The sequence below is a fragment of the Vipera berus genome, assembly GCF_964194415.1.
Source record: "Vipera berus genome assembly, chromosome: 6".
Taxonomy (NCBI): domain Eukaryota; kingdom Metazoa; phylum Chordata; class Lepidosauria; order Squamata; family Viperidae; genus Vipera; species Vipera berus.
In genome coordinates, this window is record NC_138208.1 from 55,255,774 (window position 1) to 55,316,584 (window position 60,811).

The window sequence follows — 60,811 nt, forward strand, 5'->3', positions numbered from 1 at the left end:
ACTTCGTTATCAGCCCTTCTCAATCTGCTGTCTTGCAGATTTAAAGGAACTAGTGTTACTTTGTAGGAATATTGGCATGCTTACTTGGAATTCACCAGCTTCAAGAAAGTTATCCTATGTCATAGTGCCTAGTCTTGCCTGTATTTTCAGTTGGTTAGGAAACTTTGAAAAATACTACCTATAGTGTATAGTACAGAATAGTACAGTATAGTATATAGTATAATATACTATATCTAAAAGAAAAAATAGATTAAAAAATAAAAAATAAAAACTTAATTTTTAAAAATAAAAATGTAATAAATAGATTGACATTTTATTCCTTTTTTTGAAGCTTTGCAGTTGTTTGGCTAAGATTCATGCAATATTTTATTGTGCCTCAAAAATACAAAATGAATTGTAGTCAATCTCTACATAATGGGGGGAAAATGTTTGCAAAACAGCATTATTTTGAACAGGCATATATCAGTAACATATCAAGCATATAAGCCAAAAGGTACCTGTGACAACTACAGTTGTTTCACTGAGCAATAGCTAAACTATAATTCATCAAGATGTCCAGAGAAAATATATTTTTATCTCAAGCTTCATTCACTTAGGACTAGGTCAATTCATCAAAGACTGTGCCATCTACTGTTACATGAAGAGCTACTATGCATATTGTAATAATCTTTCTTCATTACATACCGTAATTCTTTTCTTGCCTAATCTCTCCTCCTGTCATCATTCATATAAACTCTTATCTCACTATAATGCTTCCTGAATCTAATAAAAAAGGAACATCGGCTATAAAAGCTCACACTAATGTATATAGAACTGATCTAAAACTTGGGTTATGGGATTATTATGTATTATGGGATTATTCAAAAATCAGTGGCTTATGCAATGATGATATAATCTGCCAAAATTGCTTTGCTCAGATAATTGTTTTTCCTGTTTGAAACCTTTTAGCAATTTTTCCCTTCACCCATATTCATAGATCACATGTAACATAGTTTTTAAATTTAAGACAAAGCAAATCTATACTTGTTTATCCAAACAGCCTCAGATAAAAGTTTGTAATTCTAAGCTATTTGGAAAATGCTTAGAGTCTATGCATTCTCTTTGGAAGCTTTTTTTGAAATTATCTGGAATTTAACTACTTGAAAAAGTAACATTTATTCAAAAGCAAAACTAATGCAACTAGGCTTACTTCCTGATAAATGTATTATTTATAATTTTACTTACCTTATGTTGAAAACATTTCCTCCTATTATCGCACAATCAGACTTCCTATTATTTGATTAAATCAAATGATATTGAATTAAACATCATCCATCAATCAATCAATCCACAGCACAGTTCTTAAAAGGCTGGCTGAGTCTGCTTGTTCTTTAGTAAATAAGATTAGTCAAGAAGGCCCATAGAGATGACAGACTGATACATCTTTTAATGTTTATTGCAAAGATTTACTTCCTAATGTCACTTTAATAGGAGAGAATAACAGGTTTGTCAAAACTCCAACATATATTATCTCCTTTTTGTTTTGATGGCTGTGAGAAACCAGTTGAAAAACATGGCTCATTTCCATGTTGTTGAGATTTTGGAGATGAAAAGCACAGAAATGAAAACACAGCCATGACGTCTCTGCTCTTCTGCAATACTGTACAGCAATATATTTAATCATTTAAACAATTTAAATTTAATCAATTTACACAATTGAACAATATTTCAGGGGCTGTCACAGAGAGGAGGGCGTCAACCTATTTTCCAAAGCACTCGAAGGCCAGACAAGGACCAATGGCTGGGAACTGATCAAGGAGAAATTCAACCTAGAAATAAGGAGAAATTTTCTGACAGTAACAACAACCAAACAATGGAACAGCTTGCCTCCAGAAGTTGTGGGTGCTTCATCACTGGAAGCTTTCAAGAAGAGACTGGACAGCCACTTGCCCAAAATGGTATAGCGTCTCCTGCTTGAGCAGGGGGTTGGACTAGATGACCTACAAGGTCCCTTCCAACTCTGTTATTCTGTAAATTCTGTATAAATCATTTTAATGGCTAAAATCCCAGGATAACAAATAGTCAGAACATTCACTTTTGTTTCATTTTTGAAATATTCTGAGTACAGACATACTGTAATTAGTTTTTTCTCACTCTGAAAATTGAGTGTTCTTTGATGATTAGTTTGGAACTTTCATTTATTTATTTATTTGTATCCTTCCTTTATTATTTTTACAAATAACTCAAGGCATTGAACATATCCAACATAAATATCCAGTTTGCCTAGTTTTCCAGTTTTATTTTAGGTGGTTATGTTGTTGTTTTTGTCAAACTGTGAGTCTGTATGAACGATAAAAACTTCTTGCAAACAAATAACTGTGGTAACTTTAGAACCATTTCTTTTTTCTGTAAATGTTTTCCTCAACCTGGTGCCTTTCTGTTACGTGCCATTTCATCTCTCAGTAATTACATTAGCTGAATATTCTGACAGTTTTAGCCCCAGCATGTTTGAAGGGCATCAAGATATATTATACTATAGATTTTCTGCAACAAATTCTTGCAAATAGAAGTCTTAAGTACTACCCCATTGCCTTTTTGATTAAAAAACAAAAAAAATTAAAAATGGTAATTAGCTCCTACAAGACAATATTCTTCTATTCATATGAGTCTAAAATAGTTTTATGAAACCCTATCTGTTTTATAATAATATTGTTGGGTAACCAATACATTGAAAGAAATAAATATTAAGTCAATAATTGCTTCCTAAAAGAATTCACCCATCATTGTCAATGACAGAGTACTTAAGAATACTGCAACAGCTGTACAAAGAGCTTCCTAACAGACAATTGAAAGGATAAAGGGGGAAGGGAGTGCAGCAATGGAAATAATTTCATTCAAGGTCACAACTTTTGACTAGTATCTATATAAGCCACTACGCATGCCATTTCAGTTAAGACAGATATACAGGAATGGTTTATTTCAACTTGTAAGACACCATATTTAGTGGAAAAATATGGCATATTGCAACTTTATTTCAATGCCCTCTGAATTTCTTTTAGTCTATATTTATTTAAAAGACTAAAATGGGTGCCAGTCACCTTAAAACACAACTCAGGGCAGCTGTTACACATTAAATAATAAAATTAATCAAAGTAAAACATGCAGGCTATTAACCATACACCAAAATGTAGCAAGAAATCATTCTAGATGCCTACAGTATTTAAGTGAAGGAAATTTAAGGAGTTAAGAAAGTTAAGGAAATTTGCTCTGATAGCAAGCCATTATGACTTAAGTACACAGGACACCTTTTTGCTGACCAAATTAAAACAGGCACTTAATAACACTGACTCAAGCTCAATAGGGTTGGCAAAGAAACTTGGCAATAATCAGTCAAATACATTAGAAAATGAAGATCAGGATTTTAGTGCCAGGTATATGTGCCAACTGAGGTGATAAGTTTTTTTAAAAACTCCCTTTTCCCTTCGAACCCAAAGTACTTCACTCTCTTATTATATGACTTAATAACAGAGTCAAGCACATTAACATTAGCATAGTTGTGGTTGAAGTAAAATTTGCCCTTGAGAATCCTCAATCAAGTATATTATTTCTCAGCCTTGTTTCTTCATCTTCCAAGATTACAGGCTGAGACACTGGGTGCAAACAGGATCATTTTAAGAGTTTCCCAGCTCTAACAACTGGAAAACAAAAGCCCTATTTACATTGTGATATGGAATAAGAAAGCAGTTCTTCAGTCATTACCTTGGATGCAGCATATCTTGTGCAATTATAGCTAGTTTGGGAACATGATGTATGCAATGCACACATCTGCTATAAACAATAGCAAATAAAAAGTGTATAATGGTTGACATTCAAATAGTTGATAATCAAATTCAGATAATTTGACACAAATATAACAAATGTGTCTATTGTACATGCTGTGCAGGGCAAATATACACACATTCACCTCCAAATACTTAAAACGTTTCCAGTGTTGGAGCATTTACAACTTCTGGAGGCAAGTTGTTCCACTGATTAATTGTTCTGTCAGGAAATTTCTCTTTAGTTCTAGGTTGTTTTCTCCTTGATTAGTTTCCATTCATTGCTTCTTGTCCTGCCTTTAGGTGCTTTGATGAATGGGTTGACTCCCTCTTCTTTCTGCAACCCCTTAGATATTGGAACACTTCTATCATGTCACCCCTAGTCCTTCTCTTCATTAAACTAGACATTCTCAGTTCCAGCAACTATTATTTATGTTTTAGCCACCAGTCCCCTAATCATCTTTGCTGCTCTTCTCTGCACTATTTCTAGAATCTCAATATCTCTTTTACATTGTGGCAACCAAAACTGGATGTGGTATTCTAAGTGTGGTCTTACCAAGGTTATCATTTATCTTTCATATTTTCTTTTTCATGAACATATGTTGTAACATACTAGAATAAAATGGGCTATACAATGTTTTATCTCCCCAATAGCCTTAGTTCTGATCTAAAATTTAAACTGATAACCCCAAGCATATACTATCTCTTTGTCTTTGTTTTGATGGCAATGAAAAACCAACTGTAAAATGTGCATTATTTTCATATTGCCAAGAAATTGGTAGATAAAGAACATAGAAATGAAAATACATAGTTCATAAAAAATCTTCAAAAAGGGCAAAAAAGTGGATCCAGGAAACTACAGACCAATCAGTATGACATCAATACTTGGGTTGCATAAACAAAGGGATAAGAATCACAGGAAGTGATAGTACCATTTTATACCAGACTGGTGAGACCACAGTTGGAATACTGTGTCCAGTTCTGGTCATCACGATCAAAAAAAATGCTGAGGCTCTAGAGAGTGCAAAGAAGAGCAACAAAGATGATAAAGGAATCTCAAGGTTAAATGATACAATGAAAGGTTAAGGGAAGTAGGTGTCAGGACCCACCCCAATCCACATCTTAGGAAAATAAAGAACTCTTGGAGCCAGGTCTTGTCCAAAAGGAGTTTTTACTAGGACATGATCGGTTGTGGAAATACAAGACAGGATCTGGCATTGTGTTACACTTTGATACTTTATAAAGAGTTCCCGGTTCAACCCCCTCCCCTCAAACCCATTTGGTCAGACCCACATCAATTTAACTTAGGTGTCAAACCCTTTCATGGGAAAGAGGGATCTTCCCGTATCTTTATGACTATTGCCTCCTTCCTTTTCAGATTCAAATGGAGATACAAACCTGATTTCCTTCTCTCTTCTCTCCCTTTGTTGTCCTCAATTCAAAAGGTTTTCCCTGGTCTTTGAAGGCAGCCTACAGGCAGGTTGAATAACCATCTTCTCTTCTCCCCTCGGGAAACTGGCAGAATCCAGGGAGGGGTGTAATATTTTAGACATACATTTATGAATGGGATTTAAATGGATTCTGACAGTAGGTATGTTTAGCCTAATGAAGAGAAGGCTCGAGGAAGACATAATAGCAGTCTTTCAATACTTGAAGGGCTGTTACAGGGAAGAAGGTGTCAATGTATTCTCCATAGCATGTGAAGGCAGGACAAAGAAGCAATGGGTGGATGCTCATCAGAGGGAAAGTCAACCTGAAAATAATGAGGAATTTCCTGACCCTATCTCAATCTAGACCCAAACTACAAGGGGGGGCTCTCCTTCATTCCAGATAAAAATGTAATGGTCCCAACACTGCTTGAGCATCAGCCACTTGACCTTCCCATTACTATCTTGCTTGCTTGATGAAGAATTCTTACATATTCTCATCCATTCATCCATGCATGCATCCATCCATCCAAAAAAGCCAACACAGTGCTAGGCAGTATTAACCGAGGGATAGAATCAAGATCACATGAAGTACTAATACCACTTTACAATGCCTTGGTAAGGCCACACCTGGAATACTGCATCCAGTTTTGGTCACCACGATGTAAAAAAGATGTTGAGACTCTAGAAAGGGTACAGAGAAGAGCAACAAAGATGATTAGGGGACTGGAGGCTAAAACATATAAGGAACGGTTGCTGAAATTGGGTATGTGTAGTTTAATGAAGAGAAGGGTGAGGGGTGACATGATAGCACTGTTCCAATATCTCAGGGGCTGCCACAAAGAAGAGGGAGTCAAGCTATTCTCCAAAGCACCTGAAAGCAGGACAAGAAGCAATGGATGGAAACTAGTCAAGGAGAGAAGCAACCTAGAACTAAGGAGAAACTTCCTGACAGTTAGAACAATTAACCAGTGGAACAACCTGCCTCCAGAAGTGGTAAATGCTCCAACACTGGAAGTTTTTAAGAGGAAACTGGACAGCCGTTTGCCTGAAATGGTATAGGGTTTCCTGCCTGAGCAGGGGGTTGGACTAGATGACCTCCAAGGTCCCTTCCAACATTATTATTATTATTATTATTATTATTATTATTATTATTATATTATTATTATTATTATTATTATTATTATTATTATTATTATTATTATTATTATTATTATTATTATTATTATTAGCCTAGATTCAGCACACTCACTCTAGTCGGTATCTGTGGTAAATACCAAAATTCCCTCACAGAAATGACTTTGCCCCCTGGACTCTCACCATAGAGGATGTTTTTTTGAAATTTGTGTTTGAAACTGCATGATGTATTAATTCAGCTGCTCATAAAGGAATTCCCAAAAAAACCCCATAAGCAACGGTACATCTCCAGTCTTTTAGCAGAACGTAAAAGTACAATTACCCATAACATTGCCAAATTTTGCCTCGCTGCTTAAGAGTGAGGCAATGAATACAGTCCATAATGTTGCATTTTTTGATACCTTTAACATTTTTTCCTTTCGTTCCTTTTCATATAACTTACTTGCCATTTAATGTATATTTTATGTAGTGTGTGTGTGTGTGTGTGTGTGTGTGTGTGTGTGTTTGTGTTGGTCAAAGATTATAATAAAGATTGCTGTTGCTAACTTTTATCCAGTGGTGGGATGCAAATAATTTAACAACCGGTTCTCTATTAATGACCGTTTTAACTATGTTTAAAAAAAGATTTATTATTTCATGCATTTAATATTTAAATAAGAACAATAAAAGAGGTACATAAAAAAGATGTTATGTTTTAAAGTATTAATGAAAAAATAATACCTGATGCACGTGTAAAATCAATCTAGGGCGGTGTGTGTGTGTGCGAAGATGCCCCAGGCATCCCCTTACCTTAGGACTGCTACAGCCAGACCTCCCACGCCCCAACACCTGTCGCGCCGCTGCCCGAGTTCTGAGGCCGCATGCTACATGGTGCATCACACCACTGCCACTGCTCATGGCTGCAGACCTCGAGGTTCACCACACCATCCTAACCACCAAAGTCCTGCCACCAAGGAGACAACGACGTGCGGAGCATAATGGTGAGGGCCATGGTAGCCTCTATAGCACCCCCAACCCAGGGACTCAAAGCTGCAAACTTCTCCCTGCGGAGAAGCAGAGCCTGCAGAAGCCCCTCTCTGGGCAGAGGACTGCAGTCTTCTCGGTGGTGGGACTTTGGCGGTTAGGATGGCAGGCTGATGGTGGCACAGGGAGCCCGAGTGAGGCCTTTCCCCTGTCCTGCCCCTGCGGGTTTAGGCAAGAGACGCTCTGGTGGGAAGAAGGTGAGACAAAGGTTGAGCGACAGCTGGCCGCAGATGGCGCTCCCTGGAACTGGGACGCGGGGGCTGCACGTCAAAAGAGGAACTGGTCACGCCAGCGTGAACATTGCAGTTCCTGAAAGAGAGACTAAGAACTTGGGGTTGGGGGGGGAGAAATGAAGTCATTTCCAAGAAAAGGGGAAAACTTACAAACCAGTCAGGCCTTTTAAACCAATTTGCAAATTCAACAAAAAAAATTGGGTAACGGTTCTGCCGAACTGGCTGAATCCCACCACTTTTATCTCTGAAACGTCTATCTCCACTAAATCCAAGCACTCTATTAGTAGAAAACAATACTACTTGATTTTCATATAAGTCCATGCACATTAATAGTTTTGAGCCACTATTAGAACTCCATCATCATCATGCTGCTTAAATTATCTTTTCAGTGTTCAGTGAAATATAAACTGCCTGAATTTTTTTCATTTAATATTCTGAATAGAAAAAATATTATAGAAAAAATAGAAAAAAAATATTCTGCTTCATCCTCCAAACCATATTTCTTGCCCCAATTTTCTAGGGTCACAGGCCCTCCCTCTGTGCTATTTGTTTCTCTGGCTGTGAAAGCATTAATTCCCTTGACTGCTGGGCACATAACATTTTCTTGGCTTGAGAAAAGCTTGGTAGGTACTTGGCACATATATTTTACTTTTATTCAAATTAAATTACATTAAAATCATTTTGTAACTTAAATAAGTCCTCTGTTGCATCCTACGTCTAACTTCTATTCATAGAAAAAGCCATGCACATTTATTAAGTTTACTGCATTTTAGATGTGCATCTATAGCTATTCTTTATTGGATTGGAAAATCAATGTATAAAATATAAACATTGCTTTTTGCACAAAATAACGGCTCCTTTTTCTTGCCTTCCTCCATATATTACTCATGGTCATACATCACATTAAACGTTTTGCACTTTTTTTTACAAAAATTGGATGCAAACCCAATTGGTTTTAGTTACAAAACAATAGGTTATCATTTTATATGTGTTAACTCATGCTTTACAACTTATTCAACAGACCAGGGTCAAAACAGAATGTAGCTTAGAACAATGAGGATCTAGCTTACACTTGTTCACATTTCTTCTTTCTATATTCTTAGGGAGTAAAAAATGAATCTAGACTGTTTTTCAAGACATTGTAAATTTTATTTCTCAGGAATATGTTGAACTGTGAGAGGTTATATACAGGCATGAGATCCAATTTCATATTTCTTTTAAATGCTTTAAACAAAGTCACAGAATTCTGTACCACTGTATAGTGTAGTACTATAGATGGCTTTTTTCTTCCTTTCTCTTGTGGTAGTTTTTCAGAACTGGTTTGCCATTTTATTTATTTATTCAACCTCTATGCCACCTATTTTGCCAAGACGATGCTAGGTAGCCTACAGTCATTCAATAAAAATGCCATATAAAGCATTTAAACAGTAAATGAAGACCACACATTTAAAATTCAGTTAAAATTCAACTAATCAAGGTGGAGAGGAAGGGAACAAAGTGCACACAGGGAGGTGTCTAATCCACTAACCACCTTCAAGATGCTACTTCTCCAATGGGCCCCCAGGCCATTTGGCAGAGCCAGGTCTTCAAGCTCTTTCAGAAAGCCAAAAAGGTGAGTGCAGCTCTCATTTTAGGAGGCATGATGTTCCAGAGGATGGGTGCCATAGTAGAAAGTTCTCTTGGACTCTGCCAGCTGAAATTCCTTGACCAACAGGATCCTCAGCATGCCTCTTCTATTGTCATGGATGGGGAAGGGGCTAATCCCATTGGAGTGAGATATTTCCGCAGATAACATGGACCCATGTCATAGAGATGGGGCCCCCAATCCCTGGGCCGTAGATCGGCACCAAGCCCTGACATGCCAGAAACCGGGCCACAAAACAAGCAAAGCCCCATTCATGGGATGCAGGCAGTATGCGTAATCATACCTTCTCCAGTCCGTGGAAAAACCTCTCTATGGAACCAGTCCCTGGTACCCAAAAGGTTGGGGGCTGCTGTCACAGAGGGCTTTAAAGGCAATAACCTACCCAGGGGTCTTCAAACTCGGCCCTTTTATGACTCATGGACTTCAACTCCCAGAATTCCTCAGCCAGCATGCCTGGCTGAGAAATTCTGGGAGTTGAAGTCCATGAGTCATAAAAGGGCCGAGTTTGAAGACCTCTGCGGCCTACACCTTCAGTTGGAACCAAAGCAAACTGGCAACCAGTGTAGTTCATGGAACAGCAGTGTATCCACTCTTGAGATCTCAACAACTGTTCAGGAGGCTGTATTCTGTACCAGCGCCTCCTTCCTAAGGCTGAGAGGTGACTATCCCAAGATCACCCCAGTGACTTTGTGTCTAAGACAGGAAACTAGAAACTCCTTACTTCTAGGAAACTAGAAACTCCTTACTTCTAGGAAACTAGAAACTCCTTACTTCTAGCTTGGTAAGTGCTACACCAAACTGGCTCTGTAGATAACTACATCAAAGAAAATCTCTTTGAATTGTCCAAATCTCTTTTTTTCCCCTTCTAGGTTGTAATCGTAAACCTTTAAGCACACAAGATTCAAAGTTTTCATGAGTTTTCATCTGGCTACTGGATGAAGCACACAGAGTAGGAAACCGTATGCTACAGTAATTGGCCTCGTGATTCCGCTGCTGGAATCAGCGGAACTGGAAACTAGTTTCATTGAGTTCAGTGGGGCTTATTTCCAACTGTAGTTGGCTTTAATCACTCGTCGTCTTCTTTCTCTGCAAGATAAATCTGTAAAAAACAGAACCATATCAGAGTTTAGTGGGAAAGCCGGAGCCCTAGTAAATCTATACAACCGACAATTACATTCCCACGAACAGCCACAGAGAAGTTCGCATCTCCAGCCTCGCGGCACCTTCCAGACGCACGTGCGTACAACCGCCCCTTTCCTTCTCGCCGCCTTCTCGCCGCTTTCCCGGCGTGCCTCAGTTCCTGAACCATAGAGTGGCTGGAGTACGAGCGGCAGCCCTTTCTGAAGTCCTCCCCCTTCTCTGCCTCTGTTTAGTGGCAGTCTTGGGAACGTCGGCGAGCGCTCAACATGGCGGGCGTGGAGCAAGAGGCCATCCCCGTGGAGGAGAAACACCTGAACGGAGAGCTGCTTTTGGAGCCCGAGGAAAGAGAAAGCGCCGGTGGGCCTGCCGCCGATGAAAACGCCAAGAAGAAACGCAAGAAGAAAAAGAAAAGCAAAGCAGGCGCAGTCGGTACGAGCGGACCTGGGCCGGGCAAGGCAAGCTAGGCTGGGGAGGCCCGGCCGCGACGGGGTAGGGAAAGGTTGGGAGTGGCCGAGGAAGCAACTTTTTCCGAAAGCAAGCGACTAGTCGCCTGAATAGGGGATCTGAGTACTGGAAAGCGTGAGAAGGGAACGAAGGTGTTGCCCGTATCAAGTTTGGATTCGAGCGCAGCAACAGTGGGCATGGCTGGCCAGGAGCCAGCCCTTGGTTCCCATGGAAAGGCGTTTGGATGATACCGGACGATCTCCCTTGTTCGTTATTCCCCGGTGCCGTACCCGCTGCTGTTAGAGAATTTAGAAAATGTTTTCAGAAAGTGGTGGCGGGGAAGATAAAAGTCATTGCGTTATTAATGGTGGGCTACTATAATATATGAAAGTTAAATTTAGTGCGTGGTATTAAGGAGGATTTCTTGCATAAGAAATCTTGTCTTAAATGGCATCTTTCTGCTGCTCGGTAAAGAAACAGGGTTTGTGAACTGCAGTGACAGATATATTTAAAGGTAATAAATTAAGCATAGTCTTTCCAGAGATGAGGAGGAATTGTATTTAAGTTAAAAGAGTTCAAAATACATTATTTAATATGATGTTTTCAAAGAGGTCACTTAACTGATGACCTTATAGATGAGAGAAAGTCTAAATAGGTTGAGCAGTAAGGATAAAAGAAATTAACTATTGCAAAATGGCACCAACCTGATTGTCATAGTTTGGAAAAAATAAGATATAGGAACATAACCTGATTGTGGAGTTAGAAAGTGTAAACGTATCTTAAGAGTGAATAGATTTGAAATTATAGCTAACTTTCTAAAATGTATAGTTTTTTTTTAATTTATCGTGAAGAATTATAGACCTGAGAAAAAGACATAAGATCACTGATATGTGGGAGTTTGACATTGGTGTTAATTTATCTGTTTATTTTGCAAGTAGGACAACAAGAGCCTGAAAGAGAGTTAGAAGCAACACTTGATGAGGTAGCAAACCAATTAGATAAACAAACACTGGAAGAAAAGGAAAAAGATGATGATGATGAAGGTAAATATCATTTATGTGACTTTGTGCTAGAAGTATTTCTAAAATAAGAAAGAATGAGAATGGAGAATTGAAATTCATATTGAAACTTATATAGATTATTGTAAAAATGGTTTGGCTCATATAGTATTTAGCCATGGGATATTTAAATATGTTTACTGATTAAATAATAAGTTGCCAAAGATCTTTAGATTACAGTAGGTTAGAAATGCCAAAAATAAATAGGTCCATGTGTCACACTAACCCTGATTTACACACCTTGTAGGTTGATAGAAGAGTTTCAAAAGCAAACAAGCCATGTTTTGGCTTAGGGCATATAAATTGTGGTATCTGCTCTTTGATTAAAAAACTATGTATGTAATATATATAATATTATAGCATATATAATTAGAAAAAAGACTAATATACATATCACATTTGTTTTCAGCCTGATACATGGGGCATATCAATAATATATGAAACCTACATGCTACCAATGACTGTGGGTGGTGCACAACAATTAATTTGTTAACTAGTTTAAAGTACAATGTAAACACTATCTGAAAAAGTGGATGACATGTAAATTTAAATAGTTTCATTGATACAAATACAGTGGTATCCACAGTAAGCTTGCATACACATAGTTAATGTTATTTTATGGAGTTCTTTGTGCTGCCTGAACTTGGTTGTTTGCACATATTTCATTATTCAACTAGCTGCCCAGAGTCATTTAGGAGCAGTGGCGTAGCGTGGGGGGTGCAGGGGGGGCGGGCCGCACCGGGCGCAACATCTGGGGGGGGCGCGCTCGCACTGAGCTGCTCAGGGAGCCCCAAGGGCTGCACAGAGTCAGCTTGGCTCCGCTCTCGAGCTGCTCTTTCTTGCAAAGCGAAACGAGTCCGGCAGGTGAGATGGGCGGCCACATAAACTGAATAAAATAAATAGAAGCGCCCAACTCTCCGCCCAGGCTCAGGCCAACCGCAAGCGCCCCGCAGGCGCCCCGGCAGGCTTGGCCGAGCGAAGACGGACCCGCCAGCCGGCTGGCCTAGCTTCGTGCGCATGCGTGGCTTTATTTAGCGGGGCTCACGTGCGAGCTTGAATGCAGCGGCTCTTGCAGGTCGGAGCCCCGCCCAGCCGCCCTCGAGAGGGACCCGGAAGCATCCCGCATGCGCGCGACTCTTCTTGGAAAGTCTACGCCGCTGCGGGGCGCGTCTTTTCGGCGGTGCCATGACGTCACCGGGTTAGGGGGCGCAAATTGCCCCAGGTGCTGAAAACCCACGCTACGCCACTGTTTAGGAGAGATGGGTAGTATAGCAGTGCAATGAATAAATAAGTAAATAAACTAGGTAACATAATCAGTGCAATTGGCTGGGATTTGCTGTTTATATGTGCAGTATCTTGTTCTGCCAATTTTGTTCAGAATGTGGTTTCCTTCTTGGTAGTTCCTCCTTGTTTAGAACATTGTTTTCTGCTTGATTGTTTTTCTGGTGTTGATCCTTGCTTATTGGAGCATTGGCTGCTGGAGATGATGTCTGTGTCTAATCTTAAACTAAGCCAAATCTAAAAATGCTAGGGAATTTCTGGAAGCTTGGCATTTAGCCAAATCAGCCATGGGTAGACGTGAGCATAAACCACATTTACACAACTTTCAAAGAAATGATAAAAAATATAGGAACGAAACAAAGGTTAAAATGGGCAAAATTAATCAAAATTTACTAATCCTTGTTCTTATGGGAAAAAATGGGAATTGGGAACTCGGTGTGCCTTTTTTGAGTTAGTTCAAAGAAAGCTAGGATATAAATAAAATAAACTATGATTGTGTGTGATCTAGTGCACAATATCAGCAGTATTTGTGATATAACATTGACATGACTTTTTCAATATTTAATATTTTATTTGTTTTGTGTAGATGGTGAAGGAGATGGTGACAATGCAGCAGGAAAGAAAAAGAAGAAAAAGAAGAAAAAGAAAGGACGTAGGTGTTGGTTAAATATTGGTCAATATTCTATTTGTCTTCCATGAAATGTCCATGAAATACTACCATATTCTGAATAAAAGCAATGGTTCATTGCTTAGTTGGTTGCCTTATAGCATTGGCAAGCTCTTGAGCAACATTCTTACGTATTGGATTTGCCTTGTTGATTGGTGAAAAAAAGCTGATCTTCCATCTTGATTAAACTGTAGTATGAAGACAATTTAATATCTTGATTTCATCTTCTATGGATGCTTGCACAAATTTGGATTCTGAAATTAAACGTACTATCAAGTAATAAATTGTTTCTTTAAAATTTTAGCAGCAAAAGACTATCAGTGAGGCAAAGGATCTAATAAATGCTTTAAAATATTTATAAAATGAGTTTATGTATAGATAGAAAATGACTACAGGTAGTCCTCATTCAGTAACCATTTAAAGTTATGAAGGTACTGAAAGAGGGGATTTACAATTGTTTCTAGTAGTTGTAATTGTTGCAGCATCCTGTGGTCACTTGATTACAATTCGTGTGCTTGGCCACCAGTTCACATGGTCCCACTATCACGTGGTTGCATGGTCCCACCGTCACATGATTTCCATTTGCGACCTTCACTTTGGCAAGCAAGTCAATCAGAAGCCAAGAGGAAGTTAAAAATGCTGATCATGTGACTATTCAGTGCTTCAACTGTGGGATTCGCCTGCTGCAACTACCGTCATAGATCAGTGTGGTCATGTGATATCACACTTTGTGACTTCACTTAGTGTTGTCCCAAAGGTGTTTTTTCAAAAGGTAACTGGACTTTCTTTGTTTTGCTTGAAGACATTTTGCTTCTCATCCAAGAAGCTTCTTCAGTTCTGACTAAATGGTGGAAGATGGAAGGATTTATATTCCTTGCAGAAATCTTTCCATTCTACACCATTCAGTTACAACGGAAGAAACCTCTTGGATAAGAAGTGAAACATTTTCAAGCAAAACAAAGTCCAGTTGCCTTTTGAAAAAGCACCTTTGGGACAACCAGGACCTGGATGACTGAGAATCTCCATAGACATTCACTTAGTGATGGAGTCTCTTGTCCAGATTACTGTTATTGAATGAGTTCTACCTCTATGGCATTATGCAGCATGCAGGTATGTTGTGGAAAAGTGTTCTCCAAACAATGATCTTTACAAAGATAAGCCAGTTTTTCTCTGTGAAATACAAATGTAAGACTAAACGGATTAAAACCTAAGGAACTGTAGTGTCTCTGTGTACATACATGAATACACAGACATACACTATTTTATTTTTAACAAAAGATATTCTTAATGCTTTATGAGCTGTATCGATTCTATCCTAGAGGCATGTGAAATATATGTTAATATGGTTGTAAAGAAACTCACATGGTATCCATAAGACTAGCAGTTTATCTAAAATTGGCCAAGAAAAACTTTGGGGGGGGGGAATTCTGAACAATTCTGAATTGTTTATTTAATATGTATTGTGTTTTTGACTAAAACTCAGACAATAAGCAAGGATTATTTTAAAAAGAAGTATTTGTTGACAATGATTTTTTTTATTCTGAGACAGACTCAAAGTCTCTTTCTGCCAACAGCAAAGCTGCAGACAGATCCACCATCTATTCCAATATGTGATTTGTTTCCCAGTGGGATATTTCCAAAAGGTGAGGAATGCGAGTATCCAGCAACACAAGATGGGTATGTATCTTGATTTGTCTTTTTCAGCGTAGGGTTCAAGATAGTGATAATTTAATTCATAAGATATTACTTTCAAAAATTCATCTATACTTCAAATATTTTATTTTGCACTTTATAATATATCTGGGCAAGGAATAGGTTTGGCATGCAATTGTATGATCTGTGGTATATCAAAGTGTTTCTAATAATGGCAGCAGCATGTATGTATGCATGTGTGTATCAATATTGGCCTCAAAAAATGTATAACCAAAGAAAACCTATCCACAGGGCCTTACGTTTTGCACCACCCCAAAGATTGAGAAAATGGCCAGGTCTTTAATAGTGTCCTGAGCATCTACAGACTGGGAACCATCCACATGTCTGAAGAGATTCAATCTAGAGGATAGTCACCGAAACAGAGAGAGCACTTCCTAGATCCAAAAAGGTGATACTGCTTAATTGATGGGAGCAGGAATATACCTATTCTCCCAATCTAACTGACAGATGGAACCAACCAAAGACAAGTGGTCTCTCAAGTAAACAGATCCTATGCTATGAAAGGCTTTGTGGATGATAACCAGCATCATATTTTAAAAATTAGTTGCTGAAAAGTAGGTATGTTCGCAGCCTTAAGTTATTTATAAAAATAGTAAAGGCAGAATCCAAATGTATTATTTGCCTTCCAAATATGAGAAAATGGAATATGGTCATTGCAGTGTATGGCTGATAATTAGGAATAATGTGTGCTGGAACCCAAAAATCTATTTTTATCTCAGCAGATAATTTGTCAGAGCTATGTAGCTGATTATTACATTCTCAGAGTCAGAGTTGGTAGACTTCATAGAATTCTTCAAATTCTTCCTTTATACATGTAAAACTTCCAAGATTTGATTCCAATATTTTTTCTTGTATAAATAAACAGGGTTCACATACTATGCAAAGCATAGTTTGTTGGATAGTACATAACTTGTTTATGAGTCCAAGAACTATAAATACATGGCTTGGCCTATGTGAATATAGCCTAGTCATGATATAGTCAATAAACCATGATTCAGCATGTTCTGTAAACCCAGTCATAATGTAAATACAGTATTTTCATGTTTAAAGAGATAACTCTAATTACTTAACAGCTTAAAGAAACTTTAGGCATTTTTTGTAGTCATATGTCAAAAAGTGTTAATGTCAATTTTGAGTTGGATGAAAATTAGTATTTTGAAATGTTACATATTAGTGAATTCCGCTATCCCCCTCTGCACCCTCCCACCCCAAATTGAAATTCATCTGATACTTGGTTTGTATTTCACTTTATGGTGACAAATATCTGACTTTTCAATATTAAAGGAGAACTGCTGCTTGGAGGACTACAAGTGATGAAAAGAGAGCACTAGATCAAGCAAATGAAGAGATCTGGAATGATTTCAGAGAAGCTGCTGAAGCCCATAGACAAGTGAGGAAATATGTTATGAGCTGGATCAAGCCTGGAATGACAATGATCGAAATTTGGTAATAATAATAAAAATATAGTAACATTTTTAAAAAATAGTGTAACATTTTAATGTAAAGATAGATGGCATAGTAGCTGACATTTTTGGTGGGTTTAACTTTTAATTATTTGTTGGTGTACAAGCCTTGATGAATGCAGAAGCTTGGCATAATGATTCTGTAAAGCATTAAAAACGGTTCATTTGTTTTGAATAATTATATCTAGAGTTATAAGGTTATCAGTAGTTTCCCAGTATTATGCAAAACTATTTAAAATACTATGAAATATCTATAGGTTTGCATACCACATCAAAGCTTGCATAGCATTTATACTTCTGAAACAGAAAATATTAGTCTTTATACAGTACTGTATAACGTCAATGGTATGCCTAGAAATAATGGACTACTAGAAACAACTGAAACATGGCTTCTATAAAGGTAAGTAAATATATGGAAACAAACCCTTTTATGCAATATAGGTGTTTGCTTTTCAGTGAAAAACTAGAAGATTGTTCACGGAAATTGATACGAGAAAATGGCTTAAATGCTGGGCTTGCATTTCCCACGGGGTGCTCTCTGAATAATTGTGCAGCCCACTATACCCCCAATGCTGGAGACCCAACTGTATTGCAATATGATGACATCTGCAAGATAGATTTTGGAACACATATTAGTGGTGAGTTCCTCTTTCTTAAAGTATAATTATATAATTTAATTGAAGGCAAATTACTTTATTTCCTTTGTATCTAATTTCAGGTCGTATAATTGACTGTGCTTTTACTGTCACATTCAATCCAAAATATGACAGGCTCTTACAAGCTGTAAAAGATGCAACTAATACTGGAATAAAGGTATACTCTTTGAGAAATAGTACAGTTCTGTCCTTATCCATATACTGTAAAACTGAAGATAAAAATAATTTTCATTTCCTCTTGTATATGAACAGTGTGCTGGGATAGATGTTCGCCTTTGTGATGTTGGTGAGGCTATCCAGGAAGTCATGGAATCTTATGAAGTTGAAATTGACGGCAAAACCTATCAAGGTGATTTATTTTCCAGCTAATATATACGGTTATCCTGATGAAAACTGAAGTTTGCTTATCTATATATTATTTCTACAATAAAAAATATTTTGAAGTTGATTTTTAAACATCAATATAGTCTTCTAAATTCTGAATACTGAGTTTTTAAAATTGTTTATTTCAGAAAGTGTAATTTGTCTAGTTTATATATATATGTAAATCAGCCAAAGCTTATGAAAAGGCGCAGTGTCCATTAAATCTCACATTTCCTGTGATATTTTACACTGTCCTCTTAATTACATACATATATTTATCTTCGTATTTTACATTTTATGTAGTGAAACCTATTCGGAATCTGAATGGACACTCTATTGGGCCATACAGGATACACGCAGGCAAAACTGTGCCCATTGTGAAAGGAGGAGAAGCAACAAGAATGGAAGTAAGTATAGATACAATCTGATCCTACTCATGCTTACTTGGAGGTCCCATTGATTTCAATGCTTTGAACTTCCACTAAATGTTTTGCTCATCAAAATTAAGAGTTTAAGATGTCATGAGGTGTGTTAAAAATCAAATATACAACACCATATTAGTACAGTGTATTGATGCTTGCCATTTTGCTGATGGATAGTCTTCACTGGTAGCTTCATGTAATCATTGAATAAAAAGGGTCCCTATGGTCTTCACAAGAAAAGATCTGTCACCACTGAATGGATTGCTCCATTAGGAACTTTGTAAAATATTAGAACAAAAATATGCATTCACTTTGAAAACTGCTAATTTGCAGGAAGTAAATATGTTGACTCTAAAGTGTATTTTGCACATGTACTGTTTTGCAGATAATATGTACAATTTTCAGAAATTCTACTATAGTTAAACAATAGCTTTTTTAAAAATAGATAGAGTAGAGCCATAGTAGAGCCATAATGCTAAATTAGAATTCCATAGAATCTAAATCTTATAGCTGTATACAGTATTTAAAACGAATGAGATTTAGATAATGCGAAACAAACTATGAATTAACTTATTAGTTAATTCAGCCACTCTTCCTGACATGGGGAATAAAATGATTTAAGTTTCTTCTTGATAAAAAAATGGCATATGTTATGTGTAAACAGGATTATGGCTAGATTGATTTTGGAGGGGGTAGCCCAGCTCAGATAAATAATTTTGAAGATATTATATACTCTATAAACCTATGTTTGTTTTTTAATAGGAGGGAGAAGTTTATGCTATAGAAACCTTTGGTAGCACAGGAAAGGGGGTTGTTCACGATGATATGGAATGTTCTCATTATATGAAGAACTTTGATGTTGGACATGTGCCAATAAGGTTAGTGCTGATTTTACTGCATTATATGAAAATGTAACTCTGCTTATATTTGGGGGGGAAAAGATACCATCAAATTCAAAACTTGAAAATGGTGGTAAGAACGTAGTGCTTATATGAAACATAGTTCTCTTGTGATACATACAAAAATAGAAGTTGTTTATTTCTCTGAGCAGATGGGAATGTCTTTACTAATATACAACATAACAATGCACTTTCAAATGAGTAATAAAAAGTAGGTGAACTATCACCAAAAAGTGCTTTATTGGCATATTAGAAGCAGGCATCTCTGCCAAATGAAAAGTTCATAGGATAAGCAAAAAAAAATATGGTATAAGCAATCCTTGAAGATGAATTTGGAGGTCATATTTCAAAGTTACACTTAGCTTCTTTGGCATGGTTTAGGCCTTTCTAGCTCTGAAAATGGTGAGTTCATGTGGCATGTTACCATTTTGGGGTTTGGATCTATTGATGGATAAAGCAAGAGGAAAAATTAGATTTGGACAAATTAGAAATTGGTATATCAGTGTAATATCTGCACTTCAAATAAATTGGTATCCTAATTTTGTTCCTTCAAGTTACCACAAATGACTTCAGTTATTTATTTGCTTGCATTTTTATTATGCTTGACCTGACAGCTCATAGTAATAAAACGCTGGTAAAAACACGTGTGAAGTGTAAAGACTATTCATGTTGTGGGCAATATCGATTTCAGTGATTGCATATTAAGGATTGAATGGTTATTGAAAAGAACCCATCCCCAATCATAAGGAATGTGTGCGATCACTAAAGAATGAAAATTCACAATGATTAATAGATGTTTTCCTGAAAGGAAATAAAGCCAATAAACCAAATAAAGCTGCACTGCACTTCTTAAATTTGCTCATTATCATGTTCTTTGATCACGATCCTGTAAAACACTTTTCCAGGCAGTTTTAACAGGCTAATCTTGTAGCTTTTGCATCCACTCTTACTACCTTTCCCTTTGTATAAGTGAACAGTATTGGTATTTCCAGTATTTCTAGTTGTCAAGCAAGTTTTCACATACAAAGAATTTGCCCAGTCACTCTAAAAGCAAACCACCTCTACATAATTTCTCATCTTAATTTTTGCAGGATTCCTTATATGATTGTTCTTATCCGTAGACATCCTTATCATTCCCCTAAGCATCCTTGTTCATAACTTCCCATTTGTGTAGTTCCACATGATTCTGTAAATCAATTATTTTAATTATTCCAAGCATGTTTTATGTCTTTCATTACATCTATTTTTATTCTACTGGGACATTTTTTTTCATTCATTCTACTTTCGCTCTCATTTCTTTCATTTTTTTAAAATAGATTACTCTCTATCCCTGTTATTGAAAGCCATGTACTAATAAGCTGCCCAGAGGAGCTGATCATGTTGAATGTCTGATCTGATTCTGTATAATTATTTCAATTTTCATTAATACCTGCTTTATTAAACTTATGCATTTATTATTCTCTTTCTTTTAGGCTTCCAAGAGCAAAACACTTGCTGAACGTTATCAATGAAAATTTTGGTACTCTTGCCTTTTGCCGTAGATGGTTAGATCGTCTGGGAGAAAGTAAATACCTAATGGCACTGAAGAACCTATGTGACTTGGGTATAGTGGACCCATATCCTCCTCTGTGCGATATTAAAGGCTCATACACAGCACAGTTTGAGCACACCATATTATTGCGTCCAATGTGCAAAGAAGTTGTCAGCAGAGGAGATGACTATTGAAATTTCAAAGCCATTACCTCACTTATGTACTCTGTTGGAACATGTTATAACAGAATAAATTTGCAGTCTGTTTTAACAGTCAACTCAATGTGATAACTTTCCATGGTCCGAAGAAAAGAATTTAATCAAAGGCAAGTTCTCTAATGTAACTAAGAAAAAAAAACCAGCTACTGGGGCTTCTAGAATATTTCAGATTACTTCTATATTTTTCTTTGGTGAGAAATATGCTACAGAGTGTTATTTTTAGTTTGGAATGGGTTATACATATTGTTTGAAATAATTCTGAAAAAATGCTTTTCAGGTATTTATATTACCACACTCTTACTTGAATGCTTTGAATGATCATAAATAATTTCTGCACCTAAGCTGTCTTTGCTGTTGCCTTTTAAACTGCCTGGAATGCATTTTGTAAATAAATCAATAAATCACAAATTCAAATAGTTTTAGTGTCACAATCCAAGGCAGTTAACACACTGGAAAGTCTCTCCCACTAACCCACCTGCTGTTAAGAAAAAGTTTCCAGTGTAAGCACAGCAAGCAAATACAAAGCATGATTTAGTTTTCAATTACATTGTGTACATGTTTATTTTGCTTCCTTATTTTGCTTTGAATTTATTGGGTTTTCTTTCTGATATGCTTTATATAATAGAGTGGGCTAGGACTGGCCATTTTTCTTGCAGTGAAATGCTATACTTTTTAAACCTTACAAGGGCTTTAAGAGAAAAAAATGGTGAATCATGATGGGCTGGCATAGAATTTGAGCGAATTTTGCAGCTGCTTGACCTGGTTGCAAAATTAATTAAGCAGCACTGAAGGGGCAACATATGGTAAATCCAAGGCTTAGACTTGGAATTTTTTAAAAAACCAGTGTAAATACTTCTATAGTATTTTTAGAAAACTGCAGTGGTGTGCAATATAGAGAATTGCAATGATGTATCCTTGAAGTCACCTAGAATCAAACTCGAAGGCCATTTTTTAGCACTGTATTGCTTATTAAAATAGTACAGTGTTGCTTATTGTATTGCTTATTAAAACCCTCTCAAATTTCAAGTGTGGGATCTATTTGGTGAATTCTGGAGGCTACCACTGAAATAGGCTAGTACATTTATTCTCTGCCATTCCTGTATGATAAACACTAGCTAGTGTTCATATTCCTGTTCTATATCAGGCTATTTATACTAACTACAGTGTGAGCTTCTATATTTTTTAATTTATTAGGAATTTTTACTTATAAAGGCTTGATACAAGTAGTTCATCTCCTATGCAGTATGGTTGAAGCGAATCAAAATCACACAGGATCATTCTGTTCTTAACATATAAAAAGTTTGAAGCATAATGCTTTTTGTTCTGTTCAAACCAGGAATATTAAATCAACTTATAATGTTTGCATATATGATTAATAGAACATTTAACAGTTGATCCAAAGGTTAAAATTGTTAAATATGTTGGTGAAGCTACTGTGTAGTAATTGCAGGGCTTATTAAAGTATTATATGAACTATTTAAGAGATTTCTTACTTGCAGTACTGTTTAATTTGGGCATTTTGAAGCTGCTAAAATATATTATAGCTTTGCCAAGCAATATTTTTGGTTATTGCAATTAAAAATACATGATGCTGAATTCTTAAGAAGCCAGAAAGGATACTTCAGTTTTAATAACTTTCCATGTTTTTGTAGACACTAAAAGAATATTTTAAACATTGAGCTCTTATTATTTGTGTTAGAAAAAGTATACATGTAAAAGACTGCAAGCAAGTTGTCATCAGGAGGCTGCTGGGATGTGGCTTATTGTACTGCAAAAAGTTTCACAAACCTTGGGGAGAACTGATGAGAAATCAAGTATAATTCCTAGGGGAAAAGGAGAAAGAAAAATAGAAACAAGAGGATACCAGAATAAGAGAAATGTAGTAGGAATTTAGAATGAAGTATCTGTTACCATATGGACACGGTGGCTCAGTGGGTTAGGACGCTGAGCTTGCCGATCAGAAGGTTGGCAGTTTGGAAACGACTAGCACGCATGTGCGGGGGAATGTTGTGATTCAGGGTCAGCCTGTGGGTTCGGCAGTTGGGTCGGACGACTCAGAGGAGGAGGAGGGGGGTGTTGAAGAGCTTGCTGATGATGGCCTTGAGGCTCCGCAGAGCCCTCAGCCGGGCCCCTCCCACCTGGTCACGACGGAGACCCAGCTGTGTGAGCCTGACAGCGTGGATGAAGATGACCCACAGCTGGCCCTGTTCAAGGATGCCCGACGCAGCAGGCAGTCAATCAGGAGTAAACAGAGGAAGGCAATGGGGCACCTCGGAAGGAGGCAGAGAGAGGCCACGCCCTGAACTGTATTTAAGGGGAATGTGTGGGAGGGCTGGTTTGCTGAAAGCAACCGCTTGGATAGTTCCTGTTTCATAGCTCCTGTTTCATGGTTGGTGTCTTGTCTTGCTCTGTTTTATGTTAATAAATTTGGCAGGCTTTATTCCAGCCTCTTGCCGTTTGTATAAAGGGGTTGTTCCTGCTTTTGCTGCAGGGCCGGTAGCAGGCTGGTACAGAACAGGGAACCTTTACCTTTATCTTTTTATCTGTTACAAGATTTGCACTCAGAGTTCAGTGTTCACCTTATGTTTCCAAATGAAGAAGTTTCAATATTTATATGTATTATTGCAAAGACAATAGAACTGGAAACAGCTGAACAATCAGCACTATATTTAAGACTTTTTGAAAAACGTATAAACAATAAGTGCTATTTTTGACTTTAGGTTTTTATAACAGCTGAAGCCTTTCCTTCACACCACAGCTTTTTTTCCCCTTTTTTCAACAGAGAAACCAATCTGGTCTTAGAGATTAAAATATCTATTGTCACTACTTGTATTACTTAAGCTTAGAAAGGTGAAACTCTTGGCAAGCGTATAAAAAGAAATAAAAGGTTTTACATCTAGAATTTATGCTAACCTAAATGTTAAAGCACAAGTTAAAAAGAACTACCTGAATTGATTGTACAGACAGATACTAACTAGGGCAGACATGTCAAACTCGTGATGTTGCGCAACGAATCAGGACTGTTTTGACATTGCGTCCAGCCTGTGGGCTGGCAGTTTGACACCCCTGGACTAGGGCTTCTTTTAAAAGATTAAATCTGTGTCACAGAATATAAGTTCAGCATGGGTGGAAGTGAAATCCGATGTATTGTAATTTGTCTTTTAAGCTCATCGTATTATTCCTATTGAGATTTTCCTCAGTCCTTTTAATTTCTTACTAAATCCTTTTTCATATTTTCTATTTCTGTTCTGTTCCTCTTTCACATTATTTTATTTACAGATAATCTTGTGTATCTTTTAAAGTGGTAAAAACAGAATTTTTGCCCTCTAATAATGCTATCTGCCTGCAAATAACTTGGCTCTTTAGTGTGCTTGCTCTACCATGTGTCTTTCACTTGAACCATTGTGTTCTGAAGACTGAATTATTATATCTTTTGCTACCCCGCGTGATGCAGAAAATAATACATGGAAAAGGGAATCTGCTTGAGTAGGCTTGCCTTGCAAACAATAGCCATTAGCATGAGACATTGCAGAGGAAGACATAATTAACCACTACAAGATATCCAAAGTGAATATTTTAATCTAAGAGTGAGATTCAATGTAATTATTACTGTAACTTGGACAAAGACCCTCTGTATTACACTTCCTGGGTTTGGCTTTCTGTGGATCTATTCTGTGGCAAGAAATCAATTATTCGAGAGTGCTAACTTGATTCTTAAGTTTCCTACGAAGAATTAAAATAGATTTATTATGTAAATCAAGCTATACCTAAAGTCATTTTTGCAAACCTGTTTTCAGAAGAAATGGTGAGAAGGCTCGAGTGCTTATTTCCCAAGTGAATGTTCCTGTATGCGAATGTATGGTTATTAGCAGCCTTCCTTGCCATTAAGAATTTTTTTTGCATAGGATACTTCGCAAAGGATGAGAATGGTTTCTCCAAACCATGGAGAAATTTTTTTGAATTCTACAATTTGAGAGAACTGTAGTTCAGATAACTTCATATTTAGAACAGGACAAAAAGTTAAAGGCAATTTTGGTTTTTTTTTTATGTTCTGGAAAATTTTAATTTGAGCATCATTGTTGCAGTAGTATGAACAAGGAACAGTACTGCAATCTAGACATAACCTAATTTTCCCTCCAATTTGCTCAGAACGACCCTCTTAATTACCAAAGCTAGCCTATGCTGCAATTTTGCATTGGATAAAGGAACATAAAGGAGCAACTGAAATTGAAGCACTCCAAAGAAAATTGAACACAAAGGGCTTTAAATTTAGATGGGAGGGAACACCCTAGGCTAAAAATTCATTAATATGTACAGAGCAATGTTCTGAGTTTTGTTTTCCAATAGAAACTGTAAATAGCATTTAGGAAAATTACTCTATGCTATGTTGATAACCTGATCGACACATCTGTACTGTAAAACCTTACTAAAAAAACCAACCATGTTTCCAAGTGTTACAGCAAAAAACAAAAGTAGAGTTATTATCTTCCATGGATCTTACTATGGCAAGTCACAGATCAGAGTAGTTATTCCTCAACTTATGATCATAGCTGACCTTGGAATTAAAGTATAAGTTGTGCTGGTCATTAAGCAGGTCATCACGCAACAGACCCGATTTTACATTCTTTGAGATGATCATTAAGCAAATTACCATGGTTGTTAAGCAAACTCATTGTCCACAATGGGCATTTTTTACAGATCCAGTAGAAAATGAGTTTCTGGGAACAAACATCATAAATTACAGCCACAAATGACTGCCAGTTGCTGGGTGTCCCAAATGCAATCATGCTGACTGGGGTGTGTGTGTGGAATGGGACTCTTAAGAACTTCAAATCCAGATCATAAGTACCTATCTGTGGCAAAAAACCTACGAGCTCTGTTTTTTTTGCAATTACTATTGCCATTTACACCGTCCTCACAGGTTTCCATTTAGTTCAGTATTCCTGGAGTGAAGCAATAAATAGGCTAGGGAAATGATAATATTCTAATGTTCTTACTGATCTTTCTAGTGATTTAGTGCTTTAATAATATGTGAGAAGTATTGTACTACTTGAACTCTTCGGTTACAGAAGAAAGAACATTTTAAATGGCCAGAAGAAAACTTAAAACGCATTTGTTACCGCCATATCTTTTAATCATGAAATCAACACAGATTCCTGCAGACAAGATCCACAGTACTGCTAGTAGTAGTATAAAACACAGCTTTTAATTTAAAAATAGTCTAGAGTTTGCCCACCCATATTCCTCATCTAACGTTTCCTACTTCAAAATACTAAAATGCTGAAAAACAGCTTGAGGTAAAATTTAAAGATTCAGATAGAAGATTTTCTCTTTAACAACCTGGGAAGTTACTGTCATGAATGAGTTTAAAAGGTATAAAAGATCTGAACACGTAATAGGGTTTGGCTCCAAAAAGCAGATTTAGTACGTTATTGTGCTTACTTGCCTAAATACATGCGCAAGTGACAATTCAGACTTATCCTGTACATAGCAATTTGGCTTTGAATTAGCTGTTACTTTTCGCATTGGTGCCATTAACTTCTTCAGTATTCGCCTGTTTTCCAGATGGTGAGTCAAGACTTGACATTCTCCAATGTCCATTCATTAAAGTAACTCGTTGGGTATAAAACAAAATATATGCCTGGGCCTTGCATACTTCCTCCATAGTGCACATGGTGAGCTTGGAATCATTGCAGTGTACCCAGAACCCTAAAACAACAATGAAAAAATAATAAAAATGATAACATTGATGTTTTCTTCTAAAAGCACAAGATTGATATTTTTATAATTTAAGAATCTATAGTTTATTAAGTATATAACTAACATTATGCTGAACCAGACCAAAGATTTAAGTAAAACAGCACTGCGCTCCCATAGTAACCAATCACTTCCACATGAAAGTCACAACCAAATCATTCATTTATGCTGTGTAGTGATTTGTAGAGGCAACATTCCTAGTGCAATGTACACACACACACACACACACACACACCTACCTTTCAAAGTTCTCCCAATACAAAAACAGCTGTATCTGAAATAATTATACGATAATTATATCTCCAAAATAATTATATCTCCAAAAATTGCCATAACCTTATCAATTGCATTTCTCATAAACCCAGTAATCTGCATTTCCATATGAATTACCTCCATCTGAATTATAGCAATAGGCAGTGTAGTGTCCTGAACCAAATCCTTTCCCATGATGCATCACAACAGCAGACAAATCATAGATAAAGTAATCTGCCATAAGGGATTTTAGAGATTTTCTGCAACAATAGGGTTCCATGTTTAGTATCTCATCAAAGTTGACATGCACACCAATCTTCTCACGATGATTACGTCCTGACCATCTACAGGAGGGAAAAGGAAACTTTTTTTCCTTGTTCATATTTTGAAAGAATTTGTTACTTATTTCGTTTTTATAAATTAACTTACTACTAAATAACATAGTAGTCCAATAGTATAAAAACACTGTGTACTACAGGAAGGAGTATGACTTTTGTTCAGAATCATAGCAATGAATCCAAACTGGGTAATCATCATATCGTCTGTTCAATGCAGGAAAATCAGAACTAGACAGCTGTAAAATAGCTAACTAGCCTCTGTTTGAAGATCTCTACTAACATTCTCCACAATGTTGCTACTTAAGTTGAGTTCATCTTCAAAATGTTCTTACATTTAAGAAATTTCATATTTAAAATACCTTGTAATTTAAGCATAAAAGATCTGCTGGACTTTATTTTTAGTCAAATTTCTATATATTGAGTTTCTGATTCACTACTCTTACAGGTAGTCCTTGTTTAATTACTGCCTTGGTGAGTGAGCCTTTATCATTATAACAGCGATGAAAACAACTTCACAACCAATTCTTCCATTTGTAACCTTCAATAAAGCAAAGCTGAAATAAGTTCATAAGCTTGTGGTTTCACTCAAGCAACTGCTTTGCTTAATGACTGAGATGCCAGCCCCAATTCTGGTTGCTAAACAAGAACTACCTGTATAAGGTTTCCACCTCCAGGGCGCTCCCAATGAAGCTCCCAGTGACTCGCATAGTATTCCTCTCATCTTCAAACTTTATGGAAAACCTTCACTTAAGTCCAATTGACAATTTTGCTTTCTCTCGTAAATCTACTTGTTTTGGAATGGGTAAAATGTTTAAAGTACTTTATATCAGCTGTAATAATTATTACATTTCTTTATTTATTTCTTTATTTATTTATTTGTTTGTTTGTTTGTTTGTTTGTTTATTTGTTTGTTTTTATATACCGCCCTTCTCCCGAAGGACTCGGGGCGGTGTACAGAGCAAGGTAAGTATACAGTAAAAACAATAGTAAAACAAATGAAACCCCAAAATCTATCAGGCCAGGCCGGCTTGCTGGAATAGGTAGGTTTTTAAGTCACGTCGGAAGGTGCGAAGGTCGGGGGCCATCTGGATTTCGGCAGACAAGCAATTCCAAAGGGTTAGCGCACCCACTGAGAATGCTCTCCCCCTGGGGGCCACCAGCCGGCATTCTCTGACCGGTGGCACCCTGAGGAGGCCCTCTCTGTGGGAGCGCACAGGACGGAGGGGTGTTGACGCTGGCAGTAGGTGCTCCCGTAGGTAATCCGGACCCATGCCATGTAGGGCTTTGTATGTCATCACTAGCACCTTGAATTTCACTCGGAAGGCAACTGGAAGCCAGTGCAGCTCACGGAGGAGAGGTGTAATATGGGAGTATCGGGAAGCCCCCAAAAGTGTTCGTGCAGCTGCACTCTGTACCAGCTGAAGCTTCCGAGTGGCTTTCAAGGGCAGCCCCATGTAAAGAGCGTTGCAGTAGTCAAGGCGAGAGGTCACAAGTGCATGGGTGACTGTACGCAAGGCATCCAGGTCCAGATAGGGTCGTAGTTGGCGCACCAGGCGAACCCGAGTGAAGGCCCCCCTGGTCACAGCTCCTATATGATCTTCTAAGGAGAGCTGTGAATCTAGGAGGACACCCAGGTTGCGAGCCCTATCAACGGGGGGCAATAACTCACCCCCAATATTAAGGGATGGAATACTCTGAGTATCCTGGCATGCCGGTATGTACAGCCATTCAGTCTTGTCTGGGTTGAGTTGAAGCCTGTTCCTCCCCATCCATTCCCGGACCGCTTCCAGGCAACGGGACATCACGTCGAGGGCATCACTGATGTGGTTTGGAGTCGAGATGAAAAGCTGGGTGTCATCAGCATACTGATGGTATCCTACTCCAAAACCACGAATGATCTCACCCAGCGGTTTCATGTAGATGTTGAACAGGAGAGGCGAGAGGACCGACCCCTGAGGAACTCCACAAACGAGAGGCTTCGGAGTCGACCTCTGTCCCCCTGCCAACACCGACTGCGTGCGTCCCAGGAGAAAGGAGGAGAACCACCGAAGAACCGTGCCTCCCACTCCCAGTCCCCTGAGGCGCCGCAGTAAGATACCATGGTCGATGGTATCGAAAGCCGCTGAGAGGTCTAATAAGACTAGGACAGAGGAATGTCCCCTGTCCCGGGCCCTCCAGAGATCATTCATCAGAGCGACCAATGCCGTCTCTGTGCTGTAGCCCGGCCTGAAACCCGATTGGCACGGGTCTAGATAATCCGCTTCATCCAGGACCTGAGGAAGCTGATGCGCCACCACACTCTCAACAACTTTCGCAAGAAAGCAAAGGTTGGAGACCGGATGAAAGTTATTCAATGTAGCTGGGTCCAAGGTGGGCTTCTTGAGGAGAGGTCTCACCACCGCCTCCTTCAAGGAGGCGGGGAAGCGACCCTCACTCAGAGAAGCAGATATGACCGCCTGGAACCAGCCTTGTGTCCTCTCCCGAGCTGCATAAGCCAGCCAGGAAGGGCACGGGTCCAATAAGCATGTGGAGGAGCTCAACCCCCTCATAATCCTGTCCACTTCCTTTGGAGTCACAGGATCAAACTCTTCCCAGGTGACGTCGACAAGACTGCCCGTGTCCTGTTCGCCAGACTCTGCCAGTTGGAGTCCAGGCCGGTTCGAATCCGAGCGATTTTATCCAACAGATATTGACCAAATTCCTCGGCTCGACCCTGTAAGGGCTCCTCCCTCACCTCTTGATTCAGAAGGGAGCGGGTCACTCTAAACAGGGCAGCCGGGCGATTATCTGTGGACGCGATGAGGTCGGAGAAGTAATTGGCTCTCGCCGCCCTCATCGCTGCGAGATAAGACCTAGTGTGGATTCTTAGTCGCAACCGGTCGGATTCGGATCGACTGGACCTCCAACGGCTCTCTAGGCCCCGTCTCCGACGCTTCATCTCCCGGAGCTCCGCGGTGAACCATGGGGCTCGCTGGGATCTGCGCCGGGTCAAGGGCCGCAAGGGTACAACTCGGTCAAGTGCCTCCGTGGCTGCCCTTTCCCAGGCTTCCACTAAGGCATCCGCCGAGTTGTGAGCAGGGAGTGCAGGTGGGTTCCCAAGCGCTGCCTGGAACCTGTCAGGGTCCATTAGGCGCCTGGGGCGGTACCATCTGGTTGGCTCCACATACCCACGGCGGGGGGTGGCAAAGCGGAAGTCCAGCCGTAGGAGGTGATGATCGGTCCATGACAGGGGCATAACGGTTGGAGAGCCCCCACCAAGATCATCACGCCACCGTCCAGATAAGAAAACCAAGTCAGGGGTGTGGCCTCCCTCATGAGTCGGTCCTGAAATTACTTGCGTCAGGTCCTAAAGACATTATAGCAATGTGGCTTAATGACCATTAAAGAAGAATACTTCATTGAAAAAAGTAAAAATAAATAAATAAACCTCACAAATACAATTTACGTTACCTGAATCGTTTAAGGTGTAACCGCAGAATCTGAGGTAAATGGCACACCAGAAGCTGCTTATGTGCCTCTGTGAGTAGAACAGGTTTAGAAGAAAATTTTCTTCGTTTTGCTGTAAGAAAAATAGCCTCCCTCTAATTTATAGCAGATCACATCATAAAATTAGATTAATACCATTTAATATGTGCATTAGATACATGATAAAAATACAAATGAGGCATTCTAGAACTATTCCAAAATACAGTAACAGAAATTTTGTGGATACCAAGTTAAATTAGAAGTAATCACTTTAGAACTATCATAAAAATAATTTTTGATTGGTAGAACAGTCAACATACAATTTAGATTGCAGTATACATTCACTGGTAAACATGCAAAATGTAATAGCCACTTGTGCTAATGATGTAAGCACAAAGTTTGTTTCACATTCTGTGAAATATTTTACATAGGCAACAATTTTTAAAAATAACCCTACTAGTTAGTTAACATCATATATGAAAATCAGATCCCTGAGTACATACAGTCTTTACTCACTGTTGCACTGGTTACAGGCATATATCTTCCCTTCTAAAGCTTCAGTTTCTGTAAATTTGGCCAACATCTCTGTCAACAAGCATGGATACTGACAGGTTGTCTCTCTCCCATTGCAGTGGTATCTTTCAGGAAATTCCAATGACAAGTCCCAGAAAGGCTCTACAGTATTTGATTTGTTGTCACACGCAAGGCATGTTACCTGTCAATACAAACCATCAGTTAATTTGAATTTCCAGTTCTATCATGTTTCCCCAAACATAAGATCTATCCAAAAATAAGCCCTAGCTTGTTTTTTTTACATCTGCGCCTTATAAGCCCTACACCCAAAATAAGCCCTAGCTTTGGGGCAAGCCTCACACGTAAAATTCAAGCTAGGGGAGTAGAGCTGCCCTATGCACCCTGGACCCACTTACCTTAGGACTGCTGTAGCCAGGCCTCCCATGCCCCAACACCTGTTGCACTACTGTCCGAGTTCTATGGCCGCTTGCGGCCGGCTGCATTTGGCGCATCATGCTGGTGCTGCTGCTCGTGCTGCCACAGCACAAGCCACATAGCCTCCTGCCGCGAACAGTGGCACCGGCGCGATGTGCCATGTGGCTTCCTGCCACGAGCAGCGACACCAGCAAAACACATCATGTGGCTTCCTGCTGCGAGTAGCCCCAGAACTCAGGCAGCACAACAGATGTCAGGGCGTGGGAGGCCTCGCCGTGGCAATCTTAAGGTAAGCAGGTAAGACATCCCATATATATATATATATATATATATATATATATATATATATATATATATATATATATATATATATATATATATATATATATATATATATATATATATATATATATATATATATATATATATATATATATATGTTTTCGTAGATTCTCGCGGGTGTCTGTATGTGTAGATCTAGAGTCTCGGGTTTCTTCCCGCGTTCCTTTCATCTTCAGAAAGTTGTGGCGACGTTTCGACGAAATCCCATCCGTCATCATCCGGCCGGAGTGTTCCTCCTGCTGCTTCCAGGAGCAATGCGTGGTGACTTCACTGAGCTGAATAGTGCAGGGTTGCACTTCCCCTCCTCCTCCGCCCAGCCTTTACTCTTCTTTCCTTCCACTTTCCGGATTAGGGCTGGGGAAGGAAGGAAGGAAGGAAGGAAGGAAGGAAGGAAGGAAGGAAGGAAGGATTTAGAGAGGAGGGAAAGGGGAGGGAGGGAGGAAGGAAGGAAGGAAGGAAGGAAGGAAGGAAGGAAGGAAGGAAGGATTTAGAGAGGAGGGAAAGGGGAGGGAGGGAGGGAGGAAGGAAGGAAGGAAGGAAGGAAGGAAGGATTTAGAGAGGAGGGAAAGGGGAGGGAGGGAGGAAGGAAGGAAGGAAGGAAGGAAGGAAGGAAGGAAGGAAGGAAGGAAGGATTTAGAGAGGAGGGAAAGGGGAGGGAGGAAGGAAGGAAGGAAGGAAGGAAGGAAGGATTTAGAGAGGAGGGAAAGGGGAGGGAGGGAGGGAGGGAGGGAGGGAACAAGCAAACGCTGCCCCAAAACTGGGGCGTTTCAAGACATGGCTCCTCCGGGAACAGTCGCTTAAGCTGCAGTTCATCCGGTTCCCCCAGCCTTTCCAAATATTCCAGGCTGGAGCATTCACTCCCTCCGCAGTTCCTCCAGCCATTACGAGCCGTTTCTGGTTAAGTTCAAACAAATACAAGCAGATTCAAGCCGTGGCTCTTTCCGCCCCGAAAATCAGCTGATCGGGCGTTTCAAGCCGTTTCAAGCGTGACTTCACTGAGCTGAATAGTGCAGGGTTGCACTTCCCCTCCTCCTCCGCCCAGCCTTTACTCTTCTTTCCTTCCACTTTCCGGATTAGGGCTGGGGAAGGAAGGAAGGAAGGAAGGAAGGAAGGAAGGAAGGAAGGAAGGAAGGAAGGAAGGAAGGAAGGAAGGATTTAGAGAGGAGGGAAAGGGGAGGGAGGGAGGGAGGAAGGAAGGAAGGAAGGAAGGAAGGAAGGAAGGAAGGAAGGATTTAGAGAGGAGGGAAAGGGGAGGGAGGGAGGGAACAAGCAAACGCTGCCCCAAAACTGGGGCGTTTCAAGCCATGGCTCCTCCGGCAACAGTCGCTTAAGCTGCAGTTCATCCGGTTCCCCCAGCCTTTCCAAATATTCCAGGCTGGAGCATTCACTCCCTCCGCAGTTCCTCCAGCCATTACGAGCCGTTTCTGGTTAAGTTCAAACAAATACAAGCAGATTCAAGCCGTGGCTCTTTCTGCCCCGAAAATCAGCTGATCGGGCGTTTCAAGCCGCGGCGTTTCAAAACGGCCACAATCTCCCGGCAAGACCTCCTCTGCAGTTCCTCCAGCCATTACAAAGCAACTCTGGTCAAATTCAGGCCGTTTCGGTCTAATTCAGGCAGATGCAAACAGATTCAAGCCGCGGCTCTTCCACCCGAAAATCAGCTGATCGGGCGTTTCAAGACGCGGCGTTTCAAAACGGCTACAATCTCCCGGCCAGACCTCCAGCTGCCTCACCTGACAATCGGGGAGGGGAGGGGAGGGGGGGAGGAAGGAGGAAGAAACCAGCGCACCCTTCGCCCTTTTATTGTCGCAATCGAAGAGGCAGGAGAATGCGGGGTGGGGAGGGGAGAGAGAGAGAGAGAGAGAGTAGAAATCCCTATTTTCGGAGCCGAGAAGAGAAGCGCGGCTACAGTAGTCGCTAGAGTTCCCCCCAAGGGGGCGGAGAAAGAAGAACTCTCGGAGCGTTTCTTTCGTAAATACGCGCGCAGGCACACACTCGCCCAGCCGCGCGCTTCGCCCAGCTTCTCGCGGGGAGTTTGCAAGCCCTTCGTTTCTCTTCAGGGCCGTCAGAAGGGCGAGCAAGTCTCTGCCCTGCCCTGCCCTGCCGTGGGGGTGGGGAGCCAAGCGCGCTTGACGTTCCTGGAAACGAGAAGGGCCTGCGGAGACTGACACCAACCCGAGTGCCCAAGCGGGTCTTCTCAGCATCAGGCAAAGTAGCTCACATGCAAAACAAGCCCGGCAGAGGAGCCGGAGCAGCTCCGCTGCTGGGGGCGCGTCTCGGCCGGGCCTTGCAGGATCTGGGCCGGGCGCCTCTGCTCGCCGCTCCGGCTCCTCTGCCGGGCTTGTTTCGCATGTGATTCTGGGCCAGGTGCTGCTGAGGGCGAGCAGAGGCGCCCGGGCGACCCCAGCAGCGTCAGGCAAAGTAGCTCGGCCGCGCGCAAGTCCTCGGTAAGTTCTTTTTTTTTTGTTGACTGGAGTATAAGCCGAAGTGGATTTTTTCAGCCCAAAAAGTGGGCTGAAAAATTCGGCTTATACTCAAGTATATACGGTAAGTAAGCTAAAGTTGTTTAATTGGAAAAGGTGGTACCATCATAGACAAACACAGTTCTAACAGGATTAAATACCCATTCTGCGGCTAAATGGAAGTAATTTTTCATTTAACCAAGCTCTTAAATTATGGAAATGCTGTTGCTTATTTTTACTTGTTCTACTGAATTTTACTTTATTTTACTTTTGAAATTACCTCAAGATCTTTACTAAAGAACAAGTATTTTTTATACTTGTTAAAATACAGGTAGTCCTCAACTTCCAAAATTTCATTTACTGACCATTCAAAGTTACAATGGCTTATGACCATTGTAGCATCCCCACGGTCACGTGATCAAACTTCAGACACTTGGCAACTGACTCATATTTATGAGAGTTGCAATGTCCTGGGGTGATGTGATCACCTTTTGCAAACTTCTGACAAGCAAAGTCAATGGGGAAGCCAGATTCATTTAACAATCGTGTTACTAATTTAACAACTGCAGTGATTCATTTAACAATGGTGGCTAGAAAGGTTGTAAAATGGGGCAAAATTCACTTAACAACAGTTTCATTTAGTAACATAAATTTTGGGGTCAATTGTCATAAACTACTTGTAGTTCTAAAGATTCATCTACAGGGAATCCCTGTGAAATGTAAATAAAATTAAAATTAAGTTCTGTTATTAAATATAACAATAAGAGCAGAAAAGCCTTCAAACAGTGAAGGCCATAAAAAGATGAACTTAAAATCTTTGTCCTTGTACTTTTTAAACACATTCTGCTTGTGTACGAAGTCTGTGTAACTATGACTTTACACAATCATAATATGCTGGCAGAACTGTAAGAAACAAGACAATTCTTAATTTAAGAAATAAGTGATATAGCAGGCAGGGACTAAAGCCTGCTTGAAACAGTACAAAATATTGCTTACTCAAAATTCAGTACTAAGTTGGATTCTGATTTAATATAAGACAGTAAGGAAGCTGAGCCAGCAATCTTATACTACATTGAATTTTCCATCACTCATTCACTGAATAATCTTATTCTAAAGTATTTACCTGACTTAAAAGCTGTCCATGAAAAATAGTGTTGACCACATTCAAAACTTTTTTAATGAGTTTCCTTTGAGAAGCTGGAATGAGGGTCGGGCTTTTTGCTCTAACTGTCTCCAATTCTTGTTGGACTTTATCCAAAAGTTCACAAAGAAATTCCTGAGCATCTTGTTGGGCATAACCATGGAAGGCTGGGATTAGTCTCCACACAGAATGGAGCATTGCAAAAGGAGACACCAATGCCCACTTGCCAGACCACATAACTTGAAACAAAGTATGTAATTCATGACAAAGAGAAATGTACTTTGAACTTGGTTCCTTGGGCTGAATAAGTTCCATATTTCTATTACTTGATCCACCACCACTTAAACCTGATGATGTACTAAATCGCCTCGTGGAAAATGTCTGGTGCTTAACCAAGGTTTTGTGTTCTTGAACATCAAAGCTAGCAGATAGAGGCTGCTTTGTAGATGATCTTGTTCTGCCACTGGCTCCAATTGCTAACAACTCTTGTGTTTGGTTTAAATCAAGCTTTAAAAAACATTCCCTAAATATGAACAAATGACTCAATACCTGAAGAATAGAGTTCATATAGCAAGTATTTCCCAAGTTTCGTAGTCCTGTCACACCAGGAGTCATAGTAGATCTTCGTTTGGCTGGAGAGTCATTAATTTTTTTTAACTTTGCATCATCTGAGGTAGCTGTTACTTTCAGCTCTATATCAGAGCCCAAATTTTGTGGCATTTTTAGTGCACAGACTGAAGATTCTTCGTTTTGTTTTTGCAAGCGAAAGCTTTTCCTTGGTGGTATTTTTTCCATTTCCTCCTTCAATTGACGTTTCCGCTCTTCTCTTTTCTTCCTAGCATTGACTCGTCTTTCTTCTGCCTGTTCACACAGCTTATCTTCTTCTAAAATCCTTTTCCCAGTTGGTGTTAGTTCAAACCAAGTTCTAAATACTTTGCCCATTAATGCATGCCTCCTGTGCCAGAGGGCTGTGAACATACGGTCTTGACTTCGAAGCAAAGCTCGAGCATTATTATGTGAAAGATCATCACTTATGCCCATAGATCGCAAAATCCTACCACTCCGAGTAGTACAATCATAATTCTGGCTCTTGATTGCACTTAATATACTTCGTAAAAGTTTTATGTCACCAGTTGCATTATCATTAAGAACATAATCATCACAAAGGTAGCAAAAAATGTACAGCTCATTTACTTCCAATGCTACTGGATGATTGCTTTCCTGAAAGTGCTTTAGTGCATGTTCTTCAATATATCTTCCACAAGCAACATGAGAGCAACTGAGACAGGCCCATACAGATTCTGTAGTATTGCATACCATACAATGCCATTTGTGAGGATTCACAATTGAATGGTCCTGGGCAAGCCGCAGTCGGCCTACATGCTTACATTTATCCATTGTCAATCTCACAAAGTTGAGAATATACTATAGAAATTCATCAGCCCAACAGTTTCTTAGGTTTTGCATTTTCGCCTGAAAATAAGGGGAAAAAAATAGATTTCATTATGCTTTTAGTATCATGCCACAAAAAATGAAATGATTAAGACTCTTACATCAATAACACAATGAAAGTAAGATATATGTATATATATTCATAATTGTCTCTAGGAAGCTATGTAAAAACATTCGAATTTGAAGTACTGTTTCATGTTCAAAAAATTATTTTGATGCTGTTCTGTCCATTCTGAAAATGGTCCGAGGTGAAAACAGCACTCTTTGTCCCACACAGAGATTTCGCATCCCACCAGGCTCAAGGTTGACTCAGCCTTCCATCCTTCCGAGGTAGGTAAAATGAGGACCCAGATTGTTGGGGGCAATTAAGCTGACTTTGTAATAATGCCGCTTGGGGGGGGGTGAAAGCCCTAACAAGCAGGCATATACATAGAATGAAGGCTACTGCTAAGCTTGTAAGCCGCCCTGAGTCTTCGGAGAAGGGCGGGATATAAATGGAATTAAAATAAATAAAAATAAATAAATCACAGTAACTAAAATCAACTCCATTTAGAACTGTGTTTAAAGAAAAGAGAACACACAATGTATATTTATAATGACTGACATACTGTGGCCCAATTTTTAGCCATTAGGCCCTAGGGATCTTAGTTTAACGTATCACAGAGACAGAGACAGACAGACAGACACACACAGAGAGAGAGAGAGAGAGAGAGAGAGAGAGAGAGAACAGGTGAAAGATTATAAAGAGGGGGAAAAATTTGAAAAGAAAAATGACAATAAGGCAACTCTGTTCTCTTTTATTTGTCTTCGTAGCTTTTCAGCATAAACTGCCACAACCATAGAAACTACTTTAAATCATTTATACCAGGGGTCCCCAACCCCCGGTCTGTGGACCAGTACTGGGCCGCGGCATGCCAGCAACCAGGCTGCACAAACAAGTAAAGCCCCATCCACGAGATGCAGGCAGTACATGAAACCATGCCCCCTCCAGTCCACAGAAAAACCTCCCTCCACGGAACCGGTCCCTGGTGCCCAAAAGGCTGGGGACCTCTGATTTATACAAAGGTTCCTACAGCTAGAAAAAAACAACCTTCTGTTATTTGTTAGCCAAGGATCCTTCATGTTCTATCTATCTGTCTATCTATTTATATAACCCATGAGTTCAAAAACAATCTCATATCTTGCAGTATATAATTTACAAAAAGGAAGAAAATGATATAGGTAGTCCTCGACTTACGACCACAATTGAACCCAAAATTTCCATTAAGACATTTGTTAAGTGAGTTTTGCCCCATTTTATGACCTTTCTTGCCACATTTGTTAAATGAATCATTGCAGTTGATAACCCAGTTGTTAAGCAAATCTGGCTTCCCCATGACTTTGCTTGTCAGAAAGTCGCAAAAGGAGATCACATGACCCAGGGACACTGCAATCATCAGAAATATGAGTCAGTTGCCAAGCATTTGAATTTTGAACATAAGATCATGGGAATAAAGTGTGAAAAACAATCGTAAGACACTTTTTTCAGTGCCGTTGTAACTTTGAACAGTCACTGAATGAACTATTGTAAGTTAAGGAATACCTGTATATTACAGGATAATTTCAGGAAGGTGAAGTGATAAGGATTCATTAATTTAAATAGTTAATCTAGCTTTTTTTCTATGCTTAAAGATATTTGTTACATAAAGAGGTATTTGGTACAAGAGGCAACTAACTGTTGAAGATGGTCTGCTGACAAATAATGATAATAGGACACTTTATTTCTTGCAATACAACTAACAATACCATAAACTCTAGAGCAGGGGTGTCAAACTGCCAGGCCACGGCCTGGATGCATCATTGGGAAACCACACCCACCCCATTGCCGGCAATGGCAAAAAAGCTCCTATACGTTGCGCAACATCACGTGACGTCGCGAGTTTGACATGTCTGCTCTAGAGCTATAATCAAAGCCAACTATGTGAAACTTTAATATGCTAGTTAGAACCTTAAATATTTCAATTTAATTGTAGGGAAGCTCTTCCAATTAAATAATGATTTTTAAAAATAATAAAAATGTTTTAAGTAGAAATACGTACTCCTTCTTAAGTCTTTATTTAACAAAAATGCAATCAGTGTACCAACATGATTAGATTCATAATCTAAAAATATTTTATACTAGTAAAACAGATTCTAAACTCATTATCAGTTATCTATCAGATGCTGTAACTGTTATCAATATTAATCAGTATTTGTTTCATATCACTTCTATGTTAAAAATCATTTTACCAATTAAATGGCTAACAAGCTAGTCGAGTACCTTCTTGATCACTGGTAGTTAATAAAGCTAACATATAAAAGACTGCAACAATTACAAGAACAAAATGCCAGAAAAAAAATTACTAGTTTGTTCTTTATTATATATATGCTGCTTGTTGTACTGTGTATAGCTATCAGAAAGAGATGCAGCATAGGGGATTTGTCTAAATAAGAAGTATGTGTAAATAAGTATGTAACTTCAGCCTCATTCAAGCAATGAGCCTATATGCAACGCTGAAAACTTAATATCTTCTAACAGATAAAAAGCAAACAAACAGTTCTCCATAGCCCATCCATTCTTGTGACCCAAACTTCATTCTCTCTTTAAAGCAATTCAGAAATGCTTGATAATTTCTGTAAAATTCTTCCAAATAGATATTTTTCTTTCCTATCCCTCAGTGGACAGATGCATCATGAGCAGGTGAACTTCAGTTACAACAGTAACCCAGTTAATAAACACAGTGTTATTAAATGAGGTATAGGCCACCAAGAAGTCTTTCAATGATTAGATCAGACCTGCTTGGGTATAGATTTGGGGCAGGTCATTCATCCCAAAATATGCTCAACAGTTATAGCTAGACTGAAATTTGGATTCAAATTCTAGCCTATCAGGAAGATCACTGGATGAATCTGAGCCAACTTCCTTAATTTGACATTCCATACAGGACTGTTATAAGGATAAAGCTAAAAAGAAGACATATGCATTGGGTAGGGGAATCCGTGAAAAAAAAATGAATAATTGTAGCCCAGTGAATACTGTATATTCATTCTATGCCACAATATTTTTGCAGATGCAGAGATACATACTGAATAGATTCAAGACTGTAACTAAAATTTCTTTCAAGGTCAACAGTCCACTGTTATCCAAATTTACATATTGTCAGGACCCACCTCAATCCACATCTTAGGAAATAAGAACTCTTGGATGCAAGTTTAGTCCAAAAGGAAAATGTTTACTAGGAAGGAATCGATTGTGGGAATACAAGACGGAATCTGAGAAAAGTTACATTTCAATCCTATATAAACCATTCCCATTCCAGTCCCTCCCCTCATCCATTTGGTCAGGCTATCGTCAGTTGCTAGGTGTCAGGTCCTTCCATGGGAAAGGGAACTCTCCTTGGTTTTATGGTTATTGCTTCCCTTTTCCAGTTGTAAATGAAGACACAAACCAGATCTGTCTGTCCCCCTCCCTTCCCCCGTTAAAACATCCCCTGTTGTTTGAAAATCGCTTTAGTAACCATCCTCTCCCCCCCCCCTCGGAGAGATGGCGGAATCCCCAGTAATAGCACGTTGTTCTACCTATACAATTATGAAATGTGATATAAATGGATTCTGACATTCGGCTCTCCTTTCAGAAAAAAGATGAGTCCATCTGTGGGGAAAGAAACCATATAAATGTTAGCCTGGTTTGTTTGGATATTCTGTATGAAACCTCTTAAGCAACTTAGGTGCTTTAACATGGAGTTTGTTAACCCACTCGTTTTCTGAGGAGGGGAGGTGTTTCCATGCCACTAAATATTGTATCGTTCCATGGTGTTTTCTGGAATCTAAGATTTCTTTCACTTCAAAATGTTGTTCTCCTTCCACCATGATGGGGGGGGGTGGTGGTGGGATTTTTTCTCGTAGTGGAGATTGTTGTTCTCTCTTTAATAGACTGCAGTGGAAGGTTGGGTGTATTCGTCTAAGATTTTTGGGTAGTTCTAATTCAACTGTTACTGGGTTTATGATTCTTTTAATTGGAAAGGGTCCAATATATTTTGGTCCTAGTTTTTTACAGGGTTGGAGTGATTTCAGGTATTTTGTGGATAAATATACCATCTCTCCTACCCTAAATAGTGTGGGATCGGTTCTTTTTTTGTCTGCCTGTGTCTTGTATGCTTTTCTGGCATCTTCCAACGCTTTCCTAACGATTGGCCATGTATTTTGTAATTGAGCAATCCATTCCTTCAGATCAGGGATAACCGGTTCTTTTGGGGTTAGTTCTGGTATTGGGTTGAAACTCTGGCCTGTAGCTACTTGAAAAGGAGTGTAACCTGTGCTTGAGTGGACTGCATTATTATATGCTACTTCTGCAAAAGGCAGTAGGTCCGTCCAGTCGGACTGCTGAAAATTAATATAGCATCTCAGATATTGTTCAAGTATATTATTAAGTCTTTCAGAAGCTCCGTCTGTCTGAGGATGGTGACTAGATGACAGTCCTTGGGTGGTTCCTAAGAGGGATAAAAATTCTTTCCAAAATGCCGATGTAAATTGCACCCCTCTGTCAGATATGATGCGTTGTGGTACCCCGTGCAATCTGTAAATATGCTGTACAAAAAGTTTTGCTAATGCTTTTGCAGTCGGGATTTTTTGGCAAGGTATGAAGTGTACTTGCTTAGAGAACAGATCTGTGACAGTCCAGACTACGGTGTTTCCATTACTTTCTGGCAGTTCTACGATAAAATCCATGGCTATTTCTTTCCATGGGGCTGAGGGGTTTGCCACCGGTTGTAACAGGCCTGGCGGTTTCCCTTGCAGTCTTTTGGCCATCGCGCAAATTTGACAGCTACCCACATAGCTTTCTATGTCCTTTTTCATAGATGGCCACCAAAATTGCCTTTTAGTTAAGTGTAGGGTTTTTACAAAGCCAAAGTGTCCTGCTGATTTTGTATCATGGCACAGTTGCATGAAATTGATTCTCTGTGTGGCAGGTATATATAGCTTCTCCCCCACCCACGGCAGTCCATCTTTAATTGTGCACACGTTTATTTTTCTGGAACCATTCATCACTTTCCAAAGATTTCCTGAATTCTATTCCAGTTTGGCTATCTACCTTCGGCTTCATTTTTTCTTGTGCCCTGGTGGTGACTGGTGCTGCCAGTTGTTGTTCCGGTACAAGTGGTTTAAAGTCAGTAACTCTTGTGCTGTTATATGGGGCATGCGGGATAATGCATCTGCCAGGAAGTTCTTTCCCCCCGGTAAGTGTTTGAGAGTGAAATTGAATCGGTGAAAATGTTGGGACCAGCGGGCTTGCTTAGGAGTGAGCTTCCTGGGCGTTTTTAGTGCTTCCAAATTTTTGTGGTCTGTCCAGACCTGGAAAGGTATTTTATTTCCTTCTAAAAATTGGCGCCATGTTAGTAATGCCCACCTCAACAAGAATGCCTCTTTTTCCCATATTGGCCAGCGTTGTTCTGTTTCTGTGAGTTTTCTGGATGTGTATGCGCATGGTTGCAATGTCCCATCATTTTCTTGTAATAGTACGGCTCCTACCGCTACATCACTCGCATCTGCCTGTATTACAAAAGGTTTATCGGGATCTGGGTGTTTTAGGACAGGTTCAGCAGAAAAAAGTCTCTTTAGCCTCTCAAATGCTGCTTGACATTCCATTGACCATTTCAGAGGCTGGCTGGGTTTCACGGGTGACCCCCCCTTCGTTTTCAACAAATTTGTGAGGGGCATGGCTATTTGGCCAAATGCGGGGATGAATTGGCGGTAGAAGTTTGCAAACCCCAGGAAACTTTGCAATTGCTTCCGTGTGCGGGGGGGTGCCCACTCTAGTACTGCCCTGACCTTCTCAGGGTCCATTTCGATGCCCTCTGGAGATATGCGATATCCCAAGTAGTCGATTTTTTCCTGATGGAATTCACACTTCGATAATTTAGCATATAAGTGGGCAGCTCACAACTTCTTCAGGACTGCTCTGACTAGTTTGATATGTTCCTCTTTGGTTTCTGTGAAGATAAGGATGTCATCGAGGTAAACCAGGACCCCCTTATATAGGTGCTCTCTCAGCACGTCATTAATTAATTGCATAAAGACTGCGGGGGCCCCTTGCAGTCCGAATGGCAATACTTTGAATTGATAGCACCCCATTGGGCAGTTGAATGCAGTCTTCCATTCGTCTCCTTCCTTAATCCTAATACGGTAGTATGCTTCCCTCAGGTCTAGTTTGGTAAAAATCTTTCCTTTCGATAGGTGGGATAACATATCCTTCATTAGGGGAAGGGGGTACAGATTACATTCACTAATTGTGTTCAAATTTCTATAGTCCACAACCAAATGAAAGGACCCATCCTTCTTCTCCCTGAACAGAACCGGGGCGGCCACTTTGGGTTTGGCAGGCTCAATAAATCCTCTTTCTAAGTTTTTCTTTATGAATCTCTCCATTTCTGCCATTTCCCTTGGGCTCATGGCATACATCCTGGGTTTTGGGAGTTTTGCCCCAGGTTTGAATTCTATGGTGCAGTCTGTGGGGCGGTGGGGGGGAAGCTCATCTGCTCTTTCCTCACTGAAAACCTCAGCCAGGTCCCTGTATTCCTCTGGTATCTCTGGTAATCCCTTCTCTTTCCCCACTGCTGCTGTCTCCTCCCTCTGGGTTGGGGGGGTGCTTTTGGAGTCTACGTTCTTCTGCCCCCCCTTTGGGAAGTTGAGTTCTGCTGTCCTCCAGTTTATCCCGGGGTTCCATTTCTTCAGCCATTCCAGTCCTAGGATCATTGGGCATTCCATGCCTGGGGCCACTATAAACGTTATGTCCTCCTCATGGGGCCCCAGTGATAGGTGGATTGGTAAAGTGGCTAGGGTGGCTGGTCCTCCCCCTGCTATTGTCCCATCTAATTGACTAAAAGAGATTGGATGTTTTAGCCTCCTCACTGGGATGCTCAATCTCTCCACCAGCGTTGGGCTGATAAGGCAGCGGATGCACCCAGAGTCTATCAGAGCTTTTATTTTGGCTGCTTCAGGCATAGGGGAAGCTAATATAGTCACTGTCTTAAGTATGGGTGGAAGGGGTCCACTTACCAATGGTTCTCCCTCTGAGCTGTCTTCCGAGTTGTCCACCGTCCCTGTGGTGCAGGCCGGAGTCCAGTCCCTGTTCCTGGCAGGAATTGTGGACTCTACAGCCTCTGTCCCCTTCATGGAAGATTCTTTTGTGTTGCCTTGGGGCTTCCCCGGCTTCTTGGAGGATGATGCCTCTGGTTTTCGTGGGGGGGCTTTTGAACGACATTCTGCAGCACGGTGGCCCTCTCTCCCGCAGTTGAAGCAACTTGTTGATTTTTTGGCTGTAGCTGGTGGGTTTTCCCCCTCGCGTGTTTGCTCGGGTGGCAGGCGGCCCCATGGTTTTCCTCTGCGGTGTCTCTTCAGTAGGTCTATTTCCACTTCCTCCGCCAGGATGTACCAGTCGTCAAGGTGGGGTGGGTCTCCTCGAGGCAGGCAAGCATCATACAGGTCGTAGTTCAGACCGTCTTTGAAATGGCTAAGGAGGATGTCTTCTGGCCAGTTCAGCTTGCTGGCAATGGCTCGGAATTCTTGGGTATAATCAGCCACTGCTCGCCTGCCCTGCCTCACCGTTTTGATTCTCTCCCGGGCCTTACGGTCAGCCAAAGGATCCTCGAACCGTTGCCTCAAAGATGACATGAATCGGTTGAAGTCGTTGAGTTCTGGGGCGTTGGAGTCATGCAAGTTCACCACCCAGTCTGCAGCCATCCCGTCCAGGGCAGATTGCACAATTCGGATGCGTGTTTTGTCACTGGGGATGTCCCGTCCATACTCTTCCATGTAGCTGAGGACTTGGGTTAGGAAAAATCCCAGTCGTGATGGCTCCCCCTTGAATTTGACTTCCAGGGGCGGGAGTCTTTGGCTGGAGAGTTGTCTGCGCCGTGGCCGGTATCGCTCCTCATCCTGGTCCCCATCTGTGGTTCTGGGGGGGGTGGGTACTGCTGAGGCAGCAATTCCTGTTCCATTGGATGGCCCCGGGGTTTCAGGTGTTGGATCCCCTCCGTTACCTTTCCAGTTGCGTCCCCAGGCGCTGCCTCGGTTGCGATTTTCAGCTCTCTCCTCCCTCAGTGAACTCAGGGTTGCTTTCATCAGATCAATGGCCTTTTCCAGGATCCACTCCTCCTCGCTGGCGTGCAGGGAACTCTCCATCTCTTGCCTCCATTCCGGTTGGTGGTTACTACGCCTCAGGGTCTTTTCTCCCAAAGCCTTTTCCCACTCACTTTTCCTTCCAACGCCCATCGACCACCGGGGTTTTCGGTTGTACTGCTCCACCGCTTCTTCCCCGGGGGAATATGCTGCTTCAGTTTCCCATTGTCTCTGGGATTCCATTTGGGGGGAAGACTCCCCCTCCATGGGGCTTCCCTCCTCTCTTGCTTCGTCGCCAGACATTTGTATTTGTTGCAAAGTCCCCCGGTAAGGTTTTCCCTTCCAGGTTGACTCTTAAAGCAGATTCCGTCTACTGTCAGGACCCACCTCAATCCACATCTTAGGAAATAAGAACTCTTGGATGCAAGTTTAGTCCAAAAGGAAAATGTTTACTAGGAAGGAATCGATTGTGGGAATACAAGACGGAATCTGAGAAAAGTTACATTTCAATCCTATATAAACCATTCCCATTCCAGTCCCTCCCCTCATCCATTTGGTCAGGCTATCGTCAGTTGCTAGGTGTCAGGTCCTTCCATGGGAAAGGGAACTCTCCTTGGTTTTATGGTTATTGCTTCCCTTTTCCAGTTGTAAATGAAGACACAAACCAGATCTGTCTGTCCCCCTCCCTTCCCCCGTTAAAACATCCCGTTGTTTGAAAATCGCTTTAGTAACCATCCTCTCCCCCCCCCCTCGGAGAGATGGCAGAATCCCCAGTAATAGCACGTTGTTCTACCTATACAATTATGAAATGTGATATAAATGGATTCTGACACATATAGGTAGTCATTCCTTAGGGACGCGGTGGCTCAGCGGGTTAGGACGCTGAGCTTGTCGATCAGAAGGTCGGCAGTTTGGCAGGTCGAATCCCGAGTGCCGCTTAACAGAGTGAGCGCCTGTTACTCGTCCCAGCTTCTGCCAACCTAGCAGTTCGAAAGCACATAAAAATGCAAGTAGAAAAATAGGGACCACTACAGTGGGAAGGTAACAGCGTTCCGTGCGCTTTTGGCGTCTAGTCATGCCGGCCACATGACCATGGAGATGTCCTCAGACAAGCGCTGGCTCTTTGGCTTTGAAACGGAGGTGAGCACCGGCCCCTAGCCGGAAACAACTAGCACACATGTGGGGGGGAACCTTTACCTTTACTAGTCCTTCCTTACTGACTATTCATTCAGTGACCATTTGAACTTATGAAAATAGAGATTTATAACTGGACTTCAAAGTTGTAGCTATCGCATCATTGTTATTCAGATGCTTGGGAACCATTGATAATAGATGCAGCATCCCATGATCACATGATCACCATTTACAGTTGGTTTCTGATGAGGAAAGTCAATGGGGAAGTTGGCAGGAAGTAGCAAGTTGTGACATGTAACACTGCACTTAACAACCAACAAGAATCCATTTAAATTCATTTAACAACTGCAACCAACTAGTGTCATAAGGTCATGTGATGTTGCATTTCACACCAGTCCCTATTGTAATCAGTAAGAACTATCTGTACTGGAATTTTCCTGTTTTAAGGTCATCTGAATGCCACAGTTACAACTTCTCTTAGGTAATAAGAACAGTCCGTTAATGGGAAAGCATGTCAGTACAAATTGTGTTTCAATGCTCATTAAAAGACTACTTTGGTAAGTTTGTACATCAAGCTGTGGATTCTTTAATTGTTGTGTACTAATTAAATCATAAAGCTGACTTCTTAATCAAAAAGTCAGTTTTACAATTTATTCAAAAGCAAAGCATCAATCATTAAACATACCGGTACGTAAATTGTAATATGAGATCTCAGAGTGATATGAGGGGCCATCATGACCATAGATATATCCAACCCTCTATTTCTACCAAATTATTAACATTTCCTAAAGCTGTATCGCTACTTTTAACTTAGCACATTTTCTTTCTCAATCATGTGGGATGGGATTTTTGAGAAGATGCTCAAAAGTGAAAAAAAATGTTTTGCCTACAGTTCACAGTGGCAAGGACACTGCAGACCAACACACTTTCTAGGATAGAGAAATCTAAGAGAATTAGAACCTCAATTAAACATTACCATTTAGGTGGTCCAGCTTAGATTTCAGCCAGTTTATTCCATACCACTTGCCCAATTTCCCATTATATCCTCTCATAGTTTCCCCAAATCATTCAGCTATTCACTGTTTTTTTCAGCTATTCTTTGTTTTTTTTACTTTTGCAAATATCAAGATTGCCCAAAGCCTGCTGATACTGGTGCTTTAGTACACAATAAAACTTCATACAAACTTTATTCCCAAGAATTAAAACTATTTCTTAATATAAGAAGTATATTAAGTCCTTGACGTATGATCACATGTTCAGCTACTATTCAAAGCTATGAAGCTAAAGGACCTACTACCTTTTTGCCCTGTGGTCACGTGATCAGAATTCAGGCGCTTGGCAGCCCACCCACACTTACAACTGTAGGGTACTTGCTTTTAGCCATTTGACTCCCTATATTCTGCAGCCTCTTACCCTGACCTTTTCTGTCTTCTTGCTCCCACTGCTGACAAAGCCTGCCGGGTTTGGCCCTTTGTGAAGCAACTGCTGGCTCTTCAAGGCTTTCTTTCCGAGGTTGTACATGGAGGTTTCCTAAGTGAGACATGGGGAAGATGGCTCACATGGTTTCTTTGTGAAGGGCCAGGATGGGAATGCCTCATCAGCAGTGGAAGCAAGAAGATATCAAAGGTCAGCTGAGGCAGCAGGAGACTTGGGAGTGCAGGTAGCAAGGATAGGTAAATCTGGGACTGGGCTGAAGCATTTCCCAGGATGCTGAGGCTTAGAGATGCACTGTTGGAGGTTCCCAGGACTCTGAAGCTTTGGGTCCTGCTGTTGGAGTTTCCTGTGGTGCAGCAGCTTTGTCATGAAGGTACGGGCCCCATTTACCCAGCCCTGCTATTTTGCTGGATAATACAGAATGCATTCCAATTCCAGAAATGAGATACTTTAAATATATACTGTTTATTTCATTTTTTTATTTTTATTATTTTAATTCCATTTATATCCCGCCCTTCTCCGAAGACTCAGGGTGGCTTACAAGCTTAGCAGTAGCCTTCATTCATTGTATATGCCTGCTTATTAGGGCTTCTGAGACAATCTAATTGCAACCACACACCAAGCAGTTAGCAGATTTGTTAGTTTACTTTACTTCACAGCAGCTACTGGAGGAGATATATTAAGAATAAATGATCAAATCCTACTGGTCTATTTATCTTAAATCTTATCTTTTGTAAGGTTTGCTCATTTTAATAAATGTTATCTGCAGAAAATTATATATAAAAACACAGCATTTAGATACATACTCCTGAGAACAGGAAAATGAATGTTCCCTTTATTTTCCACTATATATTGACTATTAATCTTGTATCTCATCTGTGTTAGCCATCAAATAAATGCCAGAAGTTCCTCTCAATCAATATGTCAACTTTCAAAACAAAGATTCATGAGGAAGACAGTGTTTCCAGAAAAAAGGCAGCCAATTTAATATCCAATTACAACTCTTTCTAGACTAATTTTTAGACATTTCCAGCAGTACAAACATATTTTAACTGCAGCAACTACTTTCTCCAGAATGTATTTCTATTACTCTGCCGGCAGAAATCTTAATCGGTTCATAACTCTTCCTTCTTTCATTCTCTCTCTTTCTGGTAAGATATAGCTAACTCCTAAAATGAAAGCAAGAGTAACACCGTGATTGGATCCATTCATCCTGTTACACTATGGGTTGTTGAATAAACTCCATATTTGCTGGCTTTCCAGAATACACCGCGATGAATAAACACACGAGAAAGTTTTAAACACTTCCTTATTAGCCAACCATTTCAGTAGCTGAAAACAGCTTTAGCCTATAAAGTTCAAAACCTCTGTATTACTGAGGGGGGGGGGAGGAGGAGGAGGAGAGAGAAAAGAGCGACAATAAAAAAGAGAATTACGAGAGTGGATTAGAAGAAGACAGGTAGAAAAATTAACCCGCTCAAAATTCCGGGCTCTTTTCCCAAGTCAGTATTGGCGCTTCCAGATTTCGCCTTGTTCCTCCACACCCCGGAGGCAAAACTGCATTTACGCGAAGTCGGCTTCCCGGACCGGCGGGAGAGGGAGTTCCTCGCCCAGCTTCTTCGAGGAGGTCAACACCGAGCTCTGGGACCAGGACCGGGCTGCCCCAAAAGATGGGTAGGGCCAAAGGTCAGTGGGAAGTAACGGGCATCCCCTACCTCCTTCCCGCCCCCGCTTCCACCACGGCTGCCCCCACGGGGGATCCCCGCTACCGCCAGGAAAACCGAGACACGCCAAAGTCCGCCAGCTCTCACCCGACCGGCCCGAGTCATGTCGGTGGCCGAAGCCACTCAGCTTCTCGGTCCCCCACGCAACCGCCGCTCTCGCCAAAAACCCTCGCTAGGAGCCGCCATCTTAAGAACCTCGGGTTCTGGGGTTCTCAAGCCCCGCCCCCTCGGCGCGTCAGGCCGCGCTCCCTCGGGCAGCTCCTCTGCTGCGGGGATTCCTCGTGTGAGTGGCGCTAGCCGTGCGTGCACTGGAGGTGGACAGAATTGCTATTGGTGCACTTGTCACGATAGGAGCTTTCCGCGTCTCTCGAGTCGTGTTTCCTCTCTGCGATAGTCTTGGCTACCTGAACTATGGTTTTACTCTACTCATATCAGTTACCAGGATTCACATAGTGTAGCACGCTGGACCAGAGGCGGAACCACAACCGAGAACTGGAAAATGAGCTGCATCGCAAACTAACCGGCCATTTTTTTTAAGCCTTTTTAGCTGATAAGCACAGTGACAGTCTTTATTTTGGGGGTGGAGGGCGGGGAGTGTTAGGAATGATGTAGCAGTTTATTCAATAAGCTAGCGCCTGGTTTAGCTAATTTGCCAGCCCAAATAAAGTGGAGCCTACTTAACGTTTAGAAGATGGAGATCATCAGACAATATCTGGGGGAAATGGGAAGAGGTTGGGATAGTGGGACAAATCCATACAGACAGTGTGACTGAAAGGTTTGCTCCCATGAAGGATTTGTCTGTCTATAGAATGTAAGTTTACATATTGTATGTTATAATGTTGTTTGCTCTTCAAAAGTGTGGTTGGTGAACCCAACTATTGTAGATAATACACCACAGTACTTAAAACCATTTGTTTAGTGACCATTCAAAGTTACAACCGCATTGAAAAAAGTGACCTATGACCATTTTTCATAGTTTTGATCATTGCAGCAACTCCATAGTCATGTGAATAAAATTCTGATGCTTGGCACCTGGTGCATATTTATGATAGTGCAATGTCCTGGAGTCATGATCTCTATTTGTGACTTTTGACAAGAAAAGTCAATGGGGAAGCCAGATCCACTTAACAACAGTTGCAATGATTCACTGAACAACTATGCTAAGAAAGGGAGAAAACTCACTTAACAACTGCCTTGTTTAGCAACATAAATTTTGGGCTCACTTTTCATAATTCAAGGACTATCTGTATAAGGTTTAGTGTTTTGTGTGAATTCTGCCCAGTGTGCTTTATTCAGTAAAGTGTGGCTGGGTTCTGTTAAGTTATGACTTCGTTCTGTGTAAAGGCAATTGCCTTACAACCAGCTCATCCTACTGGCTGACTGGTACCAAAAAGATGCAGCAGATTCTGTAACTACAATAGCAGGTTCTGGTTGCTGAAATTCTGTAGTAGCATAGTGGTGGCACTGACAGCTGGCATTCAGCTGGTTAATGTTATGTTTGATCTTCCCTGCTGTGGTGTGCAGAAAGATGAGCTCTAGCAAAAAGAGTCATAATTAGGTCACTGTGTTAAGCATATGTTAAGCCTGATGGTCCAGTGGTTAGTATACAGTATTGCAGGCTAACTCTGCCCACTACTATCCCGACCTTCTTGAGGTTTACTCAGTCTTCCATCCTTTCTAGGTCAATAAAATAAGGACCCAGATTGTTGGGGGCAATATGTTGCCACTGTAAACAGCTTAGAGAGTGCTGTAAACCACTAAGAAGTGGTTTATAAATCTAAGTGCTATTGCTATTAAGGATATATGATTTATTTGTTGTTTTGGTAGAGCACGGTGTTTCAGACACTAACATATTGTACAAGCCCTAATAAGCAGGCATATACATAGAATGAAGGCTACTGCTAAGCTTGTAAGCCGCCCTGAGTCTTTGGAGAAGGGCGGGATATAAATGGAATTAAAATAAATAAATAAATAAATAAATCTTTTAACATTTTTAAATTCCCATTAAGAATGTTCTATAATTAACTGACTCAAAAATAATGCTCTTTGTTTTAAATGAGTTTACTTACATGATAAAATATTAGAATATGGATTAATCTCCCAGTAAAATTAAAATTAAAGTAAAGCTATATGTAATGTAATGAGAAACCTGAAGGAGAAAGAAACTGTAAAATAACTGAAAAATCTGTAGATGAGAAAAATGCATATAAGAGGAAGACTGATATCAAATATATGTGTATGAAAAAATAGGATTAAAAATAGTAGATATGGCTAACATTACAAGAGAGAGAAAATGCAGAATAATTTTGATGATTTTTTTAAAAATTAGAAATAAGTGAAGGGAACTAAACAAAGAACCTCCAGCAAAGTGAGTGGAATAAAAAATACAAGTAATGAAAATGAGGGGGAAATGAAATTTGAAAGAAACATTTTATAGATCTGTATGGAAATAATACTATATATGGAAAAATGAAAATGAAATAAATGTATAAATGTTAATGTCCAAGAAAAAAATGCTGTGATAACAGTGAAAAATTGCAAGGCTACAGATACAGAGAGTGTAACAAAAGAAGTCAATTTGGGCCTACTTAGTGGAAGAATGCATGATTCCCCTGTGTAAAGGGAAAGTAATTATAAGTAACTTAGTGTGCTAAATCTGGAAAGATATGTGGCAAAATTATCATTGAAAGAGGACAAAAAGTAATAGCAACATTTGAGAAGTATGATATGGCTTTATGTTGACACAGGTCTATGTAGATCAGATTTTTGCTGTTTAGTAAGACATTGAGAAATGTATAATGTGAGAAAAAAAATTGAGAAAAGTTTATTGTTTAATGTGAGAAAAGTTTATTCCTTATTGGTTCAAAGAAAAAATAATGGAATGTTTTTTGAAATATGGCATCAAAGAAGGAGTTGGAAGAAGATGGAAGAAAAATATGCATGGCTATAAATTAGATGGTTTAAGATTGAGCGGGAAATAGTCCAGGGATGGGTAATAACTTCTTTACTCTTTAATAGAGGGGACACGATGGCTTGGGTTAAAGACACTGAGCTTGTCAGTCTGGATTTGAGATCTGAGCACCTCACAACGGGTGAGCTCCCATTTCTGCCCCAGTTCCTAGCAGTTTGAAAGCATGCAAAAGAGAGTAGATAAATATGTACCACTTCAGTGGGAAGATACTGTATTTTTCCGTGTATAAGACGCTATTTTTTCCTGCAAACATCCTGTTCAAAAATCAGGTGCGTCTTATACAAGTGCAGCGTCTTATACACGGAAAAATAATGGTAACCTCTGCAGCCCAGGGCATGCCTGTGTGGGTTGCCATGCTGCCTGATGCAGGTTTCAAGCCCCTGTGGGCTTGCCAGTAACAGGAGGAAGGAGGGGGCAAGATCGTCGGCTGGCTGAACTTCTCGATTTGCCGGCTCAGCTGTTTGGCACTCTGCCAAACAGCTGATTGGCGTGGAGAAACTTTCATGCCAGAGCGTCTTATACAAGGGTGCGTCTTATAGATGGAAAAATACGGTAACAGTATTCTGTGCACCTTGGCGTATAGTCATGCTGGCCACATGACCACAGAAAATGTCTTCGAACAATGCCAGTTCCTTCAGCTAAGAAACAGATATTATTTTTTTTGGCTGAAAAACCATTTGCAATACATATTATATTGTGTAATACAATGAGGAGTTCATTAATGTACCATTAATGCAAATTCAGGTGCTTGGCAACTGGCATGTATTAATGATAGATGCACTGTTCTAGGGTCACATGATCATTTGTAACCTTTCAGCCAGTTTCCGACAATAAAACTCAATGGGTGAAGCCATTCACTTAACAACTACATGAGTCACTTAACTGCAGTGATTTGCTTAACAAATGTGGAAAAAAAGATCATAAAATGCAGAAAAAATGCACTTAACAACTTTTTTATTTATTTATTTATTTGTTTGTTTGTTTGTTTTTATAAACCGCCCTTCTCCCGAGGGACTCGGGGCGGTGTACAGAGTAAGATAGGCAACATAATGAAACAGTATTGAATATATTAGTATTTTGCTTACTAATGGAAATTTTGGACTCAATTGTCATAAATCAAGGACTATCTGTATACCGGATGGAATTCCACTTCTCCTGAAAGAGCAAATTTGCAATCTGTAATCTGTGTTTGAATTCCCAGGTGTTAGAGTAGCAGATGGCTGAGGACGGTACAGTAGCAGATATATTACATATACAATGCTGCCTGTACCCATCCTCAGCCATAATACCTGGTGGCAGTCACTATTCATTACTTTTGTTTTATATGGAACTAGACCTAAAAATGTTTGAGAAACTTCAATTCACAGAACATTTACCAGCTTAACTGTGATGCAGCATGCAATACCAGAGGGCTAAAATATATCACTGGTTGTCAGTTGTTTTCCAGACATAATTTAAGGTATTAGTATCAGTCTCTAGGGCAGACATGTCAAACTTGCGACATCATGTGGCTTCCATGTGATGCATCCGGCCCATGGGCCGGCAGTTTAACACCCCTGCTCTAGGAATATAATATTTCTAAAGTCTATTTCAAGAACTATGTATCTTAATATAAATTTGCCTTGCACTAAGAACAGCAGTCTTAATGACTGCCTTCAATTTCCAAAGTACATTTACTGGGCCCACAAGAGGGAATGTTTTCTGATATTGCTCCCATTGTTTGCATCTCTGAAGCAAAAGAATACTATGTTGTACTTTCTGCTTTTTAGGAAGAGCGATGTAACCTTCCTCTTCAACCAAGTATTTTCACAATGATCTACTTTAATAGATTTCCAATAGCTTGTATATGCTTTGCTTTTATTGTTCACCTCTTTGATTGTACCAGGTGCTAAAAGACAGGCTAACAGTATTAATGCTGCTACTGCTACTTATGCTTCTACTGTTACAATAATTATAGACATCATTATGTTTATTTAGGGCCAAATCAAATGCCTGCATATATGTATATTAAACACACATTTGTTTTCTCTGCTGTAAACTGGAAGTAGTAGGCTACAGATGTAAGGGGAAAAAAATCTGTCCAGTGTTCATATTTTAATGTTATAGTGCACATCGCCCATGACAATGCCAGTTTGTTGTTCTATCAAAAAAAAGGGTTACTATTATTTTTGATTAGTACATTTCTCTTCATTGAAAGAGAATGGACTATTTAAGGCAGACCTGGTGATGGACTGGATTATAATTTCAAGAACATGGTAACAGTGATACTGGTAAATCTGTCTATGCATTTTTTTTCAAATCTCCCTGGAAAGGATTATTTTTAGTATTATAGTCTGTTTAGTAGGAATGGTAGCATGTTTGCTTGTGTTAATTTCTTTGCTTTTTAAAAAAGTTTCTTAAAACAAGGCAGCACATAACAATATTTAAGTAAACTGGAAGAACTACTAGGTAGTTACTAATAGTGGTAGAATAACGAGTGAGCATCTGCCCTGGAAGGCTGAAATTATGTTGGCTAGATATTTCCCTAAGAAATCTTTATGGCCTTTGACCAGAAGATGGCACTCCAGGATACCTTTAGCTTGCAGAAATTATTCCCACCCCACCCCAATGAAGGCAAATATGTGTCCCAGGATAACATTGCAGGTTCCAATTTGGGTCATTTACTAGTCTTCTGAACTTTAGGATTTGTGCTGGAGCCCATCCGCAGGGAAATTCTCTGACACCAAATGTCCCCCCCCTTTTAGGTTTATCAAGTTTAATTTTCTTGAAAATTGTCATTTTTATAACTTTAAGATGTCATTAAAATAATTATATTTTTTTATTTATTGAATTTATGTGCTACCCATCTCATCTAGAATAAAAAAATTGAAAGAAAACATGGGTTTCAGAAATCATATATACATATACATACATACATACATACATACATACATACATATATATATATATATATATATATATATATATATATATATATATATATATATATATATATATATATGCATATGTATATATATATATATGTGTAAATTTTTTTGGTTTGCTAACAAATTTAATTCTTTGTTAGCAATATATATATATATATATATATATATATATATATATATATATATATATATATATATATATATATATATATATATATATATATATATATATATATATATATATATATATATATATATATATATATATATATATATATTGCTAACAAAGAATTAAATTTGTTAGCAATCCAAAAAAATTTACACAAATATGAGCTGTCACTGCTGTGACTACTGCCTGTGGATGGCCTTGGGTTAGGCTGAAACAGGAAATAAGATTTGTCCCGTGTTTGGGGCCTAGCAAGGTATTCTAAATACTTAACACACACTTAACACACATATATCTGGCAGTTTAAAAAAGAAGAAAAAACAGCCACTATCACACACTTCTCCCAGAAGAACGAAGCTGAAGTGACCAGCCTGAGGATGACAGATGAGATTTCGTCGAAACGTTGCCCTGATACCTCCAATTCTACGTGGGAAAAAACCCGAATGAGCAAAGATCTACATACAAACACCCGCGAAAACCTCAGAAAACATATATATATGTAAATTATTCAAATTGCTTATATATATGTGTATATATATATATGTATATATGTATGTGTGTGTGTGTGTGTGTGTGTGTGTGTGTGTATATATATATATATATATATATATATATATATATATATACATATACATATACACATACATACATACATACATACATACATACATACATACATACATATATATATATATATATATATATATATATATATATATATATATATATATATATATATATATATATGTAGATCTAGAGTCTCGGGTTTCTTCCCGCGTTCCTTTCATCTTCAGAAAGTTGTGGCGACGTTTCGACGAAATCCCATCCGTCATCATCAGGCCGGAGTGTTCCTCCTGCTGCTTCCAGGAGCAATGCGTGGTCTGGCTGTTCCTTTCCTTCCAACTGCCGGTGGGGCTGTGTTCTGAGGCGTGGCTGTCTTCTGATTGGGTGGATGCGTGGTTGTCTTCTGATTGGTTGGAGGCGTGGCTGTCTTCTGATTGGGTGGATGCGTGGTTGTCTTCTGATTACCAATCAGAAGACAACCACGCATCCACCCAATCAGAAGACAGCCACGCCTCAGAACACAGCCCCACCGGCAGTTGGAAGGAAAGGAACAGCCAGACCACGCATTGCTCCTGGAAGCAGCAGGAGGAACACTCCGGCCTGATGATGACGGATGGGATTTCGTCGAAACGTCGCCACAACTTTCTGAAGATGAAAGGAACGCGGGAAGAAACCCGAGACTCTAGATCTACACATACAGACACCCGCGAGAATCTACGAAAACATATATATATATATATATATATATGTTAAATGCTTGTTAACTATTTAGATTACCTTGCTAGGCCCCACACATGGGACAAATCTTTATTTCCTGTTTCAGCCTAACCGAAGGCCATCGACAGGCAGTAGTCACAACAGTGACAGCTCATATTTGTGTAATCTAAAAAAAATTTACATACATATATATATATATATATATATATATATATATATATATATATATATATATATATATATATATATATATATATATATATATATATATATATATATATATATATATATATATATATATATATATATATATATATATATATATGTAGGTCTTGGCGTATTCAGGTCTTTTCCTGTGTAAGATTGAGGGTGTCTTGGCGACGTTTCGACAAGGTCCCACACGTCATCTTCAGGCTTGTGTCTTCGGCTTCATGCTTGTGCGAGCAAAGCATGATCGGAGCTGCCATCTCTCTATAAATATTGGTGGGGGTGTGTGGGGTGCTGGCTTTGTTACACACAGACACATACACACACACACACAAAAAAAAAACACACATATTTGATTCTGCCTTTCAGTTAAGAAGGGTCTCAAGACAGCTTAAAACAATTGAACATCTGACTATAATTGAACATTCTTCTATTTATTTGGGTCCGATTCTCAGAGGTGCCTGGATAAATCCCTACAGTTTCCTTGGTACTTCTTTTCAAAAGTGGTTTATCATTGTTTCTTTCCTAGGGTTGACAGAAAATAAGTAACACCCTTTGGTGGGTCCCAGGGGATATGCCTTTTCTGCTGTGGTACCGACCACATGGAGCGTTCTTTCCTCTGAGATTAGATTAGCTCAATCTCTTTTGGTATTCCAGAAGTTTAACTATCAGGTCCTGGGCTCCCAATGAACTGGAAACATGTTTGGATGGCTTTATTGCTAAGATGGCCATTCTTATCGTCTGTTTGCCTAGGAGTTGCATATTTTTATGTGTTTGTATCTGTTGTTTTTATATCCTTTGTTTTATTTAGCAGTTGTATACTGCCCAGAGTCACTTTTTGAGAGATGGGCAGATATACAAATTTGATTAGTAAACAAGTAAAAATAAGTGTCTATGGAGATTCTCAATCATCCAGCTCATGGTTGTCCCAAAGGTGCTTTTTCAAAAAGCAACTGGACTTTGTCTTTCCTTGAAGACATTTCACTTCTCATCCAAGAAGCTTCTTCAGTTCTGACTGAATGGTGGAGGATGGAAGAATTTATATTCCATGTTGTCATCTGGTTGTTAGCAGTCTTTCAGGGAGTCATTGAGGCCACTTGGTGGTTTATCTATCCCTCAGGGTCACCTGAATAGTGCAAATGGGCGTAGAACGTTCTCGGAGCCCCAACGCAACCAAGAAATGTTCAGAGAATAGTAAATTTTATCTTCCCAAGTATCCTCTTTACCACTTGCTTTCTATGAATTCTAGGAACCTTTAACACTTTTATCATATTTCCCTTTCTTATTAGTTAACAGAGAAGGACAAGATACATCCTACTACAGTGTTTGGTTTTACTAGTTTGAAGAGATACAGTTTTAGCTCCAAAATGTTATTTTTGTCTACCATAAAACAATATATATTTAAACAGTGCAGCAAAATAAGGCAATTCCAAAACAAAAATAAGTTTTGATTCAAAGCTTTCCTAACAATGACAAACATTGCAACAATGAAATTGTACTAAAATGTTATCCAACTTTGATAGCATTTGAAATAATTATCCTTTGGAGCTGTAAAAATACAAAATATACATACACAGATGAAAATGGAGTAACTTTTTGATAATTTAATTGACAGTCATTTTTTACAGTCTTCATTAATGTATAATTTCAGCATTAAAAAAGTCATGTCAGAGAATTCACTATGGCAGAATTATTTTAAAATGTTATTTTCATATTCAGCTAAATTTTTTAAAAGATTTATTACTATGCAGCTACTATAGATCTGTTTTCATTAGCTAGCTATCTCGTAAACATGATATTACTTATCATGGTATGATAAATATAAATAACCTAAGGCATCTTATTCGAGGGAAAATTCCAGTCCCTTACCATAACATATTATATTGCTAACATATTTTTAAAAAATGAGGGACTATTTTCAGGATGATTACTTTCCTAGATTCCTAGATGATCAAAAAATGGCAAAAGTGAAAAATAAATATTTTTTGTTATTTAAATGTGGTTTACTAGATAGTGATACAGGTTTGTGTTTTTTTTAAAAAGAAACTGAGCAGGATTCAATGGCATGTTTTTCTTAGTAAAACTGAATTTTGCTAAAAGAAAGAAGAATGGCTTCCATACACTTTGAGTATCTGCTGTATCGGAAGGGGGAGATTTTGAAGGTCTACAAAGGATAGCAGGCAGCAGGAAATTTATAATTTCACTCTAACTGAAAGGTAATATGTACATTATTCTTACATATCTGTTTTTCCAGTGTTGCATTTCTATTTCTAAAGTTATAAGCAACCATTTAAAGAATATCCGAAAGGTGCTTTTTCACAAGGCAACCAGACTTTCTTTTCTCTCTTCTCATTGAAGAAGCTTCATCAACTCTGACTGGATGGTGGGAAATGGAAGGATTTATATTCCTTGCAGACAGCTGCTCATTTGTATTCTTTTAGAGTCATTGATGCCACCTGGAAGCTTATCTGTGCTTGATGGATGAGAAGCAAACCGTTTTCAGGCTTCCAGTTTGCAATCACGGTGCTGGTGGACATATGAGGAGATCACTCCCTCCACCGTCTGGTTTTCTCTCGTCGGAGGACGCTGAAGAGGTTACGAAGTCACCTTGGAGGGGCGACGAGCGTGAAGACCCCCGAGTGATCACGGAAGGGCAGCAGCCCTCCCGTTTGATCTGGGAGCTCTTCGAACTGATGGGGAAAAGATTGGCCGTTTATGGCCCATCATCAAGCCGCTGACAGCCGAGGCCAAACTTACTACCAAGCACCTTGAAGGCAACATGGAAAATTGGGTGAGATTTTACCTTCTCTCTACCCTAAGTACCTTCCTGTTAAAAGAATTTTGAAAATCTATCCCCTTCTGAGGAGAGAGGGAAGGGAACTCCATTACCCCACCCTCTAAAATGGCAGTTCCTGCTTACTCAGAGGAAATAAAGCTTTGAACAGATTAACTTACCACAATTGGATATCTATCGTCTGCTTGGAATTTGGGGACCCAAAAAGTTCCTAGTCTCACTGGAATCTGCTATTTTGGTTTATTTGCAAAAAGAACTTAAACCGGACAAGAATCTAGCCCAGGATCTGAAAAAGACTCTAAATGCTATCAGGGACATCTTGTGGCAAAGCTTGGTACAGCAGTTTTATTAACTCTGTCAAAGAGACTTGTTTACTGCCCTGATCTGACCTTTGTATTAATTTTGAGAGAGCAGCTGGGTAATGCAATTGGTAGGCACGGTGGAGGTAAACATTTATTGACTTTCGTTTAATAAATAGCCTTCTCTAGAAAGACCGTCTCTAACTGTGTCAGAAATGGAGGATTAATTTGCTTAATATTGAAGATTTAGATGTACAAGGGAAATATAAACTATTAAAAATAGGTTTGAATTATTGATTAGCCCAGAGAATATAATCAAGGTGGTGATGTATTAGGGTGGGAAGTAGAAAATGTTTATGGAATAGAATAAGAATATAGTTAAATAACTAATATGTGGTATTTTAGATATTATAATTTTCATGAAATGAGATAAAGGAAATTTGGGTTACCTGAATGTTAAATAC

At 39.7% G+C, this 60,811-nt stretch overlaps 2 protein-coding genes across 7 annotated transcripts; one reads left to right on the forward strand and one right to left on the reverse strand.

Moving 5' to 3' along the window:
• Nucleotides 1-10,568: 10,568 nt before the first annotated feature.
• Nucleotides 10,569-22,476, forward strand: METAP2 (methionyl aminopeptidase 2). Of its 2 annotated transcripts, none has more exons than XM_081331711.1 (11): nt 10,569-10,831; nt 11,782-11,889; nt 13,772-13,837; nt 15,427-15,529; nt 16,850-17,011; nt 17,485-17,666; nt 17,747-17,841; nt 17,937-18,033; nt 18,351-18,454; nt 19,232-19,347; nt 20,841-22,476. In XM_081331711.1, the coding sequence occupies exons 1-11, from the start codon at nt 10,669-10,671 to the stop codon at nt 21,091-21,093; spliced, it is 1,449 nt and encodes a 482-aa protein (XP_081187837.1). In that variant the 5' UTR covers nt 10,569-10,668; the 3' UTR covers nt 21,094-22,476. The 2 variants fall into 2 exon arrangements, with proteins under 2 accessions (XP_081187837.1, XP_081187838.1); XM_081331712.1 differs by having other exon boundaries at nt 10,572-10,831; nt 11,785-11,889.
• Nucleotides 22,477-25,567: 3,091 nt separating this feature from the next.
• USP44 (ubiquitin specific peptidase 44) lies at nt 25,568-49,908 on the reverse strand. 5 transcript variants are annotated; one of them, XM_081331709.1, is made up of 6 exons: nt 49,790-49,908; nt 35,805-37,295; nt 31,446-31,644; nt 30,915-30,981; nt 27,265-27,470; nt 25,568-26,826 (listed from the first exon to the last, which is right to left on the reverse strand). In XM_081331709.1, exons 2-6 carry the CDS (start codon nt 37,218-37,220, stop codon nt 26,624-26,626), a joined length of 2,091 nt encoding a protein of 696 aa, XP_081187835.1. In that variant the 5' UTR covers nt 37,221-37,295; nt 49,790-49,908; the 3' UTR covers nt 25,568-26,623. The 5 variants fall into 5 exon arrangements, with proteins under 5 accessions (XP_081187835.1, XP_081187832.1, XP_081187833.1 ...); XM_081331706.1 differs by having other exon boundaries at nt 30,915-31,023; XM_081331707.1 differs by having other exon boundaries at nt 30,915-31,023; nt 49,694-49,883.
• Between the last annotated feature and the right edge of the window lie 10,903 nt (nt 49,909-60,811).

Excerpts from the sequence above, each read along its gene's own strand:
- USP44 (XM_081331706.1), bottom strand. The coding sequence starts at position 37,220 with ATGGATAAATGTAAGCATGTAGGCCGACTGCGGCTTGCCCAGGACCAT. Across the intron at positions 31,024-31,445 it reads TGCCTGTAACCAGTGCAACA|CAAAACGAAGAAAATTTTCT; the intron begins GTGAGTAAAGAC and ends TTTTTCTTACAG. Across the intron at positions 26,827-27,264 it reads TTGCTATAATTCAGATGGAG|GGTTCTGGGTACACTGCAAT; the intron begins GTAATTCATATG and ends TTGTTGTTTTAG.
- METAP2 (XM_081331711.1), top strand. The coding sequence starts at position 10,669 with ATGGCGGGCGTGGAGCAAGAGGCCATCCCCGTGGAGGAGAAACACCTG. Across the intron at positions 18,034-18,350 it reads TGACGGCAAAACCTATCAAG|TGAAACCTATTCGGAATCTG; the intron begins GTGATTTATTTT and ends CATTTTATGTAG. Across the intron at positions 18,455-19,231 it reads GAGAAGCAACAAGAATGGAA|GAGGGAGAAGTTTATGCTAT; the intron begins GTAAGTATAGAT and ends GTTTTTTAATAG.